The 63,848-nt window shown below is 47.5% G+C and overlaps 2 protein-coding genes and 1 non-coding gene across 5 annotated transcripts in view; 1 reads left to right on the top strand and 2 right to left on the bottom strand.

Annotated features, from left to right (window-relative positions):
- Positions 1-3,411: 3,411 nt before the first annotated feature.
- Positions 3,412-43,847, bottom strand: ZNF341 (zinc finger protein 341). 3 transcript variants are annotated; one of them, XM_055544794.1, is made up of 15 exons: positions 43,667-43,847; positions 37,277-37,387; positions 35,380-35,576; positions 32,261-32,410; positions 29,019-29,270; positions 25,014-25,209; positions 23,557-23,647; positions 21,083-21,276; positions 19,920-20,110; positions 14,619-14,827; positions 10,148-10,244; positions 8,444-8,576; positions 6,672-6,783; positions 6,364-6,434; positions 3,412-4,636 (listed from the first exon to the last, which is right to left on the bottom strand). In XM_055544794.1, exons 1-15 carry the CDS (start codon positions 43,695-43,697, stop codon positions 4,107-4,109), a joined length of 2,565 nt encoding a protein of 854 aa, XP_055400769.1. In that variant the 5' UTR covers positions 43,698-43,847; the 3' UTR covers positions 3,412-4,106. The 3 variants fall into 3 exon arrangements, with proteins under 3 accessions (XP_055400769.1, XP_055400772.1, XP_055400771.1); XM_055544797.1 differs by lacking the exons at positions 35,380-35,576; positions 43,667-43,847 and having other exon boundaries at positions 37,277-37,345; XM_055544796.1 differs by lacking the exons at positions 32,261-32,410; positions 35,380-35,576; positions 37,277-37,387; positions 43,667-43,847 and adding an exon at positions 30,344-32,175.
- On the bottom strand, positions 20,704-20,774 carry TRNAG-GCC (transfer RNA glycine (anticodon GCC)). Its single transcript has one exon. It is a non-coding gene; the product is annotated as a tRNA-Gly (tRNA).
- Positions 43,848-50,331: 6,484 nt separating the features above from the next.
- PXMP4 (peroxisomal membrane protein 4) overlaps positions 50,332-63,848 on the top strand; it is a 16,807-nt gene continuing 3,290 nt past the window's right edge. The window contains exons 1-3 of the mRNA XM_055544793.1: positions 50,332-50,634; positions 56,197-56,259; positions 62,186-62,384. Of these exons, the coding sequence (XP_055400768.1) occupies positions 50,522-50,634; positions 56,197-56,259; positions 62,186-62,384 (375 nt within the window). The 5' untranslated portion in view covers positions 50,332-50,521. The remainder of the gene's footprint in view (positions 50,635-56,196; positions 56,260-62,185; positions 62,385-63,848) is intronic.

The raw sequence follows: 63,848 nt of genomic DNA, 5'->3' as shown, positions 1-63,848 counted from the left end.
GAGCCTCAGAGAAGTGGTTCTAAAAATAATCATCTCATCAGAGCTGGCAAGACCTTTAGAAATCCTCAGACTAGGCAGGAGCTCTGGAGTCTATCAGTCCTGGACTGGAGGCCCAGCTCTACACATTCCAGCAGTGAGTCCTTGGGCAAGCTGCTATACCTCTCTGAGCCTTTGTTTCCTCACCTGTAAAATGGATATGATAGGAGAGCTTGCTTCCAAGGGGTGTCTTAAGGACTCCAGTAACATGCAAATAAGGTACAGAGCACAGGGTGTGGCGCTTAGTAACCAGTCAGTAAAGCCATGACTGAACTCCCCACATTTATTGATAGAGAAACTGAGGGTAGCTCTGGCTTAGAGAAAATTGGAAGAGGAAGAAAGATTTCCAGGGTTCCTCAAAGTCACATGTGTGTGTGCTTAGTTGTTTAGTCGTGTCTGACTCTTTTCAACCCCATGGACTGTAGCCCGCAAGGCTCCGCTGTCCACGGAATTCTCCAGGTAAGAATACTGGAGTGGGTTGCCATTCCCTTCTCCAGGGGATCTTTCCAACCCAGGGATCAAACCTAGGTCTCCTGCATTGCAGGCAGATTCTTTACATCTGAGCCACCAGGGAAGTTCAAAGTCATATACCCAGAGTCTGTAAATAAGATGAATGAGTAAAGTGGGCCAGGAACATGGAAAATCATGTGGCCTGCCTGGCCATCTTGCTTTTCCACTTTTGAGACACATGAAACATAAGTGCTCATCTGAAAGGGTGAGCTCCACTTGACTGCTGCCCCTTAGTGCCAGATACCCCATTTTTCTTTTCTTTTCTTGGCTGTGCTTTGCGGCTTGAGGGCTCTTAGTTCCCCAACCAGGGATTGAACCCACATCCTCAGTAGTGAAAGTGCAGAGTCCGTTAACCAGTGGGTTTCAGGGGAATTCCCTCCCATTTTTTAAAAGAACTCAGAAACTTGGATTTTTATGTGAAATCTCCCAACTTTAAATTATATTTCCTAATCACTTCTGGAGTACAGGAATGCAGTAAATTTTTATATTATTTGTCTTGCTGTTGGCTAGGCCTCCTACATAATGTTGAAGTCATGACAGCAGGCACCATGGTCTTGTTCGTGACACAGAGGGAATGCCTCTTACTTTTCATGATTGTAGGTCTCGAATTTCATAACATTTTTTCCAAACACTGTGAAAGTCAAAGTCTATCAGCCTTTAGGCTGCCAATTTGTGATCTCTGTTTTAGCTCAATTTTCTGAGTTGCAACAAAAATCTCATTGGGTATTAATGCTATTAATACCATTCTTCCCATTTGACATATGAGGACCCCAAGGTTCAGAGAGGTGAAGTAACTTGCCAGTTACACAGCTGGGAAGAGGCAGCGCCAGGATTCAAACCCAGATCTGCCTGATGCCACAATCTGGATTTGACAACCCTGGATGCCAAGGTTAGTTCCTCTTTCTCCTACACCCTGTCCTACAGAAGCTCTGTCATCAACTTTGAGTGACCCTTGACCGTGGGCCTTCCCCTCTCTGGGCCCCAGTCTCCCATATGCCAACCTAGGACAGATTTAGCTACGAGAACCCCAATATTGCCCCAGCCTCCTCAGCCGCAGTCCAACTCCACATCTTTTAAGTATTAGACCTGATCTTAATATGGCCCTTGTTTGGGGGCCTGGCTCTGCCACTTACTGCTGTGTGACTTGGGGCTGCTTAACCTTGCCTCATCCTAGATGTAAAATGTGATTAAAAGTAGCACTCACCTTAAAGTGCTTAGGGCACACCAGGCATGACGTAAGTGCCTAGTCAACTTTAGTCCTCATGATTATTGATAAGTGCATGCATGCATACATTGACAGGAAAAAAAGAGAAGTATAATTAAATAGTTGTATTAAGATGGAGATGTGGTTGTTCACATTTTTTACTATAACTGTTACAATTTTTTTAAAAATGTTTAATGCCACCCATGATGCTTTCATTATAGAGAATAGAGAATATATTCATTGTAGAGAGTAAAATTCCTTAAGCCAACATCCAAGGCTCTCTCTGATTTGACATTGACCCATATTTCAATTGACCCATCAGTAGAGCAGAGTGGCTAAGCATACATGGAAGCAGGCCCCCCAACTTGAATCCCAACTCTGACTTCCTGTGTGTGTTTGGGCAAGAAACTCTGCCTCTCTGGGCCTTTGTTACCTCATCTGTGAAATAAGGAAAGTGACAATTCTCACCTCATGGGGCTGAACTGATGTGACACAGAAGGGTTACAACACAGCTTCCATCACATGGAGGTTTGAAGCAATTAGTGATTATCGTGACTGACCCATTTCCCCCAAATCTCTGTCACCCTGGGCCACACACCAGCCCCAGGCCTCAATCACTGTCAACACCTCAATGTCTTTGCTCATGCCCTGCTCTGCCTGACATGCTTTCTTCTATCTACCCATACATCAAACACTCTGTGTCAAAGGCTACTTCCTCCTCTGAGACTTCCTGTCCCCACCAGTCCCTCCCCGGCCCTTCTGACGGCTGGGCCAGGTACACTTACTGCCCTCACCCCCTCTGCTGTGCAAGGCTGCCTCACTCATCCCTCCCACCGCATCACACCCTCTCCTGAGGATATGGGGAAGTCAGCCTTGCTCTGAGCTCCAGCCGCAAGCCCACACACAGACGTCTGAGGGATGTCCTTTTCAGGGAAACTCCATGATTAGATTGTGGCCGACAGTCCTCTCGAATCCTGTCCTGTCCCATCTCGAGCCTCAGAGGCCTCTCCTGCACCTGAGGCAATGTGGACCAGCAAGCCAGTGGTGAAGATAAATAAGAAAGCACTGGTCAAGGCCCCTTTTCTCCTCCCTGCCTCCCAGGGAGCCTGGTGTGCTTTCCCCCTGGACTAGCTGGAGACGGGGAAGGGAATGCTGGACGCGAGGGTGAAAGTGAAGTCGCTCAGTCGTGTCTGACTCTTTGCGACCCCATGGAGCCCTACCAGGGTCCCTACCAGGCTCCTCTGTCCATGGGACTTTCCAGGCAATAGTTCTGGAGTGGATTGCCATTTCCTTCTCCAGGGGATCTTCCCGACCCAGGGATCGAACCCAGGTTTCCCGCAATGTAGACAGACGCTTTACTGTCTAAGCCACCAGGGAAGATGGTCCTCTGGCTCTGGTTAGAGTTTCTGATCGCAGAGGGTTTTAGGCTAAGACCCAGGATTCTGCATTTTCAAAAGTGAGTTATAAACCCCTTCCTCAGTGGGTTTCCATGGGTCATGATCTAAAATAACTGTTCTGGATGCATCAAACCTCTCTGTGGCTATTGGGGCAGGATAGTTGTGAGTGAGCAGCCAAGGGACCCCTCAGCACCTTCATGCTTTGGAGGGGGCGCTGCTGCCACCTAGGAGCTAAGAAAAAAACTGCCAAAGGTAGGGCCTGAGTCACTTTTGATAAAAAAAAAACATTTATTGAGCATTTGTTCAGTGCTGAGCACTATGCCAAATTCTTTGCACACTTCATCATACTGGATCCTGATGACAGCCCTGTGAGGTAGTACTGTCATAAGCCCCATTGTACAGACACGGAATGTGGGGCTCAGAGAGGGGAAGTGACTTACCCAAGGTCACACAGCAAGTAAGTGTCAGTGCTTGGATCTGAAGCCAGATCTGGCTGATAGCTCCACTCTAACCATGACACTCGAGTACCTCGTACATGTGTACATTACAGAGTCATCTGGGGATGCTGGGAGGAACTGCATGTGAAGAGGTTCACCAGATAAGGGCTCTAACCATCTCAGGCCTCAGCAGCTTAGTTTGAGGCTGCCCCTTGGCAGCCTAGAGGAAGGGTGGATGGGACGGCCCTGTCTTCCCTCTTAGGCAGCCCGACCACCAGCCTGGACCAGCCAGACCCTGGGCCACTCAGGCTCAGCTGCCTCGGATCCCAGAATGGTGCAGGGCTTCCCAGCAGGACAGGGGACACAGAGAGGCGGCCTTGGGCCAGGGTTTACAGATGATGTTCCAAAAGGATTTTGACCAATGGCTCACTTCCACTGGGAAGGCTCTCTGGTCTGCTCCCAGTGGCTCTGGACCTAAAGATGAGCATCAGGCAGGACGCAGGAGCAAACATCATGGGTCCATCACTCCGAGGCCTGGATGTAGACAGGCACAGCGAGCATGGCACATGAGCCCTCAGCTCCTGCCTGCAGCTCTGCCAGCGCCAGGTTGGAGCCCAGGCCCTCGGCATGCCCAGGCACTACCAGCTCAGGTTCGCCCCCCACCGTACCCCCCACTACGATAGACAGCACGGCATCTGGCTCTGAGAAGGGCGGCTTGCCTGGGGCGGCCTCGGGCATGGGCCCGGCCCCTGTGTCCTTCAGCTCCTCCAGCCCGAGCGGGTCAGGCAGGGGTGTCACCACCTTGTGCCCACCGCCGCTGCCGCTGCGGGGGGCTGCCCGCCTCCGGGGGGGCCGCCGGGCTTGCAGGTCCTTGTCCTTTTGGGGGCCGAGGCGGCAGCGGTGGTCCTTGAGGTATTTGTGGCGGGAAAAGCCCTTGGCGCAGCCAGCGCAGCGGAACTTGTAGTTGCCCGTGTGGGCACGCTGGTGCTCAGCGAGGTGGGCGCGGCGGCTGAAGGACTTACTGCACAGGGCGCACTTGTGGAGCTTCATGCCTGAGGAGAGAGGGGAAGGCCGTGAGAGGCGCCCAGACCCTTCACCCTACACGGCTGCCTCGGCACTTGGGAGTAAAACCCAGTTTCTCAGCTTGCCCTGTGAGCAGGGGTGTGACCTGGGCCCTGCTCCCACTAGTTGTAGCTCCCACCTTCCCCCAGCCACTTCTCCTGTGCTAGCCTCCTGCCTCTGAGCCTCTCCGTGTGCTCTTTCCCTCTGCCGGAACAGCAAGCTCAGCCCCCACACCGTGGCTGACTTTGCAAGGTCGCCATCATCTCTCCCCTCTCTGGCTGGCCTGCCTCACCCTGGCCCCCTCACACCACTCACTCCCCACAGGGCACCTAGAGAGGTCTTGGTAAAACTCCTCCATGACACTCCCCTGCTCCAGACCCTCCAGTGATTCCTCAAGTTTCCCACCGAGCTGCGTGTGGCTGACCAGCCCCTTCTCCTCTCAGCCCCTTCCGCTCCTCTCACTTGCTCTCTGAGCTCTAGGCCCCCTGCCCACCGTTCCTCATCTCAAACACTCCCCAGTCTCTTCCCTGCCTCAAGGCTTCACCCCTGCTGCTCCCTCACCCTGGAAGCCATTTCCTGGCTCTTTTCATCTCTCAGACTCAGCTTTTCTGTCACCTCCTCCGAGAAGTCCTCCGTGACACCCACTTCTTTTATTCTCTGCCCTCTCACTCTGCTTATTTCCATCTTTGAACTCAACATATTTTAGTGTAATATACTTATCTGTTTGCTGTTCATTTTTTATCTCTGCCACTAAATGCTAAGCTTCCCAGGAGAGTGGGGTGTGGCTCTGCCTGGCTCCCTCATGGCACCCCCAGTGCCTGACATGTGGTAGATTCTCAGCTATCATTCACTGGGTCAATCACCGGTGCCTCCATGTCCACTGTGAAGTCAACTCCATCCCACACACAGCTTGTGCCACGGCCCCCTCAGTTTCCCTGGAATGCCGGCTCAGAGAGGGGGCAGAAACTTGCCTGAGGTCACCCAGCAGGACAGTGGTAATGCCAAGAATCCAACCTAGCCTCTTTGTCTCTAAATCCTCAATCTACTCTCCCAGATTTCAAACTAGATCCTTTCTGGAAACCACTGGCTGTTCATCAGGGGTGACTTTACTACCCAGGGATTTCTTGGCTTGTCCCCTGGAGGCAGAAATGCTGCTAAACAATCTACAGTGCCCAGGGCAGATATCCATGACAAAGAATTATCCAAAATATCAATAGTGCTGACACTGAGAAACTGTGTTCCAGACCAAATGGTACATGGATGTGGGAAGCCAGCCAAGCTGCTCCAGGGAAGCAGCAATCTTATGGGGAGCTCCGTGGAGCCCCTTGGAAACTGAGGAGTGACGTGAAGACCCCTACTCCACATCCCAGCTGCCCTTCTCTGCTGAGGGGACCAAGGAACCCCTCTGGCCTTATCTTGGACCCACGGAGAATGTGATCTCCCTCCCACATGACCCCATCTCTATCACAGTGGGTGCTTCTCTGATACAGTCATCTCATGAGTCAGCTCCCTTCTCCACCTGGAGGCTGTGGCTGACTCACCTCTGTGCACCCTGAGGACCCAAACATAGGCGGGGCTCATGGGAGCAAGAGTCTGCTGGCTAGAAGGTGTCAGGCAGGGATACTAAGTCTCATGAGACGTGCCCGCTCTTTCCAGGGTCCTGCCCAGGGGGCTCGAGCTGAACCAGACTTTCCCAGCAGGTGCAGGAGCAACTTACCGGAGTGAGAGAGGATATGAGCCTTCAGCTTGTCTGGCCGATTGAACTCCTTACTGCAGCCCGTGTGTGTCCTAGAACCCAAAACACTGGTCAGGGGAGCGCGCTAAGCCCAGGACTCTCTTGTTGGCCACTCTGCTAGCCCTCATCTACCCTGGGGGCTGGGCAGGGAAGCAGGGCGGGAAGTGAGGCAGCCAGGCAGGACCCGGGACAGGACAAAAGGTGAGTGGGCCTTGCGCCCTCAGCCCCGGCCCCCTTCCACCCCACAGCTGGTAAACCTGCCCCTCCTACCCAGGGTCGTCTCTACTCACGAGAAGGGGCATTTGTATTTCTTGAATGGCTCATGGATCAACATGTGTCTCTTCAGTTTGTCCTTGCGGTTGAATGCAGACTCGCACACTGAGCATTTGTAGGGCTTCTCACCTGCAGGAGGAAACCCCGTTGGGGGGACCCAGGGTGCCCTGAGAGGGAGTCTGAATTTGGGGCACAGGGGTCCCCACCAGATGGCAGCAACTCCTTTAGAGAGGTGGCCTGGGGAAGACCTCTCTCTCCTTCCTCAGGACTTTGCTTTGCCAAGGAGACGAGGGGGCTGCTTCAGTTAGGAGGGGCAGGAAAGGCCTCTCCGATGAGGTAACACCTGAGGTGAGCCCTGAGGTGGTGAAGGAGTGAGCCTGGCAGACACTGGGAGTGAGTCCAGGCAGGAGGAGAGGCAGGGTGCGGGGTGTGTCTGAGGAACAAAGTGGAAGGAGCAGGGAAGGGAACATGAGGCAGAAGAGGAAGTCAAGGCAGCTAGGCCTGACAGGGAGGGCCTGAAAGCCAAGGTTTCTACTCTGAGCTGAATGAGAAGCCACAGCGGGGCCAAGCAGAGGAGGGCCAGGATCTGACTGCGGGAGGAGAGCAGACTGAGGGCGGTGTGGGCTCAGGCAGGAAGGAGGCTGGTACAAGAAATGGGAAGTGGCCAAGTACCGGTGATGCTGAGAAAGCAGAACCGGCAGCCCTTGCCAATGGACTGGCTGTGGGGCAGGAGAAGAAGTGAGTCAAGGATGAGCCTGAGGCACAGGTGACAAGGTGGACGGTCCTGACATTTACTGAAATGGGGTCCATACAGGAACAGAGAAAGTGAAAAATGAAAGTGAAAGTTGCTCAGTCATGTCCAACTCTTTGTGACCCCATGGACTTCTCCAGGCCAGAATACTGGAGTGGGGTAGCCTTTTCCCTTCTCCAGGGGATCTTCCCAACCCAGAGATAGAACCCAGGTCTCCTGCATTGCAGGCAGGTTCTTTACTAGCTGAGTCACAAGGGAAGCCTACAGGAGGGGACAATTACATCTTATCTGATTGAATCCTTACAACAAACCATAAGCTAAGTCCTTGATTAGAAAACTGAGGTTCATGGTGTACACTTAGTGTTTGGGGGAACTAAGATTCCATAGCTCAGCAGTATGGCCCGGAGCCCACTTGAGTCACCCCAAATCATCTGCTGCAGATTCCATGGGTGGGGCTGGTGGGGGTGGGGCATGGAGAGCAGCTCTCATCTGACAGGGGTCAGGGTTCACAACCTGCCCTTTGGAAAAGGACTATGATTGGGCTGTTTTATTTCCTGCCATTATTTCCTCTCTGTCCTCCTCTCTAAGATGAATAAGTACTTTTGAAAAATGCCAATCCAATGACTGAGGTAATTCTGATCATTACAATGGAACGGTCTGTAGTCATTAAAAAGGTTAAGGTGTGGGAAGGAATTCTGTATTGAGAACAGCGGGCCCAGTCTCAGGGGCTCAGAGTGGTCTCAAGGGGATAATTCCTAGAGGCAGAGCCAGGAGTCCCTCCACCAGCCTCCGTAGGCTCGTCTCTACTACAGTGTTGGTGGGAACCTCTTGTTCCCTTGAGATGGCAGATGGGTAGGGGGCCAGGAAGGAGATGGGGTGGGGGATGAAGAGAAGGAGGGGTTGGGCAGGAGGATGCTGAGGAAGCAGGCTGAAGGAGCTGGGAAGGAAGGCCAGAGGCGGATGGAAAGGGGAACTGAGAGGGCGTCTAGGGGAGGGTGTTGGGGATTAAGCAGAAGTTGCCAGGGGGCGGGTACCCACCTGAGTGGATGTGAGCATGCAGTTTGAGGTAGTGCTCCCGCCGGAAGAACTTCTTGCACACCTGGCACTTGAACCTGCCCCCGCTGCCGTGGGTGGGCAGATGACGCCGCAGGTACCGTTCACAAGGAAATACCTGGCAGGACAAAGGAGTCGGCGTCAGGTCTGACTCACATTATGAGCTCAAGGGGCCCCTCATTACCAGCTCTTATGGAAACACCATTCTTTCTGCCCACTAGGGGTCAAGGCTCACAGGGCACAGCTTAGTCATTAGAAGCTCATGGCTCCCACTACTCACCCATAAGACCAGTCAAGACAGGCTGGCTCAGCTTCTGCCCACGCTGTTGCTTCTACCCAGAGAGACTTTCTCTCTTAGCAGGACAAACTCCTACTCATCCTTTAAGACCCAACTCAGGTCACTGCTTCCGTGAAGCCCTCCGTGACTTCTCAATGCCACATATTCAATGCCTCCAAAGTCCACCCACACTTTTAAAGTTAGCATCTAACCTATTTGAATAACAGCCCTTTGCTCACACAAGATCTCCCAGAGGGCAGAGAGGAGCTCTCATTTCCCAGCACAGGGCCTGAGTTAAATGACTGACAAGCAGGGAAATGAATGAAGAAATGAACACGTAACTGAAGAAATAAATGGAAAGGTAATAAAAAGCCAGAAAACACGGAAGCCAAATTCTTCTTCCTCCCCAGGCATAGGAAGGGTACTCATTCATTTTTTCATTCATCTGATACAGATACGTGGTCAAGGACACAGACCTAACTACTTACTACTCCATTATCTCCTAGCTGGATGATCTTTCAGTGCCTTAGTTTCCCTGTCTGTAAAATAGTATGCCAGCCTCCTAGGGTTAAATGAGTCAGTTTCAGATAGAATGCTCAGAACCACATCTGGCACAGGGTTCTTGCTAATTCATGATACCTTTTATTTGGACCACAAATTCCAAATCCCCAAATTAGGCTGTAAAATTAGAAACATCTACAATGAGGCCGAAGTGAAACCAGGACTGTCTGTCCTGGGAAATCTGCCATGAAAGGTGGTAGGAAAATGAGAAGAACAAAGAAACCAGTTACACACACCAGGGGGTGCAATCAGCAAAATCCAGACTTCAGGCAACTCCACAGGACCAAAGGCCCAGCTTCTTCAACAAACACATTAAAAGAAAAAAAAAAGAGCACTGACAGGGGAATCTGTAGATTAATAGAATCAATCACAATATATGGACCTGATTCAAACAAACTTGACAAAAATTATGTTTTGGGGAAAAGTGAAAAATGGAATCCTGACTGGATTTTTGATGGGTGTGAAGGGCTTTAGTGAGAGATTCCAGATCTACTGTAAAAAAGGAACTGGTTAAAAAAAAAAAAGGAACTGGTAATAACCAGGATAATAAGATGTCAGGAAGTTGGAGGCTGCTGTTTGCATGCTGGGCCTGGGTCCAGGAGAGTCCTCACTCCACAGCCTGGCCGGCCCGCCTGGCCCCAGTAGCAACCCCCGGCCAGCCAGGGTGGGTGACCAACTGGCAAGACGGGCCAGGTAGAGCTCTCACTCCTCAAGAAGAAGTGCTGTCTGCAGAGACAACCCCAAGCTTGGCCTGCACGTGCTGAGGCAGGAGAGGAGGAGACAGTGGGGTCTTCGCTCCACCACCTCTTGCCCCCTACTTTCGTCTTGCCAGAAAGGGCAGGGATCCCCACCTTTTGGCAGTGCGGGCAGGGGAAGTTGTGAGTGGCGGTCTGCAGGTGATGGTCCAGTGCTTCAGGTGTGGAGTACTTGTTGACGCATTTGACACACCTAAATGGGGAGGAGCAGAGAGGTGAGAGAGCTTGCACGGGGCTGGAGGTAACCAGCCACACCCCTCCTCCACCATCACTGGTTAACATACCCGCAAAACAGCAGTTTCAGGCCACAAGCCACACTAGAGAAAAGACCCCACTGTCTTCCCACCACGAAAACATTGGCCAGCAAATGGGCCCATTTACAGTGCAGTACCAATGAGCAAAGCTAGAGGCAGGTGGGCAATTCACGCTAAAAACGGAACTGTGGGCTCTGCCATCTGTACACCAGGGCCATGGTGGGAAACCCACAGGCAGGCCGCACCTGTGGTGGGCCCAGGGGACTCCCCCTCGGGCCACAGCCTGAAAACCACAAGCTAAATGCCTGCAGATGGCAAGAAAGAAGGAGGGGGTGGGGTGGGAGCCGTGCTACTAGGAGGGCAGAGACTTTGTGAGCTGGTGGGAGAAAGATGGGAATGGCTCAGGCTCTGGTGGCAGGAGGCACAGGTTTGCAGGGGAGGCAGTTTCGCAAGACCATTAAAATGAAAGCTCCCTGCCAGAAATGCCACCCTAATTAAGTCATGCAAGGTAACACGCCCAGCAATAGGGCAAACCCATGTCATGTGTCTCCTGATACAATGTGCTGAGAAAGACACAACGTCGCTTCGTGATGCTCCTGCTAAAAGTGTCGATCCTGGACCAACCCTGAGGTCAAATCAGACAAATCCAAACTGAGCACATTCTACAAAATACCTGGCTTCTACTCTCTCAAAATACTAAGGTCATAAAGACAAAGACAGAAAGACTGTTTCAGCAAAAAGGGGACTGAAGAGACAAGGACAACCGAATGCAACGTGTGATCCTGGACTGGACCCTGGGACCAGAAAAATGTTTTTTCTTCATCTACAAAAGATGCTATTGGAACCATTGGAAATTTCTGCATAAGGTCTATACATGCGATAATAGAATTGTATTGATTTAACTTCCTGATTTTGATAACTACACTACGCTTTTATGGAAGAGGTTATCCTTGTTTTTAGAAAATACACATGAAAGAGAAAAGGTAAGGAGCATGGTGTCAGCAAATTATTCTCAAAAAGCTCAGAAAGTGATACAGCCAGTGTGGTTAGTATTATAATATCTGGGAAATGTGGGTGAAGGATATGTATGGGAATTCTTTGTACTAGTCATATAACTTTTTTAGAAGTCTGAGATTATGTCAAAGTAAGGTTTTTTTTTTAATATTATTTATTTGGCCGCAATAGGTCTTAGTCGCAGCATGCGGGATCTCTAGTCATGGCATATAGGATCTAGTTTCCTGACCAAGGATTGGAGCCCTTGCATTGGGAGCTTGGACTTTGAGCCACCAGGGAAGTCCCTCAAAGTAAGTTTAAAAGAAACACTTCTTGAAAGCGATTGCCTGTGGGATGTGGAAGTAGGTCAGGATGGAGAGGGAATTCCTTTTCATTCTATGCACTTCGGTAGTTTTAAAATACTGCATTGTATGCACATAAATTTATTTTTTCAGGTAGTAATTAATCTTTTGTAAACCCTTCTTTGATCTCTGACCTGCAAAATTACTTCTAGGGACTTATTTACAAATGAGCAAAGACACAGGTCCAAAGTTGTTCCCTGTAATGTTGTTTATAATAACGACAAACTAGAAATAACCCAATTAACCTGTAGTACGGGACATGTTAAATAAATTACAGCCTATCCACGTATAATGGAATGCTAACGTCTCCTCTCTGAGCCTCAATGTCCTCATCTTTGCAATGGGGAGAATACCACAGCTATGGGCTGAACTAGGTTCCTCCAAAATCCATATGGTGAAGCCCTGATCCCCAATGTAATGGTATTTGCAGATGGAGCCTCTGGGAGGTGCTTAGGTCAAGGTGAGATCATGAGAGTGGGAGCCTCCAGATGAGATTAGTGCCCTTATAAGAAAAGAGCAGGGACTTCCTTGGTGGTCCAGTGGTTAAGAATCTGCCTTCCAACACGGGGAATGTGGGTTCAATCCCTGGTCAGGGAACTAAGACCCCACATGCTGAGGGGCAACTAAGCCCATGCCCTGCAACTACTGAGCCCCCGTGCTCTGGAGCCCGCATGCCGCAACTAGAGAGAGGCCCACACCACTGCTAGAGAGAGGCCCACACCACTGCTAGAGAGAGGCCTACATGGCACCATGAAGAACCCTCGAGCTGCAACAAAAGATTCTGATGCCACAACTAGGACCCAATGCAGCTAAAGAAGGAAAGAAAGAAAACAAAAGACCAGAGAGAAAGGGCACCCTCTCTCTCTCATGTGTCTATAATATTCTGTTATAGCCACCTGAACTGACTGATGCCACCTACCTCCCAGGAAGGCAGGGCTCAATGTCGCTAAGTCAGGTCGAGCCACCTTGCAGGTACTCACTTCTTTTTACTTGGCATCTCACTCCAGAGAGCCACACAGCTACAGGGACTCCTAGAAATTCCACAGATTGGAAGGGCAAAAGCAAATGCTCTCTACAAATGGGAATTACGCATCGTTATCCAGAAATCACCCCTTAGCTGGTCAGAGTTCACCTGGCTTTCCTGCCCCTGGGGCCCCATTTCTCAATCTCCCCCAGGGTCAGATGCCCTCTACCCCATTTCTTGAGCCCAGTTCCCCTGCCAGCTTCTCAAAGCTCCTGTGGTTTCTACAAGATCCTCAGGCCCTGGCCCCCACTTTCTCTCTCAGGCCCCATCTAAACATCTCCTCCTACTTCCATTCTATAGAACAGTTATTCTAAACCACTTGCTATTTTATTTCCCATCTTTACAGTTGCAAACTCCTACTCATCCTTCAAAACCCAGTTCAGATATCATTGCTCCTGGGATACTGTCCCTTGCCCTACTTCTCACCGTGGGTATATATATCTATGACAGCATTTTATCACAGCATATAGTAAGAATATATACACTCCTGTCTCCCTAAGCAGTCCATGCATTCTAGACTCAAAGTCTGTATTTACTTATTTCTGAACCCCAGAAGCCTCACCCAAGAGCTAGAGGTGGGCCAGGGTTGGGGTGGGGGGCATGCATTAACAGAGGTCATCAGCCAACTCCCTGCAGATACAAGTCTGAACAGAGAAGCAAAACCATTCTAACATGAAAATATTCACTAATGAACTGGAAGTCCCTGGACAAAAACTCCTATTTTTTTTTTCCCCACTAATACCTATCCCCATGTGCTAGATTTTGTGAGGCAGCTGCTCCCAAATGACATAAGGCTAATGCACAGCAAAATGAATGGAGAGCAACAGTGAGGGGTTCCTCCAAGTCATGGAAGTGATGCTGGACAATACCATCAGCAAATGGGATTCTGGAGGAGGAGCCAGAAAGCTCTTGAGGAAGGGAAACTCTACAAGGATGAACACAGGCTCAGTAGCTCCAACGAGAATGACAAGGACAATTACATGATCAATGGATCCAAAGAGAATGATAGGAAGTTCTAAGGACTAAAAGCATATGGCAAAACGGAGGGAGCCCTTCATCATTTCTGCTAAAGGGACCTTCTTTATGACTGAAATAGAAGACTACAGCCATGTAAAGGGTTGTCAGAAAAATTACCCCCAATAAAATACACATTTAATTCATTCCTTGTCCCATTCTAAGAATCAGCATATAGCTCCAACTTTAACCTAAATTTTATAATTATAAAACATACCAATCTTATTTTTATGATTTTTGCTTTCAAATACACACTTGTGCATTTTTTCATTTAAGAATCGATGTAGCATTTCCCTGACGGTCTTGTGGTTAAGAATCCATCTGCCAATGAATGCAGGGACTCAGGTTCAATTCTTGGTCCAGGGAGATCCCACATGCCGTGGGACAACTAAGCTCATGAACCACGACTATTGAAGCACGCACCCCAGAGCCCATGCTCTGCAACAAGAAAAACCACAATGAGAAGCTTGAACACCGCAACTAGAGAGTAGCCCCCGTTTGCCACAACTAGAGAAAGCCTGTGCTCAGCAACCAAGACCAGGTGCAGCCAAAAAAAAAAATCAGTGTACTGTTCTACATGTAATCTAAATTGTGTAGATTATCAGACAAAATACTATTTTCATAATATTTTACTTTAGGGAAAAACAAATCTTTTTTCCACTATGAACAAGGAAAAATTGGCTTCCCTTTTTTAAGATTTTTTTTTTTTTAGGTTGCATGTCTGCCAAGTTGAAGAATGATACAAGGAGGGCCCACCTTTTCTCCCCCCTCAGTGCCAAGGCACAGAACCCACTCCCCCAGGCTGGGCCCTGAAGCCTCAGATTCCCCTTTGAGATGTCCCACTGGACCTGAGCAGTTGGAACCACCAAGGGAATGGACCCCTGGGCTTCCTGCAGGGAGAGGGAAGGGGGATCACATACTTGTAGACGGCGCTGTCCTTCTTGGGGCTGTTCTGTGACAGTAGGCTGTGTGAATACTGATGCACGCCCAGGTCGTACAGCGAGGGGAAGTCCTTGCCACAGAGGTGGCAGCGGTAGCTCAGCTCCTCCTGGTGGCTCTTGATGTGCTCCAGGAACGTGTCCAGCTTCGGGAAGGTCTGCGCACAGCTCTTGACCACACATTTGTACACCTTGGGGGAAGAGGCAGGGCAGGTGAGGGCAGGCTGGAGAGCCGCCTCCACTGTGGTCCCCTGCCCTGCGGTATCCACCTCCAACACTGCTCATAGAAGACTCAACTGCTGTTCCCCTGCTCCCCTGCTGCGGGAGCCCTGGATTTATTATTATTTTTTCTTCATTCATTTATTTTTAATTGAAGGATAATTACAATATTGTGTTGGCTTCTGTCATACATATTTTTTTTTAATTTAGTTATTGTTTAACTGGAGCATAATTGCTACAGTGTTGTGTTCATTTCTGCTGTACAACAATGTGAATCGGCTATACGTATGTCAACCACAAATTGGCACTTGCCACGGGCACTTGCCATCTACTTCTATAAGGATTAAATCATGTGCTGCTACAGCTGACCCACCCCCTGAAAGGAGTTCCGGGTGGAAAGCAGAAATGAGGCACTCTATGCTCGAGGAAAAACTAGTAGGACAGTCTTCAGGTATTTTTAGGAGCTGATTTTATGAGCCTAATTCTTGTATCTCCCTATATCTAGAAAAGCACTAAAATCCTTCATGGTGATGACTGTTCCTCATGACTAGCAAAAGCTTCACAAGCCTAGCAGAAACCTTCTGGGAAAAAATATGTGCTTGACTGCATGTACTCTCTCTTCACCAAAATCTCATCTATACTGACCTTTCCCTCCCTGCCTCTTTGGAGCAGTTTCTCCAAGCTATGTGAGGTGCTGCCTCCTGGACTGCCCTCGTTTTGCCCCTAATAAAACTTCACTCTCAAATTGTACATTTCTTTTTAAGTCATCATGTATATAACCATGTGTTCCCTCCCTCTTAAGCCTCCCTCCCACCCCACCCCCATACCCCTAAGTCATCACAGAGCACCGAGCTGAGCTCCCTGTGCTTCCCACTAGCTGTCTATTTCACACACGGCAGCGTATACATGTCAGTGCTACCCTCTCGATTTGTCCTACCCTTCTCTTCCCCTGCTGTGTCTACAAGCCCGTTCTCTACGTTTGCGTCTATATTCTGCCCTGCAAATAAGTTCATCTGCACCATTTTTCTAGATTCCAAGAAACACAAATTAAAACCACAATGAAGTACCACTTCACACTGGTCAGAATGGCTATCATCAAAAAAATATACAAACAATAAATTCTGGAAAAGGTGTGGAGAAAAGGGAACCCTCTTGTACTGTATGTACTGGGTATATTTAAGAAAAATTATCCAAAACTTGGAATGATAACATCTTGAAAAGATGTGAAAAGATGGCATCCCATCCTTTCAATGTTATGCGAGAATGGCGGCTCTCCAACTCGAGCCTGCATCACAGTAGCAGACTGGCCACTTCCAGGGAATCTGACGCAGCAGGTCTGGGTGGCCTGAACATGTGCATTCCTGCCAAGCACCCAGGTGACACTGAAGCTACTGGGCTGGGGGCCTCACTTTGAGAAGTGCTGTCTGGCAAGCAGTTAGGTGAAGACAGTTAAGCTGCTAAGGGTCACCTCACTCTCTGGGTGATGTCACTTGTTTTGACTGTTTGTTACTGATCAGAACCTAGACTCTCTAAAGTTAAATGTTAACTTGAAAACTGATCCAATGTAAATTATTTTTGTCATGTAGAAAAGATAACTCCAGAGGGTTTTTTTTTTAAACTCCAGAGGTTTTATTGCCCTGAAGGACATAAACCAGATTTGTATCTAACTTAGTAATTTATTTCAGGATTCCTTTTTTTTACTGACACAGTTACACAGAGATATAGGTATTAGTGTTCTGCACCATCTTTTGACCGGCTTTGTCATTTTTCCAGTTCCCCCATTAATGAATTAAGCAAAATTCTGATTCAAGTTCACTAAGTTATTTGTATGAAAGATATGCTTTTAACATTTTAAAAGGTATACATTAATAAGTAGTACACACTCCTCATGGGGCTTCCCAGGTGGTACTAGTGGTAAAGAACCCGTCTGCCAAAGCAGGAGATGTAAGAGATGCGGGTTTGATCCCTGGGTTGGGAGATCCCCTTGGAGGAGGGCATTGCAACCCACTCCAATATTCTTGCCTGGTGAATCCCATGGACAGGGAGCCTGGCAGGCTACAGTCCACAGGGTCGCAAAGAGTTGGACATGACTGAGGTGACTTAGCACACATGCACGCACACACTCTTCCTCATAGGGTTGTGAAACAGTCACAGTTGCATGACACACTCAGGGCTGCCTATACAATTCCAACCCTTCTTCCTAACAAAGCAGGAAGAAGGCTTCTTCTTCCTAACAAAGTGAACTCTGATTTGCTCAGAGTGGCAAGATGCCCAGCTGATCCCCTGGCTCCCTTACATCAAGCGTCAGTCGTGTGACCATTTCTTGCCAATGGTATGTAGGCAGTAATCTTTGGGGAGGGCATCACTCCCTGGACACAAAGGCAAAAGCTTCCTAGGAGAAGTTCCCTCTGTTCTTTGCATTTATCCTAACTGGAATACAGATGTGATGACTGAAGGTGTGACAGCCATTCTGCAACCTTGAGGATGAAAGCCACATGCTAAAGACAGCAGAGCAGAAAGCCAGGAGAATCCTACTAGATAAGCCCAATACTACCTACTTATGGACCTCTTATGATGTGAGAGAGAAAAGAAATCCTAACCAGTAAGCCAGTTATCTATTATTTGCAGCCTAACAGTGCATTTCTAAATGATAGAGCAGGTGCATGGGCTCTGACCAATGAGAGGGCTACAGAAGGCTTCTGGCTAAGGTTTCCTTGCTCCTAAAGAAGATACAGAAGATATTATTAATATAACCCCTTTATGCTCATGGATAATACTGTGTCTGGTCTTCTGCCTAGAAAAAGTGACCACCATCACAGGACCACAGGTGAACCACCAGCAGAGGACAGGGCCATGCCCGTGGAGACAAGAGTTAGAAAGACATAGGGCCCTTGATGCGAAGCTGAGTCAACTGACTGTCTCAGGCCTGAGTTGCCCTATCTTGGGTTTTCTTATTATGTGAGATAACAAACTTCCTAATTGTTTAAGCAAGTTTGAGTAAAAGTTTTTGGTGATTTTTCCCCCCAAGGATAGTCTAACTTAACTCCATCAATCTCTCTGCTAAGAATCTATAATAAGGAAAAAGTCAGAGATGTGGACAAAGATTTGATTACAACAATATTCATCATGGTTTTGTTTATAATAGCAAAACTCAGGAAATAACCTAAATGTCCAATAATAGGGGATTTAAAGAATCCAGCCATTGGGACTTCTCTGGTGGTTCAGTGATGGGACTCCATGCTTCCACTGCAAGGGGCACGAGTTTGATCCCTGGTCAGAGAGCTAACAACACACAAGCCATGTGGCATAGTCAAAAAAAAGAAGGAAGGAAAGGAAATCTACAAAACGTACTGCGTTGAGTGCTGGATTCCTGGGAGGACATATTGTAAGCTGGTTATGACAAGGGGTTTGGAGTCAAACGAACTGGCTTTGAATCCTGCCTCAGTTACTTACTGGCAGTGTGACTCTGGATGGATCACTCATCTCTCTCAGCCTCAGTTTCTTCATCTGGATACACTGAAAATGCCTATCTCTAAGGTTTCTATGAGAAGTAAGTAAAGTACTGAATGTAAGGAACCTTAGTAGGGTTGTTACTCAGTCCTAAGTTGCATCTGACTCTCCACCCCATACAGTGGGTTGCCATTTTCCTTTTCCAGGGATCTTCCTGACCCAGGAATCCAACCAGCATCTCCTGTATTACAGGCAGGTTCTGTACTGTTGAGCCACCAGGGAAGCCCTCTAGCAGGGTACTTAGCATATAATAAATAGTAAATGTGAATCTATATATTTTTCAGGCTTTTCTGAATTTCCAAATTCTATGTTGGGTATATGGAGAAGGCAATGGCACCCCACTCCAGTACTCTTGCCTGGAGAATACCATGGATGGAGGAGCCTGGTGGGCTGTAGTCCATGGGGTCGCTAAGCGTCGGACACAACTGAGCAACTTCACTTTCACTTTTCACTTTCCTGCATTGGAGAAGGAAATGGCAACCCACTCCAGTGTTCTTGCCTGGAAAATCCCAGGGACGAGGGAGCCTGGTGGGCTGCCGTCTATGGGGTCGCGCAGAGTTGGACATGACTGAAGCAACTTAGCAGCAGCAGCAGCAGCAGCATGTTGGGTATATGATACTTTAATAGGGAGAAAAAATAACTAACAAAAATTACTTTTAAAAAATAAACACTGGAATAGAGTTACCATATAACCTAGTAATTCCACTCCTAGCTTTATACCCAAGAGAACTGAAAACACATGTTCATACAAAAACTTGTACACAATAATCACCAAAGTATTACTCATAATAGCTAAAAAGTAGAAAGAACCTAAATGTCTATCAACTGATAAAAGGATATTCAAAATGTGCTATATTCATACAATGAAATATTATTCAAAAATAAAAAGGAATAAAGTACTGATACATGTTACAACATGAATGCAAATATTATCTCAAAAGGCCACATACTAGATGATTCCAATATTAAATGTCCAGAATAGGCAAATCGATAGAGACAGAAAACAGGTTAGTGGTTGCCTAAGTCTGGTAGTAGGGGCGAGTGAACACTAATGGGTATAAAGTTTCTGGGGTGATAAAAATGTTTTGGAAAAAAAAATGTTCTAGAAATACAGGGGTGATGGGTGTATAACATTATGAATAGATTAAAAACTACTGAAGCGTACACTTTAAAACGAGTGAATTTTATGGTATGTAAATCACACCTCAATGGAAAAAAATAAAAAATAGGCTGTAGTCTCAAATCTCCATAGGCGGGTTTTTACATACTAGATCTTCTCAAAGTGGCAAGAATTCTTCCTGTGTCTGATTCCTTCATTACATGACCCTTGAGTGGTGGACTTCCTCCCTCAGGCAAGCACCGTAATGGCCCAAAAAGCTGCCACCACCCAGGGAGGACAGAGGGGGAAGCTTAGCCCATCATGGTCACATGGCAGCTCAGAGCAACCGAGGCCCACTCCTGTCCCTTTCTAGGCCGTGTTCAAGACCCCAGCATCAGCCAAGGCTCATGACTCGGGTGGTTGTGCCCCATTCCAGCTCCCGCCCCCTCACCTACCTGCTCATTCTTGTGCTGGGTCATGTGGGACTTGAGCTGGAAGTAGGTACTGAACTTGCCAGGGCAGAACTGGCACAGGTAGGAGCTATCGATGAGGACCACCTGCTTGGCCTCCAGCTTGTCCCCCTCCCCCTCGCCGGCTGTGGGCAAGGCCTGGGGCTGCGGGGCACTCGACAGGGTCTGGCCCAACCCTGTGGAGAAAGCCAGGGAGGAAAGTCACTGAGAAAGGCAGAGGAAGGGTCAGGGCAGAGGGCCATGCCACCCGGGAAGGACGCCCAGGACACCTCCCCGTGCTGTGCTGCATTCACCTGCCACCAACCATGGGCTCAGTGTGGGACGTGGTACTGAGGCCCTGCACTCACACTCAGCTGGGGCACAGGGACACAGCCATTCCAGGGGCTAAACTACTGAACACTGACATTCTGATGGATGAAGAGCCCTTGCCTCAAGTCTCCCCTTGCAGGCCTTCCCCTCAGACACTCTAGACCGCTCTGCGGTTGTTAACGACCCTGACTGCCACCCCAGCTGAACTCATGATGCCTCCCAGCTCCTTGTACAATCATGTGTTTAGCTGTTCCTCCCTCACTCTCCCTGAGGACAGGGGCCTCTGACCTCAAGTTTGTAGGCCCAGGGGCCTGGCACACGGTGGTCATGCTGGTTTAGTCGCTAAGACGTAGCCAACTCTTTGTGATCCCACAGACTGTAGCCCACCAGGCTCCTCTGTTCATGGGATTTCTCAGGCAAGAATACTGGAGTGGGTTGCCATTTCCTTCTCCAGGGGATCTTCCCAACTCAGGGATCGAACCTGAGTCCCCTGCTTGGCAGGCAGATTCTTTACCATTGAGCCACCTGGGAAGACCCCTGGCACACAGTAAGCCTCCATAAATGTTTGCTGAATGGTTGAACCCTAGGTGCTAGGTACTACAAGAGTTTTGAAAGAAATGCGTTCTTCTCCAGAGCTCACAAGAATTCAGAAGGCACGCACAGAATGGGTCAACACAGTAGGGCCAGTTCCCACTGGCAGGCCAGAGAAAAGTGGGTATATGTTGCTTGCACAGAACACCCCCTCTGTGAGCTACCCGTGGCCAGCTCTGCTCACCCCCAGGGCTGCACAGGGAGGCTCCAGCCAGACGCTGCCCATTACAGTGGTCACCTCTACCCACCTGTGTTATCCTCGTCCTCCTGCCTGCTGGGGTTCAGAGCCATGACCTGTACCGTCACAGAGTTGCGAGAGACAGTGCCACCGCTGCGTCCTGGGGGCCACACCTTGTGGGTTTGCATGTGTTTCTTGACGTTAGACTTCTGGGCAAAGGCACGGCCACATGCAATGCACTGGAAGGGCTTCTCACCAGTGTGGCTGCGGAAAACAAGGCTTGTCAGCACCCACGTGTAGGGACTGTGACCTCAGTTCAGGAGCTCAGAACCACCAGGAAAGCCCGGGCAGAGCATCTGGAGGCTGTGGGCCACCATCCTGAGACCGTGAGGACGAGCCCTCTTACTGAGGCAGGCAAGCACAGACACACCCCGGGCTCCTGGTGACAAGACTGAGTGGCTGAATCAACCAGCCCTGGAGCGGACCTTCTCTGTGGCCATCTCAAGCTGTGAGATAAAACAGTTTCAAAGAATTGATGCTTTCGAACTGTGGTGCTAGAAAAGACTTTTGAGAGTCCCTTGGACAGCAAGGAGACCAAACAAGTCAATCCTAAAGGAAATCAACTCTGAATATTCATTGGAAGGACTGATGCTGAAGCTGAATCTCTAATACTTTGGCCACCTCATGCGAAAGACCCTGATGCTGGGAAAGACTGAAGGCAGGAGGAGAAGGGGACGATAGAAGATGAGATGGTTGGATGGCATCATTAACTCAGTGAACATGAGTTTGAGCAAACTCTGGGAGATGGTGAAGGACAGGAAAGCCTGGCGTTCTGCAGTCCATGGGGTTGCAAAGAGTTGGACACAACTGAGAGACTGAACAACAATTGTTTAAGTGGAGAATTTTCTGTTACTTGAAGGAGAAAACGTCCTAGCCGTCACAACACAGCACTTGTATAACTATTTAAAACTTTCCTTCAAATCAATGCACTTTTTAAGAACTGAAAATAATTAAAAATGAAGCTTCCTGTTGTTATTATATATGTAAAACTGCTTGTCATAAACACAAGTAACAAAAAACACAATTATTCATAAAACAATCTTATTAAGATCTATAGATGCATCACCCTTATGGCAGACATAAACCACGTAGGACTATTTAAATTTAAATTCATTAAAATAAAATCAAGTTAAAAACTCAGTTTCTCAGGCTTTCCTGGTGGCTCTGTAGTAAAGAACTGCCTGCCAGTGCGAGAGACACAGGTTTGATCCCCGATCTAGGAGGATCCCACATGCTGCGGAACAACCAAGCCCGGGTGCCACAGCGATTGAGCCCGTGCTCTAGAGCTCGGGAGCTGCAACTACCGAAGCCCGGGTGCCCTAGAGATCCCGTGCTCTCTAACAAGAGAAATCACTGCAAGGAGAAGCCAGTGCACCTGCGCAGCAACAAAACCCAGCACGGCCAAAAATAAATAAAGTTACCAAAACGCAGTTTCTCAGTCATACCAGTCACATTTCAAGTACTCAACAGCCATATGTCCCCTGCCCTGTGGACAGCGCCTATTGGGGTCTCCCCATCTTTGCAGAAAGTTCTACTGACAAGCACTGGTTGTAGACCAGTGGTTTTCAACAGAGATCGATTTTCCCTCCTGGGACATCTGGAAATGTTTGGAGACATTTTGGGATGTCACAGCTGAGGAGTGAGGAGGGGCTATTGGCATCTAGTGGTTAGAGGTCAGGGATACTGCTGAACATTCTTCTAGGCACAGGGCAGCCCCCACAGAGAATCTCAATAGGCTGGAAGACCCTGGTCTACAGAGAAGCTATTGCCTGCCATGGCTGGAATCTTGGGCACTATCTCTCCCTCCCTTCCCCCCTCTCTCTCTGTAATAAAAGATGAGCAAAACTGTGCAAGGTGTTAAAGACAGACCACACCTAATTGAGGCTTTCTCCTCTGACTGAAAGAAATTGAAAAAAATTTTCTCACTCTTTCAGAAATTTTCAATAGCCATATTTACAAACCACCTAAAATCATTTTATGTCCCAGTGTTCCACTCTATGAGAAACATCGAACAAGACCACCCCTCCACTTCACAATGGAAAACCTGAAGCCCAGAGGGGCTCCTTGCATGTTCTTGGGACAAGGGGTGTCATGGTTAGTACTGAGCGAGCAGAGAACTTGCAGAGGCACGTTCATAGAGCATCACTAACCCCGAGGTCAGGCCTTTCTACAGAAGTGAGTGCTGAGGCACGCCTCCCACCGATAAAGCCCTCCCCCTAGCCATTCAAGTCAATTCCGCCTCCTCCATTCCCACCTTGGACCATCCTCATCACGGCAGGCAGGCTCCACAGATCCTTCCCACTGAGGAAGCAAAGGGCAAAATCATCCTGAGCTGGACAGAGGAACCATGACAGACCGGTTGGGGCCTCAGTCACCACCAGGCGAAGGGGGAGGGGAAAGGAGCACTGCTTCCACTGTGGATTCCCCATCCCACCTCCCCACCAGGGCTGCCCAGGGGCCACCTGCCCCACCACGCCCAGTTACCTTCGGATGTGCTGCTGCAGGTCAAAGTTTTTGGTGAAAGACTTGTCACAATATGAGCACTTGAGTTTCTGAGCCTTTGGCTTCCCTGCAGCTGATGAAAAATTAAAAAAGACACACACACAGAAAAAGACAAAGAAGGGGATGGTGAGGCTGGCCACAACTGTAGGCACCAATGGCAGCTTCCAGCCCTAGACCCAGGGCCACAGCCCAGGTCCTAGGAGGTCTACATCCGTGGGCAGGCTGGGGAAGAAGCACAGGTCAGTCGCTCATGGGGCCTGGGAGAAGAAATTCCAGGACATGCACTGGCTGGGAAAGCAGGGCAAACCCCTCAAAGACTCCCTTCTGCAGGAGGATAAAATCCAGCCTCTCTGCCGTGGCCTATGGGGCTCTGCATCCTCTACTTCCTACCAACCCTATTATTCTTACGATCTAGTTGCAGTGGACTCCTGGCTAACCGCGAAAGACCTCAAACATGGTCCCACCTCAGGGCCTTTGCACCTGCTGTCCCCCCTTGCCTAAAATGCTTGTCCCTCAGACAGTCACGAGACTGTTTCCTTCTCACCCCCAGACAGATAGGCAGCAGCATTTTCCAGTCTCTATCCAGTATTCTCAATCACAGTACTCTGTTAATCTCCTTTCTAGAGTGACCCATAAATATATATTTATTCCCTGTCTCTCCCATTAAACTGTGAGTAATTAAGGGTAAGGAAATCATGACCCAAGATGCTAGATTTCCAGTTCTGATACCAAGCCTGGCACACAGATGCTCAACACATTTGTGAAAGGAAGGAAGGGGCTGGAAGCCCCTGAAAACTCTCAATTCTTCTGCCTTTCCCTACTACCACTACTTTCTGACATCGTCCTGAAGCATATACTTAGCATGTCTAACAGGGTGGCAGACATCGCTGCTTGCCTGCCTAATACCCATTCCTCCCTTTTTCTTTCTTCACAAATCCCCTACATAATGGGAGCATCAATGTTCCTGGCTAAAAGAGACATTTCCCAGCTTCCTTTGGAGATAGATATGGTCATGTGAAATGTAAGCAAAAGCAAAAGCATCATGCTTAGAACTTCTGGGAGCTGGGAGATGCTTCTTTTATCTTTCTTCCAGATGCTTGGAATATGAAAGTTGATGACTGGAGCTTCAGCAGCCATCTTACACAATGAGGCACCTAAGAACAAAAGTCATGTTTTAGGAATGGTGGAGGAGAAAGATAGAAGAAATGTGGGTGCCTGGTGATTATATAGGCATACAAACTCCATATTGCCTGTCTCTGGACTTGTTTTGCACAGAACAACAAAATTCTACCATTTTGGAGTCATTCTTATTTTGGATTTTCCACTACATGCAACCAAACTTAATCCTAACTATCACAAAAGGGAAGACTGGAACTAAGCAGCCTGTGGACAGGTACATCCATGCTGAGGAGAGATGCCATGACAGGCTGTGTGCCCACCTTCTGGGAGTCCACTGGAACCTTTGGTCCGTCGGGTCTTCAGTGATGGTGGGGAGTCAAAGCTGGCCACTGTGCCCCCGGTGGCGCTGGTCATAGGGGCAGCAGGGTTTGGTCCTTTTGGTTTGAATCCTTGTTTGCCGGGACTGTACACCTGGGGTGTGGGGTATACTGGAGCCTCCACACACTGGTTTGGCACCTACAAGGACAGCAGAGTCAGGGAGAGTGCCCTGGGAAGGGAGGGGAAGAGCTGCCCCAGGTAGTGGGACCTTCACTGTGGCCCTGGCTGATCTCAGCCCCCACAGCTACATCACCACCCTAACTCCTCCACCTCACTCACTCCCAAGACCCCTTTGAATAGAACTCCATGAAGCCAGCAGGCTAGATGCAGCTTTGGAGCCAGGCTGCTTGGGTTCAAATCCTGATTCTGCCACTTATCATTTAAGTGACCTTGGGCAAGTCTTTTAACTTCTGTTTCAGTTTCTGCATCTGTAAAATGGGTTGCTAATTATAGCAACCCTGTATGAGGATAGAGCTTAGAAGAGGGCCTGGCAAGTAGTAAGTACCCAATCAACATCAGCTGTTGTGATGGCCATTATTATTGTTGTTAGTAGTAGACTTCTTGCACAGGAGAACTAGGAAATCAGAAGGGTCTATGCCCTCACCAGCAACTCCACTTCTTAACCAATTCTGCCTGATGCCACACCAGCAGGCATCCCTTGACTAGGAATCGACACTGAAGCCACGAGAAATTACCAAAGGAATTCTGAGCCACCCAAACTCAGTGACCACTAAGCTGACATCATGACACTGGGTATTGTAAAGAATTCATTTATTCCTTCATCTACTTATCATTCATTGGTCTTCCTGGGCTGCTCTACCCAAAATGCCACTTCCTCTCCTCTGTTTCATTTTCCTCCTTAGATGCATCATTATCTAATAAATTATGCATTTTACTTACTTACCCTATTATCTGCCTAGTTTCATGCAGGCAGGGACTTCTGCTCTGCTTTTGTTTCTTCCTCTATTCCCAGGCCTAGAGCAATGCCTGGCACAGAGTGGGCACTCAATAAACACTTGCTGAATGAATGAATTCAATTATGGAGGTCTCAGGCATCTAATACAGCACCACTAGGTGCTTCTGCCAGGTCTTGCCTGTCAGCCTTTGGCACCTCCTATAACCGCCCATGCTCTCCCCTGAAATGCAGAGGTGGCAAGCTTGAAACCACATTTTCAAGTACTCCTGCCAGCACAGTTCTGAACACAAATTAAGTTCTGCCCATGAGAAGCATCTGCATGAGATTTGAAGGCGGAAGGGAGGTAGAAACTGTTCTCCTTGGCAGCCATGCTGGGAGACAGGCAGGTTAGCAGTCATGAGTTTTGGACCAGCCCCGAGGATGGCAGGGCAGCTGAAACCTCAGCAACAGAATCCTACAGTTTTCTCACCAAGTACAGTGTCCTGGTTACAAGGGCCAAGCCACAACAGTGACCCTGAAAACAAGTGGTTCTTGCCAACCCTGCCTTTCACTCCTCCAGCCCTTCCATCAGCCCTACAGATTTAACTTCCTGTATGAAATCCCTCTGTTAGAAATACCTAGAGTGGTTTCAATTTTCCTGACCAATACAGCACTCAACATTTGTCACAGTGAATGAATTCACCCACCATCCAGGTCATTCCTGAGCAATGATATGACTGCCACTGGGTTAGTTCTCATTATCCTCACAGCTCTACAAGGGGAGTTCCCATTCTAGAGTCTCCTCTCTGAAACTGAGGTCAAAGCACCCTGTTTCAGATACCAACTGTGGGTGTCCCACAGGCCAGGTCTCTGCTAGGTGCCAAGGATGCGAAATCAAAGACGATTTAGGCTGTTTTCAGAGAGCACTTTTTGTCTACATGAAAAATAAATAACAGCAGCTATCCCTATGCTGGCCCCTCTGTCTATGAGGCCACCGTCATCCTCGCAGCATCTCATTAGGTAAATTATTTTTAAATTTTAAAATAATATTTATTTATTTAAATATTTAAATACAAAATTTACGAGTCATATTTACTGATCAATTGGTGACTCAGTTAGATTCTTAACTTTTTATTTTGTATTTGGGTATAGCTGATCAACAAACAATGTTGTGAGGGTTTCAGGTGAACAGCAAAGGGACTCAGCCATACATACACATATATTAATTTTTTAAAAATTCAGCCAAGTCCTTGCTTTATTCTCCCAGGGTAGGGAAAATCCTCCTGCAGGGTGTAACATTACATGGCTGGTGGTGGAATTTTTCTCCAGTCTAGTTCTCTTTCCAGAGAGACTACCTAACAGAATGTCTGTACGACTGGATTCTAGAGTGAGTCTGAGATAATGTGACCTCAGGTGCAGGCAGGCTCCTTCTGTTATAACCATGCCCCCTAGCACTTGAGCGTGGCATGGTTCTGAAGTCTCAGTGCCTTGAGAGTACACCGCTTATAGTTCAAAACTCTTCAGCTGGGAATTAATATAGTATATATGACACAGGCACACCTTGAAGATATTGTGGGTTCAGTTATAGACCACTGCAATAAAGCGAATATCACAATAAAGCAAGTCACAGGTGTTTTTTTTTAATTTTCCAGTGCATAAAAAAGTTATGTTTATGAAAAAAAGTTATGTTTACAAAAAAAGGTTATGTTTACTCTATCTTGTAATCTGTTAAGTATGCAATAGCATTACATCCTAAAAAAATGTATGTATCTTAATTAAAGAAAAATTTTTTGACTTTATTGCCAAAAAAATGTCAACCACATCTGAGCCTTCAGCAAGTAATAGTAATAACATCAAAAGTCACAGATCATCATGACAAATACAATAACAATGAAAAAGGTTGAAATGTTGTAAAGATTACCAAAATTTTGACACAGAGACACAAAGGGAACTGATAGACTTGCTCGACAAAAACCACAATATCTGCAAAGTGCAATGAAGCCAGATATGCCTGTACACTGACTGAATGGCCTCGATTCTTTACTTCTTCTGGTACCCAGGCCCTTTCCAGTGTGACCTGCAATTTTTCTCATCGAGAGGTGGCATCTATTTCCGTACTCCTTCAACCTAAGCTGGCCTTGTGACCTGCTTTCACCAGCAGAAGTGACACTGTGTCACTTACAAGCCTAAGCCTCAGAAGTCTTGAGCATTTCTGCTTGCATTACTGCACGTCCACCACTGTGGTGAGACTATGCCTGGGGAACCTGCTTGAGAAGGAAAGATACGTGGAGGAGAGCTGGGTCACCCCACCTGATTATTCCACCCTAGGCCACTCTAGCGGAGAAGGCAATGGCACTTCACTCCAGTACTCTTGCCTGGAAAATCCCATGGATGGAGGAGCCTGGTAGGCTGCAGTCCATGGGGTCGCTGAGAGTCGGACACGACTGAGCGACTTCACTTTCACTTTTCACTTTCCTGCATTGGAGAAGGAAATGGCAACCCACTCCAGTGTTCTTGCCTGGAGAATCCCAGGGATGGGGGAGCCTGGTGGGCTGCCGTCTATGGGGTTGCGCAGAGTCGGACACGACTGAAGTGACTTAGCAGCAGCAGCAGGCCATTCTAGAGCAGCAGCCAGTCAGCCAACCTGCAGACGTGTGGGAGCACCCGGCCAAGATCAGCAGTTGCCAAGCTGACCACCATAGACGTGAGAACAATAAACACCTTTCCCCATATACTGTATTTCTTACACAGCCATAGCTAACTGATACACCTAGCTTGCTAAAACATATGAGACACATATATAATTTTGGAATCCTTTCCCCAAAGGCAGGTATTTTCTTGACTGTCCTGAGCTCCCTGAGGGCAGCTTGTATTTCTGCTACAACCCCTGCTTCATTCCACCTTCTCATGGGGTGCATTTTACTTTTACACGGATGATAGCTTGAGCTGGTTTTGCCCCCACAGTATCTCTGGCATCAGAAAAGGCTCAGGTTACCCGTGACGACTATGACCAGCTTTCCCCCCTTCACCCCGAGCCCCAGCGTCTGCTCACCTCCAGGGGTGGGTAGGGCTGCATTCCCAGTGCTTGGATCTCTACTGTTCCACTCCCGGTGAGGGGTGCTGCGGCGCTGTACACCTCCACCACGCCATTCCCGCCAGGGTTGGGACGCCCAGCGGGGCCCAGGCTCTGGGGTGGGGGTGGTGGGGGTTGGGGGGGTGGGGGCGGGGGCAGCGGTGGAGGGGGCGGAGGAGGAGGTGGCGGCTGGGCCAGGTAGTTCGGTGCAGGATGCATATTCAGGTTACTCTGAAATCACAAGAGAAAAACTGTCACAGCCTCTTGAGACCAGCTGTCTGATTTATCAGCAGGGAAGGACACTTGCCTTAGCCAGCCATGTGGGAAGAAGAGAGGAAAAGGCAGAGAGCAGGCATGGAAACCAAATCATGGGAGAATTCCAAGGAGCCATCAGTCTGGTATTGCTGTCCTTTTTCTCTATGAAAGTCAGCAAAAATAGCCCAGCTAGTGCAGAAATGAGCTCATAGAGCAGGCCTAATGTTGCTGTCTTTAGAAGGGCTTGCTTGTAGGACTGGCTCTGAACTGGCATCTGGGAACCTGCCTTGTAGAAGGTTCCCCGGTTTTTTGTTTGTTTGTTTGTTTTGGCTGCACTGTGCGTCATGTGGACCAGGGATAAACCCATGCCCCCTGTCTTGGAAGCTCGGAGTCTTAATCACTGGACTGTAGGGAAGTCCTGCAGGTTCCCTATGTTGATAAGGCTGTTCTGCCCACCTGGGGCACTGGCCCTAGTGTCCAACTACCTAGACAGTTTGCACAACAATGTAATTTATGGTGAACAGCTCCTTCCCACCTGGGTATCTGGAATTGTGCTCTGTGGCTGGAAGCCTACATGACATCCTCAACAGAAGCCCTGGCCTTAGAGTCAGAGGTGTTCTTTCCTGGCAGAAACTCTGGGCACTCTTGACTGCTGGAGGATGCCGTATGCCCCCGAGCAGCCTCTCCCCACTTTCCTGAGGCAAAGAAAGCTGGAGACTTGGAAGAACGCTGATTTCCTGCAGACTCCAGTGGCTGGGTCTTTCTTCCTTGCTGGTCCTGCTATGTATCCTTCTACATTAAACCAGCCAAGAGCACAAGCATCCTGAGTCCTGGGAGTCTTTCTAGAGAGTCACGAAATGTGTGGGTGGCTGTGGATCCTTGAAACACAGCCACTGACTTCTAGCAATTGATTCTACAAAAAAAATCAACCAGGTAGGCAAAGATAACCATACACAGATGTTACTTGTCATTTTTATAATAGCAAAAACTGGCAACGACGACATGTCCTCCCACTGGAAGTTTGGCTAAAGACAGGATGGTCCACCCACCTGGAATGGAACAGAATCCTTTGTGGCTGTTACACTGGTGATGCTGATCAGTATTCAATAAAGGGCTTCTCTTAACTGCTGTTCCTTGGGCTCCATGGTCAAATATGTCGGGGGAAAAATCAGGGTTGACAAAATCAAAAGTATTTCTGAAGTATTTACTGAAGGAAAAACCCAGGGACAGAGCAAGGGAAGAAGTGCAATGCTTCCACCTCAGGCTGCTTGGACCAATGATCCTTTTTCTACTTGGAAAATCCCAGGGAGCCACTGTTCCGAGGAACACTTCAGTAAATACTGATGTAGGGTTGTAGGCATAGATAGAAAATGATGTTAAACAAAAAGCAAAGTAAGAAAGGGCTTCCCAGGTGGTGCCGTGGTAAAGAATCCGCCTGCTAACGCAAGAGATAGAAGAGACTCAGGTTCAATCACTGGGCCAGGAAGACCCCCTGGAGTAGAAAGTGGCAACCGGCTCCAGTATTCTTGCCTGGAAAAATTCCATGGACAGAGGTGCCTGGTGGGCTACAGTCCATGGGATCACAAAGAGTCAGATACAACTGAGTGCACAAACAAAGTAAGAAAAGCAAGTTCCAGAACAGTGCATATAAGATCCATTTATATAGATGTGTATATTTTAAACATATTTATATAAAAAGCTATTTCTATCTCTATTTGCATTCGAAGGTCAGGAAATCCAGACACCAAAATTTTGGTAGTGTTTTCTCTCAGTGGAGGGAGTAAGAGTGCTTGTTTGACTTTCCAGTTTTTATTCTGTAGAATTTCAAACCTACAGAAAGGTTGCAAACAGAATACAATGAATGCTCTTTCTACCTCATTTAAGTCACCAGGTGTTACCATCTTGCCGCATCTGCAGTACACGTGTGTGTGTACATATACACACATATATTCCTGCGTTCTGTTAAGCCCCTTGAAAGTTAGCTACAAACATCATGACACTTGATTCCTTAAAACTACTCAGATGCATCTCCTAAGAACAAGGACATCCTCCTATGTAACAATTTGATGAACACACACAGGAAATTGAACAGATATAATACTATTATCTAAAATATTCAAATTCCTCCATATTCTAATCTCCCTAAGTGTCCCAGTAAGGCCTTTAAGGCTTCCCTCACCGCAAACCCCCACACCCTAATTAGAATCCAACCAAGAATTGCAAATTCAGTCAGTCGGTTGCCCTGTCTCTTTCGATATTAAGTATAAACTTAAAAAAAAAAACAAAACTTTTCTTTTGTGTACTTTCTAGGGTTTTTCTAATGGACATGGAACACTTCCACAAAGAATAAAAATAGAAGGGCTTCTCTAGTAGCTCAGTGGTAAAGAATCCACCTGCTAACGCAGGGGACAGAGGTTTGATCCCTTATTCAGGGAGATCTTACATACCGCTTAGCAACTAAACCCATGTGCCCCAATTATTGAGCCTGTGCTCTAGAGCCCAGGAACCTTGACTACTGAGTCCTCGAGCCGCATCTACTGAAACCTGCTCACCCTAGAGCCTGTGCTCTGCAGCAAGAGAAGCCACTGCAATGAGAAGCCTGTACACCGCGACTCAAGAGTAGCCCCCAATCTCCCAAACTGGAGAAAAGCCTGTGCGCACAACAATGAAGACCCAACACACACAAAATTTTAAAAAATATAGTAATTTTTAAAAAAAAAGAATAAAAGTACGAGTCAAAAGAACTGGACTATGGCTATAAAACCCCAAAGTCAGGCTATGGGTCCCAGCTGAACACATCAGCTTCCCCATCCACAGAAGGGCTGGCCAAGGGAGAGCAGACAGTCCTCCTTAGCTTGAAGAAGAGCTGCGGTCAAGCCCCTTTCTTTCTACGAGATTCTGAATCTGCAGGAATCAACCTGCAGACCAAAAATCAAGATCCTGTGAGAAACTGGCCACCTCCTTACCTGCACAGGCTGGGGGCCTTGGGGCATGGGCTGGTCCAGGGACGTGAAGGCTGACATGGCGGACATGAGCACGTCATCGCTTACCAAGATGTTCCCCTGCACCAGGGTCTGGATCAGCGGGGACGGGGGCACTGTGATGTACGTGGAGATCTGGACAGTGAGAGAGAGACGGAAAGAACATGTCTGACGTTCTGGAAGGAAGCAGACGGCATGGTAGAAAAGATCTGGGTCTGGAGTCCCACAGACCTAGATTCCATCTCCACCTCTGCTACTGCTCCCTGTCACATGACCCTGGGAAAGTCACACCACCTCTCTCAATCTGCATTTCCTCATCTATCAAACGAGGAGAATAAGTTACACCTCCCCGCAATGTCTATAACCTATGAACCAGCAGCAACCTTTCCTGACCTCTGTCCTAGAGAAACATTCATACCTGTTCACAAGGAGTCCACAAAAAAAAGAGTACTCTGCACAGCCTTTTTTCTAATAGTGACAAACTGGAAATAACCTTGATGTCCATCAATAGGAGGCTAGATTTAAAAACATGTAATATAGTCATGGATAGAATACTATAGAAGGCAAGTAAGAGGTACTGCATGGAAAATTAAATTTTATAATAATAGGTACATTATATATTATCATCTTTAAAAATCCAAACAATACTACTATGTAACTCCTGTGGGTACTTCAGTAAGTATGTGAAAATATAATAATATGGTCTCAGGTTAACAGCAAAGATGAATGGCAGACCTTACAAGATGGTGTCAAACATGCAGTGACTTTCCCGTTGTAAATGCAAAGGGTGTTGTGTTTATTTGTTGCCTTTCTTTTCTGGCATCTTCTTAAGTCACCTGTCTATAGGACCCCTGGGGACAGCAGCAAATGAGCCCCCAATTCCACCAGAAGTCCTTGCCCTCAACCAAGCAAGGACAGCCTGGGAAGGTTAGGGACGCACCCCATGTCACCACCAGGAAAGACAGTGACACGTATTTTTACAATGTCATATGCATTAGCCTGAGACAAAAAAAATGGGAAATCATTTCCACGTCCATCCAGCTCACTTAGGCAGAGGGATTTGGGTTTGCCCCTAACCAACTGATTGTGTGCTAAGGTTTTCTCCTTGCCCAGGACTGGAAGAATTTCCCTCTCTTCTATTGAAAATAAAAAGGATGTCAGGAAAGAAGGAACATCTTCTACTAAACGAAACTCATAATCAAGAAGTGAGAAAAACGACTATGTTCTGTGTTAGAAAGTGTCTGTGGTAACTTGAAAAGTTTCAGTGCACACTGTCCTAGGGATCTGGGGGTGAAAGTGTTTATCCTGGTGGCAAGAATTATGTGTATACAACCACAGGGGGAAGATTAATGTTTTAGAGCAGCAGTCCCCAACCTTTTTGGCACTAGGGACCAGTTTCATGGAAGACAATTTTTCCACAGACTAGGTACAGAGCAGGGGGTTGGTTTCGGATGATTCAAGAGCCTTAAATTTATTGTGCACTTTATTTCTATTATTATTAATCAGATCATCAGGCATTAGATCCCAGAAGTTGGAGACCCCTCATTTTAGAGGAAGAAAGAGATAAGAGGAAGTTAAAGGGAAATCTAACCCCATGACCTGGCATCCTGGGACAAGCCCAGCCTCCTTTATGGGGATTCTTTACTCCCTCTGAGCTCCCATCCACGGTGTCTTTGCTCTAGGACTGTGTTCCTGACTGAGGACTCTGGAAGCTTCTCCAGATACCCCCAGCGTGGTTACCTGACCTCTAGACTTGTCTATCTGTCTGCATTTTCATCGCCTCTACTTAAAGGTCCAGTGGGCGTCTCAAATTCAACATGAGCAGCTGAACTCCAAATCTCCTCCGTGTTCTCCCCACTTCAGTTAATGGCAACTCCAACTCTGGGCACACTTGCCTCCTCTTAATCTCACACCCTACATCCAATCCAGCCACTGCCTCGGCCAGTTCCACTTTCAAAATATTTCTAAAGTCTCATCCCTTCTCTCCACTCCACTGCTACCATCCTGGTCAAGCCACCCACCACCGCCCACTCCTGCATTTATACAGTAGTCTCCCAATGGGTCTCTGGACTTTTCTCTTGACTCTCATCAAAATCTGTTGGGGTAAGGGTTGGGGACAGTTAAGGAGTTTGGGATTGACACATACACACTGCTATATTTAAAATGGATAATCAAAAAGGACCTATCCTATAGCACAGGGAACTCTGCTCAGTACTGTGTAACAGCCTAAATGGGGAAAGAATTTGAAAAAGAATAGATAAATGTATATGTAAAACTGAATCACTTTGCTGTATTGAAAGTAACACAATGTTGTTAATCAACTGGACTCCAATATAAAATAAAAAGTTATTTCCTGAACAACAAAAAAAATCTGGTCTCTACAGCAGCTGCAGATCTAACTGAAGTATTTGTTGCTGTTGCTGTCAGTCGCTCAGTCGTGTCCGACTCCTTGTGACCCCATGGACTGTAGTCTGCCAGGTTCCTCTGTCATGGGATTCTCCAGGCAAGAATACTGAAGTGGGTTGCCATTTCCTTCTCCGTAAATCAGACTATATCCCTCTCCTGCTCAAAACCCTCCCATGGCTCCGATCTCATGCAGAGTAAAAGCTACACGATTTGCCAGGGTCTCCCTCTTGCCTCTCTGACCATATCACTTCTTACCCTCCTCCTCACTCACTCAGCTCCAGCCCCTCTCACCTCCTTGCTGTTCCTGGAATAAATCCAGCACACTCCTGCCTCAGGGCTTTTGCACTTGCTGATCTGCCCCCAGAACACTCTTTCCCCAAGATGCTGCGTGACTATTTCTCACCTCCCAAGGTCTCTGCACAAATGTCACCTTTTCTCAGAGTTCATCCCATTGAGCATCACATACAAAAGGGCAAAACCTCCCAGCCCTGTCCTGGTATCCCCCCTCTGCATTTGTCCTGGGAGAAGTCCATCTCAACATGTGTTTTGGGTGGTGTCTATCTTACCTTTTGCCACGGCAGCAGTGACCTGATCTGTTTGTCCACTCCTGTACCCCTGGTGCCCACACAGAGCATGACACACAGTGGGTGCTCAAAAAAGACTTGAAAGCTGAATGAACGAAACGAATGAATGAATACCTGGCGATTGGGAGGAGGCGGGGCCTGCTGGATGGCTGAGGGTGCTGCTGAAGGTGTGTAGATGCTGTTGGTGGCCAGTGAGACTGTGGCCAGGGGCAGGGCACTCCCTTGGCACTGTTCCCTCTTGTGGGTCATAAACGCTGGAAGCGAGTTGAACTGCTTCTTACACTTCCCGCAGAGAAAGACATCCTCATCATCTAAGGGTCACACCCGCAGGGTAGCAGAAGGAGAGAAATAATGGAAAAAAGCAACAAAAAAAGGAGAGGGCATCAGTGAGAAATGGGAGGCCCATGGCTGGACCATGAGAAAGGCAAACTAATGGCATTCCATCACTCAGTGCTTGAGGGTCAAGCATCAACTCTGTGCCTCCCATGAGCTTTCAAATCACATCAGCACCTTCAGGAATATCCAGCGAGGTTCACACAGGTATCAAAAAAATGAGAAATCAGGAAATAGTAAGGTGGCTTCGCTTCAAGGTTGAGACAGTCAGAATCTTTATCCTGCCTGAATTTATTTATTCACCAGTCCCCAAATGGGCTGCATGATCACACTCCTGGGTGCCCCTGTATCCCCTGCTCCCCCTGCCAAGCTGCCTCTCCCAGAATGACTCATTCTGCAAGGCTCAGCCTAGATGTCACCTCCTCCAGGCAGCCCTCCTAAAGCAATGTTCACAGTTCCTTCCTCTGAGCAAACCTCTCATCACATTTTCCCCATCACCACCATATTTTGCAAGGGAAGGAAATATGTCTTATTTACCACCATAACTACAATATTTTCTGGGCACATAGGAAGACTTCAGTGGATGTCTGTTGAATGCATGCAGAACTAAATGAAAGATTAGCTACAGTTAACACCACCCATAACAGAAGGCCCACTACAGGCTATGCACTGTGCTAAAATTTTCAGTATTCACTCTTCCTTCTTAAACAATATAAATTTTAGTGAGAAACATGGCCATCTAGTTAAAGAACTTATTTCCTAGACTTCTTTGCAGCTAGACATATCAACATTGGTCGGAGTGACTAAACTCCGACCAATAGGATAAGAGAAGAAATATTCTGTCCCTGCAATTTTCTCTTAAAAGGAAGGGGTGTGACTTCCACTTTTCTTTCCTCCCTTCCTATTGGCTAGAGTGTGGAAATGAAAGTGGGAGGTTGGAGCAGCCATCTTGGATCCCATGCTGAGAGCAGCAGAGCCATACAGAAGAAGGGGTCTGAGTCACTGGGACTTCATACCACAGAGAAACGTTAATCGTGCACAAATTACAAGAAACTTGCATTTCTTATTTACAACAGCTAAAACCAAATCCCAAGTACCCTCACAAGATTACTATGAGGTGGACTACCATCCTCATTGTACATACGTGGAAACTGAGGCACAGAGAGGTTAACTCATTTGCCCAAGGTCACAGAGCCAAACTTCAGGAGCATGGATTCAAACTAGGTGCATATCTCTCTTTCCCCAGCATGGTTCCCAAGTACTCAAAAATCTTTGTAGCATGAATAGATGAACACACAGACTCACACAGGGCTCTAACGAAAGCCCTCTTCTTGTCTCAAGAGCCTGAGTTGTAAATTGGAAAGACTCATGTTTAGTCTCACAGTGAGGAGGCTGAGGAACTACTTTGGGTCAAAGGCACAAACATCAGGGCTCCTAGTCATTCTCTGTCATGATCCCTACACTTACTAAGGGATTGAGAACCAGTGGCCTCAGAGCTAAGCAGAGAAAGGTCTGAGCCTGAAGATCCAGGCTGGGAGGAAAGGGAGAGGGTTCAGACATCGGAGGACAACCTGGGGACCACAGTGGGCAGTTCACTCCCACACCCCTCATCAGCCTCACCTGTTTTCCACAGGAAGCCCCTTACCCTTCCCACTGATGAACCTGATCAGATACTTACCCAGTGGCTGGATAGCAGGGGGTGCACTGACACTCTGGCCAGTTGGATCAGGAACTGCTCCTTGGCCATCCAACAACGACTGGACGGCCAAGACAGTCTGATTGTCCATTCCTGAAGAAAGAAAAGCAGTCTTTTTGGAAGGTGAACCCAGCATCCTGCTGTGACTTCACCCTTAAAAGCCAGACCCGCTGCAAGGCCCCGATGGCAAAAGTGGTTGGCCACGGCCTGATATACAGTCTCTCCTGCTTCTACTATAACAGAACCCAATATTTGGGGCTAGAAACATGGCCCCAAAAGAAAGATAACATTTCCCAGCCACTCTTGCAGCTAGCGAATGTCTAAGTTCTGGCCAATAGGAGTTTTGGGGAAGTTTTCTTAAAAACTACCTGGTAGGAGACCTCCTTCTTTGTCTGATCCTCCATCCTGCTTCCTAGAACAAGAAGATGATGGTGGGAAGTCCAGCCGCCATCCCAGATCATGAGGACAAGGGCCAGGCCCTAGGCACTGCAGGGCAAAAAACTGGCTAGATCCTGGGCCTCTGGGGACCTGGTAGAGCACGGCCACTGTCACAGCTGTAGGGGGCCTTTTCCTGGACTCCTGCACGAGAGAAATAAACTTCTAGCCTGTTTAAGCCACTGCTAGGTTGGGCTTCTCTCTTACTCGTGGATGAATCTAATCCAAAGGGCAATAACCCCTCTGGAAATCATGTTACTGAGTCTTCCCCAACCACACCCCACAAATGCCACAAGTCTGTTTGTACTTGGGCTTCTCCTGTTTTCTAATGTGTGCTTCTTTTTTCAGGTCCTCAATAAACAGCGCAACCTGAGTTTGGGTCAGGGGTTGGGGGCAGTTCTTGAGAAGTTGACTACACTTCCGTTTTCCAATCAGCTCTCACTGTTGCGATTCTCAGTAGTACACTGTCCAGCCGAGTCACCAGCTGGAGGACAGGCCCCCTCACACCTAAGTGGCCCCCAAGGCAACCTCCCTCCCAAATAACCCAGAGGGCTGCCTCTTTCTCTCCATCCTCACAGTCCACCTCTCAGCTCTGACCTGGACACCTACCCCAGCCCCTCACTGAAAACCATTTGATCCTGCGGTCAGACTGAATCCATACTTCTCCCTGTGATGGTATGGGCTGTGCACCTCCTGAGGCCAGCCTTCTCTCCATCCTCTCTGGCTCCTGCAGAAGCCACTCTCCACCAGCTGGCCCCTCTCACACTGTGCCCACAACCTCTCCTTCTCATCAGCGGCTACACACATTCAGGTCTCTCTAGACAGCCTCCATCGAACCCATGTTCTCATCTCTCTTCCCTTCAACATCAAGCATCCACTGAGAGTTGTCTACACCCTCCATCTTCTCTGGCCACTTTGCAATCCTCCTCCACCCACTCCAGGGGGGCTTAAGCCCCCATCAGTCCACCAGAATCACCAAAGAGCAGCCGGCAGCACTGGACGTTCCTTTTTGAAACACCCTCTTCCAAGGCTCCAGGGCGCCAACTTCCTGGGTCTTCGCCCATCTTTCCACTTGCTACTTCCCTGCCTCCTTCACCTTCTTCTCCTGTCTGTCTCCTACATATTTCTGTTTTGAAGGGTTCCTTCTGTCTGGCTCTCTCTCGCCTCTCACTCTTCCACTCTCCCTGAGAATCCTCACTCACCCTCATCAAGTTCTCCCTATTATCTTGAGTGTCAAACCATTCTGAGGTTCAGTAAATCTTCGCTCATGATGCGAAATTGCACATCAGCATTTGTGAACGTTTATAGCGGTTTTATTCATAACAGTAAAAAACTGGAAACAAGTCAGATGTCCTTCAGGCGGTGAACAGTTAAACAAACTGCAGTTCATCCACACCACAGAGCCTCGCTCAGTAAAAAGGGCCAAACTATTGATATAAGACACAACTTGGGTGAATCCCAGGGAATTACAATGTGTGAAAAAAGCCATTCTCAGAGGTTAGATACTTTATGATTTTAATTACATGACACTCTTGAAATGGTAGTATTTTAGAAACGGAGATATATGTATAATCATGGCTGATTTGTGTTGTCACATGGCAGAAACCAACACAACATTGTAAAGCAATTTTCCCCCAATTTAAAAAAGAAAGAAATGGAGAACAGAGAACAACAGATCAGGGTGCCAGACATGGGGGATGGGGAGCAGGGGAAGGGGTGGATGTGGCTATAAAAAGAGCAACATCTTGCAGTGAAAGGATGGTTCTGTAGAGCCACTGGTTGTAGTATTATAGGATAGCTTTACAGGATGTTACATTGGGGGAAACCAAGTAAAGGATAAACAGAATCTCCGGTATTATTTCTACATCTGCACGTGAAGCTACAGAAACAAAAAGATTTCAAAATAAAAAGTTTAATTTAAAAAAGTAGTGCCTGGGACGTCTCTGGTGGACCAGAGGTTAAAAATCCCCCTTCCAATGCAGGGGATGTGGGTTCAATCCCTGGTTGGGGAACTAACATCCCACAGGCCGCAACTAGAGAAGCCCACACATTTCAATGAAGATCCGTGTAGCCAAAATTAAAAAAATTAAATGAAAAAAAAAAGAAAAATACTGCCTGTCAAAACTGTGGAGACAATAAAAAGATCAGTGGTTGCCAGGGTGGGGGTGGGGGGACGGATGAACAGGCAGAATACAGAGAATTTTTAGTGCAGTGAAAATATTCTATATGCTAATATAATAATGGTAGATATGTCATTATACAGCTGTGCAGTAGAATGTACAACACGAAGAGTGAAACTTAAGATAAATGATGGGAACTTCCCTGGTTGGTCCAGTGGGTAAGACTCTGCTTGCCAATGTAGGAGACACGGGTTTAATCCCTGGTCCGGGAAGATCCCACAAGCCAAGGGGAAATTAAGCCTGTGGGCCACAACTACTGAGCCGGAGCTCTAGAGGCCATGACCCACAACTACTGAAGCCTGAGAGCCTAGAGCCTGTGCTGGCGACAAGAGAAGCCAACACGATAAGAAGCCTGTTCACCACAATGAAGAGCAGCCCCCACTCGCCACAACTAGAGAAAGCCCACGTGCAGCAGTGAAGACCCAGTAGAACCAAAAATAAATAATTTTTTTAAAAAAAGATAAATGATGGACTTTGAGTGCTTATGATGCATCAGTGCAGGTTCACTCTTGGTAACAACTGTACCACTCTGGTGAGTTATGTTGATTAAAGGGGAAGTTATGAATGTGTAAGATCAAAGAAGTCTCTGCATCTTCCTCTCAACTGTGTAAACCTAAAAGTGCCCTAAAAAAATAAAGTGCTTGATAAAAATGCTGCCTGCCTACGCCTCTATAACTCATGCTTTTGAACTACCGTGCTGGAGAAGACTCTTGAGATTCCCTTGGACAACAAGGAGATCAAATGAGTCAATCTTAAAGGAAATCAACCCTGAATATTCATTGGAAGGACTGATGCTGAAGCTGAAGCTCCAATACTATGGCCACTTGATGTGAAGAGCTGACTCATTAGAAAAGACTCTGATGCTGGGAAAGACTGAGGGCAGGAGAGGAAGAGGGCAGAGGATGAGATGGTTGGATGGCATTGCTGACTTAATGGACATGAGTTTAAACAAACTTCAGAAGATACTGAAAGAGATGGAAGCCTGGTATACTGCAGTCCATGGGGTTGCAAAGAGTCCGACACAACTTAGCAACTGAAGAACAACAAATCTAAAACTCAAACTAAATGTGTGGTTCCTCACCCCTGAGTCTGTTCCTCTCCTAGTAATCCTCATCAGTAAGAATAGGGTACCACCGCCCACCCTGTCAAAGCCCCTGAGACAACCCCTGATTCTTTCCTTAACCTATCTCCCTTCCCACCTTGATATCTAGCCCTTCAGGAAGTCTAGCCTAGTCTGTCTCCCAAAGATCTCTCAGATCCACTTTCTCTCCATCCCCCAGCTGTCCTCGGGGCCCAGGCCACCATTAGTTCTCAGCAGGACAGCTGCCGTGGTCTCAGCTCCCTGCTGCCACTCTGGCCCCTCCTGTCTGTTCTCAGGGCAGCCAGGGTGAACTTTATAAAACATACATTAGCTTGTGCAGCCCCCCTGCTGAAAACTCCTTCTTAGCTCCATACTGATGCCAAGATTAAGTTCAGAAGCATCATCTCCAGCTGCTCACATGACTTCTGTGAACCCCAGACCTCTCTTACCCCAAGGCATTTTAGACTTGCAGTTCCCACTGCCTGGGTCACCTCTGGATCCCCATAGTTCTGCTCCCCTTCTTCAACCCCAGCATAATCACACAGTCCAAGGAACTGATTTTTCCTTTATTTTCTTCATTACTCAGTACACAGACACAAACAGGACTTCCCTGGTGGTCCAGTGGTTAAGAATCCACCTGCCAATGCAGGGGACACAGGTTCAACCCCTGGTCTGGGAAGACTCCATATGCTCTGGAGCAGCTAAGTCGGTAAGCCACAGCTACTGAGCCCTAGAGCTGCAACTCCTGAAGCCTGAACACTCTAGAGCCTGTGCTCTGCAACAAGAGAAGCCAAGGCAATAAGAAGCATGTGCACCACAGCTAGAGTGGCCCCTGCTTGCTGCAACGGGAGAAAGCCTGTGCAGCAACAAAGACCCAGCGCAAAGGCGAAGTAATAAATAACAAAGCCAAAAGCAAAATTGTTTTTTTTAAAACACACACAAAAATACACACATTCTTGTAGTGAAAATTCGAACACTGAGGGAGTCCCTGAACCTAGAGGGGAAGTAGACCTCACCTCATCCTACTGGCCTCTCATCCACTGACTTGGCCCTCCCATCACAGCATTGAAGGCCAGCTGAGGTTGTCCTCTTTTACTGATTATCTTTTCTATAATTATATAATTTCTGGGTCCCTCACCAATGAGTATTCCTAAAACTTAACCTTTAGGGAGGTTTCGGGGAAAGAATTTTGATCCTCCAAAAGTTAAAAGACACGCGACTGAGACTTCCTGAGGACTTGTAGGACTCAAAGCCTCAGCCACACACCACGAGTCCAGCCTACTTTCAGTTTGCACTCTGATTACGTGTGTGCTCATCTCATTCCTCTAAGAGCATTCTTGGATCTGTATCGCCCCTGCATCACCTCTGTGCCCGGCTCTGAGTTCTCCAAGACTTCCTTTCCAGCTCCCAGCAAGTGCACATGGAGGTTCTTTACCTTTGTGCTGTGTGGAGTCGCTCAGTCCTGTCTGATTTTTTGCGACCCCATGGACTGTAGCCCGCCAAGGCTCCTCTGTCCATGGGGAGTCTCCAAGCAAGAATACCAGAATGTGTTGCCATGTTTTCCTCTAGGGGATCTTCCCAGCCTAGGGAGTGAACCCAGGTCTCCCGCATTGCAAGCAGATTCTTTATGGTCTGAGACCTCTGCCTTTGCCTGGCTCCAAAGCTCACAATTCCCAGAGCCTGAGGGCCATTCACGTGCGAGGATCTGACAGAGCACAGGATAACCAGCAGGTGCCCAGTGTTTGCTGGTTTGGGTCTGGGGACTCGGTAACCCGGCCAACCACACCGTTGGCATCCATCCTTTCTTGATCTGGGTTTTTAAGACCCTGCACCCCAGAAAGGTACACAAAGTAGGCACCCAATGTTTGCTGCTTTCGGGTGGCATCAATCCTTTCCTGGTCCGAATTAGAGACACTATGGCAAAGCACAAATCACACAGTTGGTGCTCAATGCAAGTTCTTCAGGGGCTTCCCTAATGGCTCAGTCGGTAAAGAATCTGCCCACAATCTCTGCGACCCAGATTAGATCCCTGGGTGGGGAAGATCCCCTGGAGAAGGGTATTAGTCACGCACTCCAGTACTCTTGCCTGGAAAATCCCCATGTTCCACTGGGTGCAGCCCTTCCCAAGCCTCGCATCCACGGGGCAGCCTAGCTCACCCCACAGTTCCAGGCCTGGTTGCACCCCACCCCCGGCTGTTCCCTCCAGGACACTGCTCCCCGCGCCCAGCTCGCGCGCCGGCCCGGGGCCCTGGCGGCTGCAGCTGTTCCGGTCCGGGCCGCCCCTCCCCGCGGCTCCAGCCCTCCCAGGCTGTTCCGGTCTTGGTGCCCCACCCCCCCGGGCCTTCCCTCTCCCGCTGTTCTTGTCCCGTGGCCCCCCCACTCCGCTGGGCCTCGGCTTCCGCGGCTGTTCCATTCCCGAGAAGCTCCCCCCCCCGCCCCACTGAGCCTCAATTCCGCGACTGTTCAGGCCCCTCGGTCCCCCACCCCCGCCGGGCCTCGGCTCCCGCGGCTGTTCCCGTCTGTGCCCCTCCCGCTCCGCGGCTGTTCCGGTCCCGATGCCCTCCGCCCCGCGGCCGCCACGCGCCCTGGGCCCGGCGCGGCGGGTTCGCGGCGGGTTCGCGGCGGGAGGGGGCACAACGCGGAACAGCCGCCTCCCCCGGCCCCGCCGCCGCTCACCCTCCAGGGCCTCGAAGATAGTCTGCGCCATTTTGGAGCCGCCGCTGCTGCTGAAGCCCGAAGCCGGGCTACGCAAGCATTGTGGGAGCGGCGGCGGCGGGATCGAATCCGCCAGGGGGCGCCCGGGAGCCGCCGCCGAGCCGCCCTCACCATCCCGGAAAGCCGGGAATGACCCGTGGGACCCCCAGGATACCAGGACTCTCCCACCCCGCCTTGATGACCCTGTCAGCGGTGCACATGGACTTCTATCCCGGCCTCACTTGACCCCCCCCCCCCAATCCCATCTCTGCCGTAGAGAGGCGCCACCAAACCTTGTTTTCTAGACCCCTGTCCCCCTCACCGGACTGACTCCCAGCTCTCGTGACAGACCTCTGTCCCACTGCGTGCCACCTCACAACTCTGCAACATGGACCGAACACTTGCATAGTACACGGTATCCCCACCTTTGCAACACCAACCCCTATTCCTATCCCATCTGGACCACCCAACTTGGTTGCAAGGACCCCCATCTCCACCTAATACAGGACTACTGGCCAACTGTGCAACATGGAGTCCTGTCCCTTGTCATAGACTTCTTATTCCCCTTCCCACACTAACCACCATCTCGACGTATTGGGAGCCACTGGCCTCTCCCCACATGAATCTCCTCTCTGCCTGGTCTTAAGCCCCCATCATCTCAGAGATTCCCCTTGACTGATACATAACCCCCCACTTCCACTTTTTGGGAACCTCCATTTTCTCTTCACACAGGCCTCCATCCCTGGCTCTGGAGGATCCCATTTCTGTTATATAAACCCCCAATACCCACCTCAGCAACCCTCCCAGCCCAACCTCACAGGAAACCCATCCTGGTCTCCCAGGGATCCTCCTGCCTCCTTTGGATCCCCCATCACAAACAGACCTCTCTATCATCTTCCTTTATGTTCCATCAGCCCCTCATTGGAGACTTATTATGTACCAAGTTCTCCAATATGTTGGCCACCTGCTGCGAAGAACTGACTCATTGGAAAAGACCCTGATTCTGGGAAAGATTGAAGGCGGGAGAAGAAGGGGATGACAGAGGATGAGATGGTTGGATGCCATCACCGACTCAATGGACATAGTTTGAGTAAACTCCTGGAGTTGGTGATGGACAGGGAGGCCTGGCGTGCTGCAGTCCATGGGGTGGCAAAGAGTCAGACACGACTGAGCAACTGAACTGAACTGAACTGAAGTTCTATAATAGCTCGGGGAATACAGTGGTCTTTTCCCTTAAGTTGGTGGAGGGGGTGCAAACAGACATTAAGTCTTTTAAAAGATTATTTAATTACAAGGTGTGATGTTTCAAAGAAGTATACTTGGGTCACAATGAAGAGTTGGGACGTGCTTGGGAGGGAGAGGCGAACCATGGAGGTGGCCAAGAATCATGATCTCTCTCCCATGGGATTTCCCTGGTGGTCTAGAGGTTAAGAATCCACCTGCCAATGAGGGGAACACAGGTTCAATCCCTGGTTTAGGAAGATTCTATATACCAAGGAGCAACTAAGAGCCTGAGCCACAACTGCTGAGCCTGTGCTCTGGAGCCTGTGAGCCACAGCTACTGAGCCCCCTCTCCCTAGAGCCTGTGCTGCGCAACAAGACACCACAATGAGAAGCCCTCCGCGGGACAGGTAGAGAGTAATCCCCGCTCACCACAACTGCAGAAAGCCTGCACATAGCAACAAAGCCCCAGAACAGCCAAAAATTAATTTAAAAAACGATCTCTCCCATGAACATGGTCATATGTTCCTACAAGTGGACTACCATAGATTTCACTTTATTTTTTTTTTGTTTGTTTGTTTTTTTTTAGATTTCACTTTAAATATTCTCCTTGTTTTTTCTTAAATGCCTATGTTAGCCTCATCCAAAGCAATCATCACAAAAATCACAGTTTTCATTTTCTTATATTCACTAAATATTGTTGTTGTTCAGTTGCTAAGTCATGTCTGATTCTTTGCAACCCCATGGACTGCAGCATGCCAGACTTCCCTGTCCTTCACTATCTCCTGGCGTTTGCTCAACTCATGTCCATTAAGTCGGTGATGCCATCCAACCATCTCATCCTCTGTCGCCCTCTTCTTCTCCTGCCCTCAGTCTTTCCCAGGTTCAGGGTCTTTTCCAATGTGTCAGTTCTTTGCGTCAGGTGGCCAAAGTATAGGAGCTTCAGCTTCAGTATCAATCCTTCCAATGAATATTCAGGGTTGACTTCCTTAAAGCTAGTGGAGGTGATGGAATTTCAGTTGAGCTATTTCAAATCCTGAAAGATGATGCTGTGAAAGTGCTGCACTCAATATGCCAGCACATTTGGAAAACTCAGCAGTCGCCACAGGACTGGAAAAGGTCAGTTTTCATTCCAATTCCAAAGAAAGACAATGCCAAAGAATGCTCAAAACTACTGCACAATTGCACTCATCTCACACGCTAGTAAAGTAATGCTCAAAATTCTCCAATCTTGGCTTCAACAGTACGTGAACCGTGAACTTCCCGATGTTCAAGCTGGTTTTAGAAAAGGCAGAGGAACCAGAGATCAAATTGCCAGAAAAGACCCAGCATCAGGGTCTTTTCCAATGAGTTGGTTCTTTACATCAGATGGCCTAAGTATTGGAGTTTCAGCTTCAGCATCAGTCCTTCCAATGAACACCCAGGACTGATCTCATTTAGGATGGACTGGTTGGACCTTCTTGCAGTCCAAGGGATTCTCAAGAGTCTTCTCCAACACCACAGTTCAAAAGCATCAATTCTTCGGTGCTCAGCTCTCTTTATAGTCCAACTCTCACATCCATACATGACTACTGGAAAAACCATAGCTTCGACTAGAACTTTGTCAGCAATGTAATGTCTATGCTTTTTAATATGCTGTCTAGGTTGTCGTAGCTTTTCTTCCAAGCAGCAAGTGTCTTTTAATTTCATGGCAGCAGTCACCATCTGCAGTGATTTTGGAGCCCCCCAAATAAAGTCAGCCACTGTTTCCATTGTTTCCCCATCTGTTTGCCATGAAGTGATAGGAGTGGATGCCATGATCCCAGTTTTTTGAATGTTGCATTTTAAGCATTTTCACTCTCCTCTTTTACTTTCATCAAGAGGCTCTTTAGTTCCTCTTCACTTTCTGCCATAAGGATGGTGTCATCTGCATATCTGAGGTTATTGGTATTTCTCTGGGCAATCTTGATTCCAGCTTGTGCTTCTTCCAGCCCAGCGTTTCTCATGATGTACTCTGCATATAAGTTAAATCAGCAGGGTGACAGTATACAGCTTTGATGTACTCCTTTCCCGATTTGGAACCAGTCTGTTGTTCCATGTCTGGTTTTAACTGTTGCTTCTTGACCTGCATACAGGTTTCTCAAGAGTGAGGTGGTCTGGTATTCCCATCTCTTGAAGAATTTTCCACAATTTGTTGTGATCTACACAGTTAAGGGCTTTGGCATAATCAATAAAGCAGAAGTAGATGTTTTTCTGGAATTCTCTTGCTTTTTTGATGATCCAACGGATGTTGGCAATTTGATCTCTGGTTCCTCTGCCTTTTCTAAATCCAGCTTGAACATCTGGAAGTGCATGGTTCACATACTGTTGAAGCCTGGCTTCAACAAGAAATTTGAGCATTACTTTGCTATCGTGTGAGATGAGTGCAATTGTGCAGTAGTTTGAACATTCTTTGGCATTGCCTTTCTTTGGGGTTGGAATGAAAACTGACCTTTTCCAGTCCTGTGGCCACTGCTGAGTTTTCCAAATTTGCTGGCATACTGAATTCAGGAAAGGAAAGAGGCCTCGAAAGAAAGGAAATCTAAAGACACCTTGATCTTGGACTTGCAGCCTCCAAATTTGTGAGAAAATAAATGTCTTTTGTTGAAGTCACCCAGTTCATGGTATTTTGTTATGGAAGCCCTAGCAAACTAATACAGCAGGTAAGATCAAAAAATGGAGTAAGGGGCTGGATTCCAATCATTTATTAGCTAAATCATTTTAAGCAAGTTACTTTGTTTCTCTGTTTCAGTTCCCATAATTAGATGAGAATGAATTGGTTAATAAAGCCGTTAGGAAATAACTCCTAACATACAGCAAATAATCTGCAGGTGCTCATTAAATAAATATGTTCAATTTCACAGAGCAAAGGTGAAGAAATAGGACAAACCCTGAGGAACTCAGAGTTATGTGCCAAAAAAGTGTCACCGGGCAATGATAAGTGTCCTCATATGGCAACTCTTTACCCCAGGCTCCCTGATGGCAGAAACTTACTAATCTCTTGTGAGAAAGGTCTATTTGCTGGACCAAACAGTTTGCCAACCAAATAGCATCTCCTGTTGCCAGGCCATGTGTCAGAGATCAGTGGCTGATTCTTCATGGGAGTAGCAGGTGATATTTCCAGAAGTCCTGTTTGGTTCCTTTCCAAATTTTCTATGTTTTTTAAAAAATTAATTTTCTGCTTCCTGTAGCTATTATCTAACTTTAAGTCTTGTGTGCAAAAGTTTTTAAAACCTGTCTGTGAATTATAATACCTGAAGTCTGTGTTGATCGGTTCCTCCCATGTGTTGTATTTGTATTTTTCTTCGTGAAGTCTTGGGTTCCTGGTTATCTCTGACTGTGTGCTGGTGGTCATGAAAAATTATTTGTGGTGCTTCCCTGAAGGCAAAGAGAAATGTGCCCTCTTCAGAAAGACTTCTCATTTGCTTTTGTCCAAGGTTTGGGGGCATTACCAATCACTTCCAGTGATAATTAGGGGCAATCCAGTTATCACTTCAAACTGGGTTCCCAGTTCATGGCTTGAGAATTCTTGGGCTACCAGACGCTATTCCTTGGGACACAAAAGTACTCATCAATGTTTTCAACTCCCTAAAGAAGGGTTTTTAAAATATTCCCTGCTCCTTTTCCTTCAACTGTTCTACTCAGGGACTTCTCTGGTGGGCTGGTGGCTAAGACTCTGAACTCGTATTGTAGGGGGCCCAGTCTTTGGGGAACTAGTTCCCAAATGCCACAACTAAGAGTTTGCATGCTGCAATTGCTAAAGATCCTGCAAGTCACAACTAAAAGATTCTACAAGCTGCAATGAAGACTGATGATCTTGTGTGCTGCAAGTAAGCCTGGCACAGCCAAAATAAATGAAAATAATTAATATTAAAAATTAAACCTGTTCTGCTCAGTATCAAGGGAACCTTTTCTTAACTCCCTTCAGGTTGGAGGTGTAGGATGTGTAGCATGTTCACAAACACAAGGGTGAAACCCTTAAGCCTAATGTGAGGAGAGTCTTCTGTTAGGCTCCCCACTTTGGATAGGCCCTGGACTTTTATTTTTGTCCCTCTTGCCCTATGTGGCTAGAGAACTGAAATCCACAGGTTCAACATTGGCCAAAACCCTCAAGTCATAATAGCTTTGATACTCCAATATTCCAATCTTCCTGTTAAATATCTGGTTACCAGCTTTCACATAATAATTGGCCTAGGAGTTCCCCCAGGTTTTTAAGATTTGGTGTTTCTCAGAGCATATTTTTTTATATTTTATCCAATGTTGCTATTTTCAGAGGGAAAATTAATTGAATAAATTAGCCCACCATTCCCCCCCTCCCCATCCAAAAAGAAACTCCAGTTGTAGTGATAAAATATGCATGCATGCATGCTCAGTCATGTCTGACTCTTTGCATCCCTTTGTACTGTAGCCTGCCAGGCTCCTCTGTCCATGGGATTTTTCCAGCAAGAATACTGGAGTGGGTTGACATTCCCTGATCGAACCTGCATCGCCTGTCTCCTGCTTTACAGGCGGATTCTTTATTGCTGACCCACAGGGGAAACCCCAATGGTAAAATAGGGCCAGCATAGTTCCTTCTCACTGACCTCTGACATCATCCTCTGACACTGACCTAGGCAATAATGTCACAGATAAATACCAGATGGCCCAAGTACCAGGGGAAACCCTCACAAGTCACAGCTACCACTCCATGTGTAACCGCTATCCAATGACAGCTCCACACAGTGACATCATACATAAATGTCACCCCTCAATATTCTGAGATATCTAGGAAGACTTCTCTGAGGAGATGGCATTTGAGCTGAAGCCTGAACGTTGAGAAGGAGTTAGCTATGGGAAGAACTTGGGGTGATGCATAGGAAACAGGGAGATAAAGAAAGGCAAAAGCGCTCAGGTAGGAACGTCAAGCTCAAGGAACAGCAAGGAGGCTAGTTTGGCCGAAGAGAAGTGACTGAGAGGGACAAAAGGAGAGTGGAGGTGTGAGATTAGAGAGGAAAACAGGGGCCAGATCATACAGTCTTCTGCGGACCATGAGAAAATGTTTGGTTTTTAAGAACACACGGAAACCAAAAAGGTAAAAGTGCCAAGTCATTTATGGTCTGAGAAGATTGGTAGTCCATGTTAACCAATCAGAATCGTCCTGTGTAGAGTTAAGGCCTGGCTCCTCCCTGTGTCACCATCCCTACTCTCCGGAGGGTGGCTCCTCTTTCAAAAAACTTCCAAGCTCACAGGTGACACACCTCTTCTAAGTCCCAGGGAAACTGCTTTCTGATTGGACAAATCCAGGAATACGTTTCTAACCTTTTTGCGGGCGAATTGGACGGAGCCCATTGTAATTGGCTACGAGCTTTCCCTCTCTTCCAATCAGACCGCTCTTCGGGAGAGTGCTTGCGTCCCATTCCCCTGGTGAGTTGAGTGAGCTCTGTGATCGGCCCTTCTCGTATGAGTGACAGCAGACACATCCTATGGGCTCAAAGACGCGGCTGCAATGTCCGGCACCATCCGGCACCTCCAGCCCTACTGAGGGTTGTGCAATAGCAACTCCGGCTGTCAGGGCGTGAGTCCTGCTCCGTGTCTACCACCCTCAGCGACGCCTGCATTATGGTCGCCCCACCGCAGCTGCGGGCTCTGCTCTTTGCGATCAACGCACTATTGCGCAAGCGCCGCTACCACGCAGCACTGGCCATGCTTAAGGGCTTCCGGAACGGGGCAGTGTGAGTGGGGTCATCGGGCTGGGCAGGGGCTGAAGGATCGATCTGGTGGGGTTGGAGAAGCGGCCTCTGGGACCCGCGCCGCTGCGCTGTGCGCCCTTGAGAAGCCCTAGTGTGTCTCTAGGTCTTGGTGTCCACTGTCGGCGCAGTGGGCTCTGGATTTTGGGTTCCGTGCGCCTTCTGAGCCGGGGCTCTAACTACGCTGTTTCTAGGTACTCCGTGCTTTGCAGCCTGGCCCTATTGCCTTGACTATTTCCCATGCCAGCCCCTGTATCCCTTCATTTGGGTCCAGTTTCCCCCTCCCTCTGCTGTGTGCCCTTGGGCCTATCTGGCTTCCGTGGCTCCATCTGGACAGTGGGAAGCTGGACTCTGCCTTCTAGCAAGCCTTGAGGCTCTGCCTCTCTATGCTCCCCCCATTAAGCTGCCCTGGACTTTCATCCCGCTTCTCATTCTTTTGTAAGATTCTACTGCTCGATCCTCTTCTGATAAGCCGCAGGTGTGACCAGTGTAACTGAAGCTGCAAGTATTTGCCAAGCAAACTGATTACAATTTGGTTATCAGACCTGCAGAAGAGGAGGTCATTTCCTCTGGTTGGCGCCAGGACTGGAGCTCAGTTTCCTTTAAACTTTATGCATAAACGCTATCATTTACTGAGAGCCTACAATGCCAGAACTGGGGAAGCATCAAAGAACAAAGGGAACAAAAATCTGCATGTTCTTGGAGTTGGCATTTTAGTGGCAGCATGGCATGGTGGTGTGGATGTGATCACCTCAGTTTGAGTACTGGTGCCCCTTACCTGCATGATCTTAGGCAACTCATTTAGGCTCTCTAAGCCTCAATTTTTATAAAATGGGGCTGATAATAGTACTTATATTGAAAGATTGTTGCTGAGCCATGAAAGACGCCAGGATTCTTGGCCTCCGGAGGAGAGGAATTCAATCCCGGGCCAGTGACGAGGCTTGATCACTCAGAGCTTTTGTGTAATAAAGTTTTTTTAAAGTATAAAAGAATTAGAGAAAGCTTCTGATATAGACATCATCATCAGGAGTGCCCCCTGCTAGTCTTTAGTTGGACGTTATGTAGCTACTGCTGCTGCTGCTAAGTCGATTCAGTCGTGTCCGACCCTGTGCGACCCCATAGATGGCAGCCCACCAGGCTCCCCTGTCCCTGGGATTCTCCAGGCAAGAACACTGGAGTGGGTTGCCATTTCCTTCTCCAAGGAAGACAGAGTCTAGAGTAAATACATAGTTCATTAACATAGCTTAAGGCAAAGATTTCCATAAGAAAAACCGGATCGGTTAGATCAAGGTTTGAGAAAAGTTAAGTACTGGTGGAACCAGGTGTTGTCATGGCAACACAGAATTCTAAAAGAAACCTCTTTAAATTTGTATAGAGAAGGGGAAGAAATCTAACACTTGTTTGTTTCCTCCTGCCAATTAAGAGATAGTTAAAAATGTCTGACACTTGTAGTCTGTCTCCTCCGTTTGGAGACCCCTGGCCTTCCTGCCTGTTACCCTCTCAATATACTGTCGGGCTTTCCTGGTGGCTCGGAAGGTAAAGAATCTGCCTGCAATGCAGGAGACCCAGGTGCGATCCCTGGGTTGGGAATATCCCCTGGAAAAGGGAATGGCAACCACTTCATTATTGTTGCCTGGATAATACCATGGACAGAGGAGCCTGGAGGGCTACTGTCTATGGGGTCACAGAATTGGACAGACTAAACAACGAACACTTTGACTTCCATCATACTGTCCAGAGAATTGAGTCAATATGTGTGATCAGATCAGATCAGTCGCTCAGTCATGTCCGACTCTTTGCGACCCCATGAATCACAGCACGCCAGGCCTCCCTGTCCATCACCAACTCCCGGAGTTCACTGAGACTCACATCCACAGAGTCAGTGATGCCATCCAGCAATTTCATCCTCTGTCGTCCCCTTCTCCTCTTGCCCCCAATCCCTCCCAGCATCAGAGTCTTTTCCAATGAGTCAACTCTTCGCATGAGGTGGCCAAAGTACTGGAGTTTCAGCTTTAGCATCATTCCTTCCAAAGAAATCCCAGGGTTGATCTCTTTCAGAATGGACTGGTTGGATCTCCTTGCAGTCCAAGGGACTCTCAAGAGTCTTCTCCAACACCACAGTTCAAAAGCATCAATTCTTTGGCACTCAGCCTTCTTCCCAGTCCAACTCTCACATCCATACATGACCACAGGAAAAACCATAGCCTTGACTAGACGGACCTTTGTTGGCAAAGTAATGTCTCTGCTTTTGAATATGCTATCTAGGTTGGTCATAACTTTCCTTCCAAGGAGTAAGCGTCTTTTAATTTTATGGCTGCAGTCACCATCTGCAGTGATTTTGGAGCCCAGAAAAATAAAGTCTGACACTGTTTCCACTGTTTCCCCATCTATTTCCCATGAACTGATGGGACCGGATGCCATGATCTTTGCTTTCTGAATGTTGAGCTTTAAGCCAACTTTTTCACTCTCCACTTTCACTTTCATCAAGAGGCTTTTGAGTTCCTCTTCACTTTCTGCCATAAGGGTGGTGTCATCTGCATATCTGAGCTTATTGATATTTCTCCCGGCAATCTTGATTCCAGCTTGTGTTTCTTCCAGTCCAGCGTTTCTCATGATGTACTCTGCATATAAGTTAAATAAGCAGGGTGACAATATACAGCCTTGACGTACTCCTTTTCCTATTTGGAACCAGTCTGTTGATCCATGGCCAGTTCTAACTGTTGCTTCCTGACCTGCATACAAATTTCTCAAGAGGCAGATCAGGTGGTCTGGTATTGTGAAATGCTCAGCATAGTGCCTGATATGTATATAACTGTTGGCTGCTGTAATCATGGTTGTAGTAGCGTGAATGTCTGCCTGGCTCACTCCTTCACCTTCTTCAGGCTTCTGATTGTTACTTCCTCAATGAGGCAATCTCTGAACTTCCACCTCCTTCCCTATTGACTTTTCCTCCATAGACCTTATCACCACCTGACACTTAAGTATTCACTTACGCATCCCTTATGCATCACTTATGCATCTTCTACTCTCTCACTAGAAAATGAGCTTCATGGGGACAGAAATTTTTATCTGTTTTGTTCCTTAGTATAAGTAGGCTTTTAAATATTAACTGAATGAATAAGTGTATAAGGGAGGAATTGCCACTGTACCCATTTTCTGGATGAGAAGACTGTGGCTCAGAGAGGAAAATTCATAGCTCAGTGGTAACGAATCCACCTGCCAATGCATCAGACACAGGTTCGATTCCTAGTCTGGGAAGATCCCACATATTGTGGTGTAACTAAGCCCATGAGCCACAACCATTGAGCCTGTGCTCTAGAACCAGGAAATGTAACTACTGAGCCCATATGCCCAAAAGGCCATGCTCTGCAACAGAAGCCACTGCGATGAGAAGCCCACGCAGCAACAAAGACCCAGCACAGCCAAAAATAAATTTAAAAAAAAACTTCTTTTAAAGTACAAAAATGTAGGTGTATACAATTTTTTAATTAAAAAAGAAATTAATCATAATCCTATAATGTTGACTGCTGTCTAGTTAATAGATAGATTGTCCCAGTTGTCCCCTAAATGTCCTCTACAGGAAGATAGTCTAGAAAAGGATCTTTCAGGATATCATACTGCATCTGTCATGGTCCTTCATTTATTTCTCTTTTATATGGAAGAGGACTGAAGGTCTGTATTCAGAGCTGCTCTGAAGTTGCCTTGGTCATGACGATTTTGTTTTGTTTTGTTTTTGCCACGCCACATGGCACATGTGATCTTAGTTCTCCAACCAGGGGTCGAACCCGCACCTCCTGCAGTGGAAGCACAGAGTCTTAACCACCGGACTGCTGGGGAAGTCCCTGTCATGTCCTTTCAGTCCTTTTTAATCCAGAGCATTCCGTGTTTCAGGACACAGAGAGATCTTGTGAGTGGCAGTAACTGGCTCCCACCAGAGTCTGAGTAGTTTGGGAAGGGGGCCAGGCACATGTAGGCAGTTGGGGGCATTGCTCCATTTGTGTCTGAGGTATAAGGCAGGGTCCTGTTCACCTTGGCCAGCTGGAGGAGGCCAGCGGCCTCTTTATTCAGGGTAAGAAGACATGCCTTTGGAGAAGGCAGGGCAGAGAACTTGCTGGGGGCCAGAGGAGGGTCCTGCCCACCCACCGCTAGGCAGCGAGGAAATAGCCATTCAGCCTGGCCACCACATGCAGTGAGGAAATAGCCATTCCGCCTGGCCACCACACACAGCGAGGAAATAGCCATTCAGCCTGGCCACCACATGCAGTAACACTGCTTTCATTTGATCACACTTTTTATTTGATTTTTTAAAAAATTAGGTAGCATATTCACAAAAGGCATAAAAAGTTAGAGCTTTTTAGAAGTTTACACACCTTGCTTTAACCAAGCCTACAGCATATCTAGAGCTTCCTGGTTCACGTACAGCTCTGTGTATTCCACTGGTTGCCATGGGTCCGTTATGTGTTTACATAGTAGCCCCCTGTGGATGGACACAGGCTTCCTCCCAGTCTTTTGCTGCTTCCAACAAGCCTCACAAGAACCTGCCTAGCAGTCCAGTGGCTAAGACTGCATGCTTCCAATGCAGGGGGCCCGGGTTTGACCCCTGGTCTGGGAACTAGACTCCACATGCTGCAACTACAACCCAGTGCAGCCAAAATGAATAAATACTTTGTGGGGGGCGGGGGAACAAGCCTCACAGATACTCATATGACAACAATATGGGGCTCATGACCATTGTCTGAGGGAGACTGTCAAAGATTGTTAGACCTCGTAGCCTGGAAAGGTCAGGGCCAGACAGCTGGAGAACTTGGTGGAGCGAGGGCAAGTCCAATAAAGAAAAAAAAAGAAAGGTAGTGACATTAGTACTGGTTGAATGAGCTAGGTCCTACTGGTTTTACATGTGCTAGGTCCTTAACTGCCAGAAACAACTCTGAAACAGGCAATACTTTTTACTGAAGGGAGAAGGGAGACTCAGACATTCAATGATTTACCCAAGTTTATAGAGCAAAACCAGAGAAGACAATGGCAACCCACTCCAGTACTCTTGCCTGGAAAATCCCATGGACGGAGGAGCCTGGTGGGCTGCAGTCCATGGGGTCGCTGAGAGTTGGACACGACTGAGTGACTTCACTTTCTCTTTTCATCTTCATGCATTGGAGAAGGAAATGGCAACCCACTCCAGTGTTCTTGCCTGGAGAATCCCAGGGACGGGGGAGCCTGGTGGGCTGCCATCTATGGGGTCGCACAGAGTCGGACACAACTGAAGCGACTTAGCAGCAGCAGCAGCATAGAGCAAAACAGGGCAAGGCTTTGGTACCAGATACTATTTACTTTGTATGACTCACTTGGAACCCAGATCTAACTCAAAAGCCAGCATTAGTTTCCCTCCCAAAATGATATTAGGATTAGGGAAGGGGAGGAGGGGGCACAGAGAGTCAAAGAGAGAGCTCAGAAAGAAACAGTGGTGCAGTGGTGCCTTAACCATTTTCTTTTTTTTTTTCTTGTTTTGTTTTGTTTTTTTTTTCTAACCATTTTCTTTTGTTTCTACAGCTATGGAGCCAAAATCCGGGCCCCTCACGCGCTGGTCATGACCTTTCTTTTCCGGAGTGGCAGGTACCTGTCCCCTCTGCACACCCTTCAAACTGGGCAAGATTGTGCCAGGACTTGCCCAGTAGCCTCCAGGTTGGGTCCAACCTGCCCACACCACCATCTCCTAGAGCACAAATCCAATTCTATTATCCCATCTTGAAAATTCGCCAGCTCCTGGCTCCTTGCTGTTCTCCAGAGAAGCCAGCTTCCAGGTGTGGCATTCAAGGCCCCCTGCAGTCTGACCTTAGGGACATTCCCCCCTCTCTCCAATGCCCACCATGGGGAGCCCTTGGCACCAAGACTTGCTGCCATTCATTCATGTGCAACAGGTGGTTCCACCTCTTTACATTTCTCATGGGTACCCACCACACACACACCAGGAATCCCCTTTCCTTTTCTACCCCATCTTTATGCCTTCCTAGCAACCCATACCAGTTCTCTGAGGATCACTTTCTCAGGAAAACTCTCCATGACCTACTTTCTTTCCTTGTTCAAACTTCTTGGCCTTTCTCTGATCTTCCATAACTTCCCTCAAGGCGCTTCTCAAAAACCACCTTGTGTTTTAGTTTTTAATGTATCTAGCTTCACCTGGAGTTTATACGAATCACACATGGACTGCCTGCTGCTCAAATCCAGGTGGTGAAGATTGCTTTCTTTATGTATTTTTCTTTTTTAAATTTATTTTTGTTTTAGTTTTTGTCCTCCAAATTATTTTTTTTTCAATTAAACTCATTCATTCCTTCAGTAAATATTTATTGAGCATCTAATATGTGCCAGACACTGTCTTTAGGTGCTGGGGATACAGCAGTGAATAAAACAGAGAATGATCCCTTCCCTCGTACAGCTGACACTTTAGCAGAAAGGCGTAGCAGAAAATAAACATAATAAATTTAAAAAGTATGTGGTATGTTAGAATATTATATGGGCTGTAGGAAAGAAAATGTAGAGCGGGGAAAGGGGATCCAGAGTGCTGGGGGAAGGGCTCGTTGAGAAAGTGACATTTTAAGTAGAGACTTGAAGGAGCTGGAAGAGTTGGCCACGTGGGTAACAAGGGAAAGAGTGTTTCATACCAAGGGAACAGCCTGTGCAAAGGCCCTGAGGGCTGATCATACCTGGTGAGTTTGAGGAGGCTGGAGCAGAGGGATTGCAGGGGAGAGATCAAAGAGAGGAATATTGTGGGGGTAACCAGTTGGAAGTGGTCAAACAAGAGATGGCAAGAGTGAATGTCGACATTCTAGGAATCAGTGAACTAAAATGGACTGGAATGGGTGAATTTAACTCAGATGACCATTATATCTACTACTGCGGGCAGGAATCCCTCAGAAGAAATGGAGTAGCCATCATGGTCAACAAAAGAGTCCGAAATGCAGTACTTCGATGCAATCTCAAAAACGACAGAATGATCTCTGTTCGTTTCCAAGGCAAACCATTCAAAATCACAGTAATCCAAGTCTATGCCTCAACCAGTAACGCTGAAGAAGCTGAAGTTGAATGGTTCTACAAAGACCTACAAGACCTTTTAGAACTAACACCCAAAAAAGATGTCCTTTTCATTATAGGGGACTGGAATGCAAAAGTAGGAAGTCAAGAAACACCTGGAATAACAGGCAAATTTGGCCTTGGAATACGGAATGAAGCAGGGCAAAGACTAATAGAGTTTTGCCAAGAAAATGCACTGGTCATAACAAACACCCTCTTCCAACAACACAAGAGAAGACTCTACACATGGACATCACCAGATGGTCAACACCAAAATCAGATTGATTATACTCTTTGCAGCCAAAGATGGAGAAGCTCTATACTGTCTGCAAAAACAAGACCAGGAGCTGACTGTGGCTCAGACCATGAACTCCTTATTGCCAAATTCAGACTTAAAATTGAAGAAAGCAGGGAAAACCACTAGACCATTCAGGTATGACCTAAATCAAATCCCTTATGATTATACAGTGGAAGTGAGAAATAGATTTAAGGGACTAGATCTGATAGACAGAGTGCCTGATGAACTATGGACGGAGGTTCGTGACATTGTACAGGAGACAGGGATCAAGACCATCCCCATGGAAAAGAAATGCAGAAAAGCAAAATGGCTGTCTGAGGAGGCCTTACAAATAGCTGTAAAAAGAAGAGAAGCGAAAAGCTAAGGAGAAAAGGAAAGATATAAGCATCTAAATGCAGAGTTCCAAAGAATAGCAAGAAGAGATAAGAAAGCCTTCTTTAGCAATCAATGCAAAGAAATAGAGGAAAACAACAGAATGGGAAAGACTAGAGATCTCTTCAAGAAAATTAGAGATACCAAGGGAACATTTCATGCAAAGATGGGCTCGATAAAGGACAGAAATGGTATGGACCTAACAGAAGCAGAAGATATTAAGAAGAGATGGCAAGAATACACAGAAGAACTGTACAAAAAAGATCTTCATGACCCAGATAATCACGATGGTGTGATCACTGACCTAGAGCCAGACATCCTGGAATGTGAAGTCAAGTGGGACTTAGCATCACTACGAACAAAGCTAGTGGAGGTGATGGAATTCCAGTTGAGCTCTTTCAAATCCTGAAAGATGATGCTGTGAAAGTGCTGCACTCAATATGCCAGCACATTTGGAAAACTCAGCAGTGGCCACAGGACTGGAAAAGGTCAGTTTTCATTCCAATCCCAAAGAGAGGCAATGCCAAAGAATGCTCAAACTACCACACAATTGCGCTCATCTCACATGCTAGTAAAGTAATGCTCAAAATTCTCCAAGCCAGGCTTCAGCAATATGTGAACCATGAACTTCCTGATGTTCAAGCTGGTTTTAGAAAAGGCAGAGGAACCAGAGATCAAATTGCCAACAACTGCTGGATCATGGAAAAAGCAAGAGAGTTCCAGAAAAGCATCTATTTCTGCTTTATTGACTATGCCAAAGCCTTTGACTGTGTGGATCACAATAAACTGTGGAAAATTCTTAAAGAGATGGGAATACCAGACCACCTGATCTGCTTCTTGAGAAATGTGTATGCAGGTCAGGAAGCAACAGTTAGAACTGGACATGGACCAACAGACTGGTTCTAAATAGGAAAAGGAGTACGTCAAGGCTGTATATTGTCACCCTGTTTATTTAACTTATATGCAGAGTACATCATGAGAAACGCTGGACTGGAAGAAACACAAGCTGGAATCAAGATTGCCGGGAGAAATATCAATAAGCTCAGAAATGCAGATGACACCACCCTTATAGCAGAAAGTGAAGAGGAACTCAAAAGCCTCTTGATGAAAGTGAAAGTGGAGAGTGAAAAAGTTGGCTTAAAGCTCAACATTCAGAAAGCAAAGATCATGGCATCCGGTCCCATCAGTTCATGGGAAATAGATGGGGAAACAGTGGAAACAGTGTCAGACTTTATTTTTCTGGGCTCCAAAATCACTGCAGATGGTGACTGCAGCCATGAAATTAAAAGACGCTTACTCCTTGGAAGGAAAGTTATGACCAACCTAGATAGCATATTCAAAAGCAGAGACATTACTTTGCCAACAAAGGTCCGTCTAGTCAAGGCTATGGTTTTTCCTGTGGTCACGTATGGATGTGAGAGTTGGACTGGGAAGAAGGCTGAGTGCCAAAGAATTGATGCTTTTGAACTGTGGTGTTGGAGAAGACTCTTTAGAGTCCCTTGGACTGCAAGGAGATCCAACCAGTCCATTCTGAAGGAGATCTGCCCTGGGATTTCTTTGGAAGGGATGATGCTAAAGCTGCAACTCCAGTACTTTGGCCACCTCATGCGAAGAGTTGACTCATTGGAAAAGACTCTGATGCTGGGAGGGATTGGGGGCAGGAGGAGAAGGGGACGACAGAGGATGAGATGGCTGGATGGGATCACTGACTCTGTGGACGTGAGTCTCAGTGAACTCCGGGAGTTGGTGATGGACAGGGAGGCCTGGTGTGCTGCGATTCATGGGGTCGCAGAGAGTCGGACACGACTGAGCGACTGAACTGAACTGAACTGGGGCCCATCCTGTTCAGCATTAGGTCAAAGAGAAGAGTTTGGCTTTTCCTCTTCTTTTTGTTTAATTTTCTAAATTTTTAATTGGAAGATAATTGCTTTACAATGTTGTGGTGGTTTCTGCCACACAACAATGCTAATTAGCCATAAGTATATGTATGTATGTATATATACTTAGATTTATTGAGCATATACTATATATTTGTGTGTGTGTGTGTGTGTGTGTATATATATGTATGTATGTGTGTGTGTGTGTGTATATCTATCTATCTATCTATCTCCCCTCCGTCTTGAACCTTCCTCCCACCCCTGTGGCATTTCCTCTAAATGGAATAGGAAATTGTCGTAAGAATCTGTATGGGGATTGCCACTATTTGACTTTAATAGTGAGAAAGTGAAGTGTTTGCTGCTAGGGGTCAAGGGCAGAAATAGGGGTAAAGTAGGAGGCAGTGGCAGTAATCCAGCTGAGCAGCTCTGGTGGCCCAGACCTTGATGGTGGCATAGAGGTGAGACGTGTCCAGATTCTAGAAACATTTTCAAGGCAGTATTAGTGCCTACGCTTGGAAAGTGGGAAATGCAGCTTGCCGTAGAACTGGCAGTGGTAGGCCCCTGTCCCTGTGGGGTGAGAGCTCGCTGACTCCTAGCTGTCCCCCCTCGCCTGGCGGACTTCCCAGGCCCCAGCTGACACACTTCAAGGCCCTCCACCGGCCTTGAGGGCACATGTGGTTGCTGGGCCTGAATTGGTCTCCTGGTTCCTCTCCTTGGCTCTCCTCACTGCCCCCTAGCGATTGTGAAAAGATAAGTCAAACCACGTGCCTTACTTAAAGGTTCACTTCTCTCAAGATAAAGACAAAGCGTAGGACTTCCCTGGCAGCCTGGTGTTTGAAAAGAATTTGCCTGCCAATGGGTTCAGTCCCTGCTCTGGGACGACTCCACATGCCTTGGAGCAACTAAGCCCGTGTGCAGGAACTACTGAGCCCACACACCTAGAGCGCATGCTCCCCAGCAAGAGAAGCCGCTGCAACTAGAGAGCAGCCCTGGCTCTCTGCAACTAGAGAAAGCCCTCGAGCAGCAACGAAGACCCAGTCCAGCCAAAAATAAATAAATAATTTTTTTTTTTTTTTAAAGACACATCTTACCATGGTCCCACCTCTCCCTCACAGCCTTTGCCTCACACATTTTCTGCTCAGGGCTTAATGACCTGTCTTTGCTCCTTTACTCCCCACTCTCTGTCCCTCCTCGGGACCTCTGCTCGTGTTGATCCCAGTACAACTCCTCTCCCGTCTTGACCTCATCCTTCACGTCCTGGCATCATTGCTTGTCAGGGCAAAGTTTGACCTTTGTTTTATGATTATTCATTTCATAATTCCCTCTCCCACTAGATCATAAACCTTGTGAGGGCAGCAAGCAGATCTATTTTTTCTCAGACTCACATCCTCAGATCCCGCACATAGTATGTAGTCACTCATTCACTCATTCATTTCTTCACATGTTCACTCCAGAAACAAATGTATTGAGCATCTGCTATGTGCCAGGCCTTGCCCTGCGCACTGAGGATGAGTGAGTGAGGTATAGACACCACTCTCTGGTAGCTTCCACTGGGATGAGATGGGCGTGGGGGGAGGTAATAAAGAAGTATGTAAATGTCAGGTGGTGATATGAGCTCTGAAGGAAAAGAAAAGTTGGATAAGGGAACAGAATACAGTGGGCATTCTTATACGTGGAGTAGTCAGGGAAGACCTCTTGAAGAAGGTGGCAGGGTAGTCAGGGAAGACCTCTTCAAGGAGATGGCGTGAAGTCAAAGCCTGTATCCAGGGAGGGAGCAGCCCTAAGGGCATGGAGGGCAGAGGCCCGGGGTTGAATGAGCGCGGGCCCGTGGGCTCCTTGCCTGGGCCGGTTTTGCATGCCAGGTGGGTGGATGCCACCGGAGCGGCTGGGCCTGCACTCACGGTTGCTCCCTGTGTCTGTGCAGCCTCCGGGAGAAGCTGCGCGCCATCCTGCAGGCCACGTACACCCACTCCTGGAACCTGGCCAGGTTTGTGTTCCTCTACAAGGGACTCTGTGCCCTGCAGTCCCATGTCCAGGGCGAGACCTACCAGGCACACTCATTCGTGTCTGCCTTCATCGGGGGCTTGCTGGTGTTTGGAAACAACAATAACGTCAACAGCCAGGTAGGTAAAGTTCCTCCCAGAATGGGGGCCGGGGAGAGGGCTGAGGGGTGGGGCAGGATTCAGGTATAGAGTTGGGGATGGGAGTCAAAGACGACGAGCTCGTGGCTCCCTGCCATGTCTGAGGGTCTGTAGTTCACCAATCCCTGTGTGACCTTGGGAAGGTCACTTCCCCCTCAACTTCCCCCTCTGTTAACCAGGTACCTTGCTGGAGTTCCATGCAGCTCTCTGGGGCAAAGATTTAAAAATATAAAACAAAACACACCCCCAAACACTACTCTGCAGTGAAATGAGAAAAAAAAAAAAATGAGCAAGATTTTCATAAAACGAAACTTACTACATTCGAAGAATTATCTCTTATTCTGCAACTTGCCCTTTTTCTTGGTTAAAAATTCCATTTTTTAATGAGATAATGATAAAATGCTAACTGTTGCTGCTGCTGCTGTTTTAGCATCCTTCTTGAGCTATATGAAAAGTTGGCAGTCTTTCTAATTTGCCTCCCTCAAATTTCTTAAATAGTCTTAAATTATAAAAATAATTGTTTTATTTTCACATTTTAAGTAATGCAGACTAAGCACTCATTATGTGCCTGGCACACTTCTGGATGCTTAGGATACATGATGCAATTAGAAAATAAATTGAAAAAGAGTTTCTCACCCCTCTAACTGTCCAGCCACTGTCCAGAAACACTTTTTTTTTTAAATAATTTTTATTGCAGTATTGGGCTTCCCAGGTGGCTCAGTGGTAAAGAATCTGCCTGCCAATTCAGGAAGATATAGGAGATGTGGGTTTGATCCCTGGGTCAGGAAGGTTCCATGGAGGAGGATGGCATGGCAACCCACTCCAGTATTCTTGCCTGAAGATCCCATGGACGGAGGAGCCTGGAGGGCTACAGTCCATAGGGTCGAAAAGAGTTGGACATGACTGAGCACACACACACACATACATACAACTGGAGAATAGTTGATTTACAATGTTGTGTTAGTTTCTGCAATGCAGCAAAGTGAATCAGTTATACATGTATATAGACGGTCATTTTAACTGTGTCTTGTATAGCCTTTCAGAACTTGTCTGTGCTTGTATCAGTGTTCATAGCAGCAGTTTTCCACCAACGAGATCATAGTACGTTTTTCTTTTTTTTCATGTAACCATGTATCTTGAGGGCCTCTCTTGTCAGTCCCTCATCCTTTATAACATGAGCAGAGCTTTCTGCTGATGGGATGGACCAGACTTGATTTCACAGTCTCCTCTGGATGGACGTTTAGGGGCTCTTTAGCGTTTGACCTCATACATACACTGTAGTCTACATCTTTGTTCAGACATCTTCCTGCACTTGTGTCAGTCTGTAAGTTCCTAGACATGGAGTTGAAGAGTCTATGGATATGAGCATTTTGTATTTTGGGAAAGTTCCCCAGTTTTTTTTTTTTTTTTTTGATAGAAATTTCACTTGTCTATGAACTTCCAAAT

The sequence above is a fragment of the Bubalus kerabau genome, chromosome 13 (genome assembly GCF_029407905.1).
Source record: "Bubalus kerabau isolate K-KA32 ecotype Philippines breed swamp buffalo chromosome 13, PCC_UOA_SB_1v2, whole genome shotgun sequence".
In the NCBI taxonomy this organism is placed as follows: Eukaryota; Metazoa; Chordata; class Mammalia; order Artiodactyla; family Bovidae; genus Bubalus; species Bubalus kerabau.
The sequence above is the reverse complement of the archived record's forward strand: the minus strand, read 5'-3'. Positions and strand labels throughout refer to the sequence as shown.

Coding starts and splice junctions, on each gene's coding strand:
- ZNF341 (XM_055544794.1), bottom strand. CDS start 43,697: ATGGCGCAGACTATCTTCGAGGCCCTGGAGG. Junction 23,648..25,013: donor TTCCAGTGGACTCCCAGAAG/GTGGGCACACAG, acceptor ATTTTTCATCAG/CTGCAGGGAAGCCAAAGGCT. Junction 6,784..8,443: donor GCATGCTCACATCCACTCAG/GTGGGTACCCGC, acceptor TTCCTCCTGCAG/GTGAGAAGCCCTACAAATGC.